The sequence below is a fragment of the Nansenia antarctica genome (assembly GCF_963989245.1).
Source record: "Nansenia antarctica genome assembly, chromosome: 15".
NCBI classification, from domain to species: Eukaryota; Metazoa; Chordata; class Actinopteri; order Argentiniformes; family Microstomatidae; genus Nansenia; species Nansenia antarctica.
This window is the reverse complement of record NC_137685.1, coordinates 1,224,822-1,296,910: the sequence shown is the minus strand read 5'-3', so window position 1 is coordinate 1,296,910 and position 72,089 is coordinate 1,224,822. Positions and strand designations below refer to the sequence as shown.

Here is a 72,089-nt window from a genome sequence, read left to right as displayed (position 1 = left end):
GACTGAAGAAACCAGTGACGTGTGAGAATGATGAGTTGGTGACCAAACATATATAATGCTTTGAATAAAATCGTACAGAAAAAGTGAGCAATGGCATAACAAGCATAACTCACAACACTCGTTAATCTATTTTTCATAATATGACAAAAGAGACAGATGACAATGACATGTTGCTCTTGGTGCTTTATAGGTTCCTCTAATTCAACATGTTAACTCGTGAAATGAGATGTTTCCTGCATGGGCAGAAAGGCTTTGTTAAAGACCAATTCCTGTGTAATTCCCAGGGACATTAATTGACATGCTCCTAAACTCCCTCCTCCTCCCCTCAGGGACATTGTGTTGCTATTGTTTCGTTAACTAAAATTCTATTCCAGGAGAAGATTGGTCCCTTTGTGTCAGAAGAGGGAATTACGTAACAAGCAGCGACCGCTCGACATTTTAATTACCACTGTGAGCAGCAAGTCATTTCTTCTTCTTCTCTCCCAAACTGAAAACTAGAGGCTCTTCTGTTGGTCTGGAGATGAAAAAGTGCTTCTGACAATAGAGGAAGTTAAAGACAGACAGACAGACAGACAGAGACAGAGAGAAACAGACGGTATGAAGTTTATTAGAATATTTCTGATTGATTGAGAGCAATCTTTGTTTCCCACATACGTCCTGGTTTCCAGATTCACTAATTGTTTGTTTGTCTCCCGACGAGAGCAAGGCTGGTTATGCAACAATGATTAAGCTAAAATGATTATCTTATATCTAATATCTTTCTTTATTGATTTCTATGTTTTTAAATATATGCTTTTCAACATAATAAGGTTTCCACTGTCAATATTTGTAAAGCATTACCATCTGAGGGTCTCTCTGTCTCTCTCTCTCTCCCTCTCTCTCCCTCTCTCTGTCTCTCTCTCTCCCTCTCTCTCTCTCTCTCTCTCTCTCTCTCTATCTCCCTCTCTCTCCACCCCTCTCTCTCTCTCTCTCCCTCTCTCTCTCTCTCACTCTATCTTTCACTCTTTCTTTTTATATTTGTTATGGTTGAAGAGTGAGTTGACTGAAACTTGAAGCTGTCTGACCATACAAGATTAATCAAAGATTAATGCCAGGAAATGGACTCTCTCTATGTTAGTCAAATTCGCCACAATTTGTATCTACACCCGTCTATACAAGCCAAGTATGTCATTTAGTAATATAGCATTACTAAATTAATTGTTGTGTGTAATTTTGCCTACTTACAACTATAAAATGGAAGGTGATTGAAACAGTGGAATGTAAGGAAACTTGTAATGAAATGTTAATCATAATGAAACACATTGGTGTTTTAAACGGCATGTTTTTTGACAGCTGAAGACCTTTGGCATGTGATCGTGGGTTACTGTAAGGTCACTCATCTTATTAAAGAATCCACTAGGTTTAGAGAGGAAGAGTAGTAGAGGTGGTAGAGGGGCAGTGACCCTGATCGGAGGCTATCCATATCAAAGGACAGGAACCCATTAAGCAATGCCAACATAACTGAAGACTACCAGAGTGTAACAGCATTGAACAGCCCTGGCTGCATGGGAATGGAGCAACACCAGGCTGCATGACCAAGACCGCCAAAGCTTCTTGACATCATGTGAGTTGACATGTTGACATGTTGACATGTTTACGTGGCTTTCCTCACAGGAAGCTGTGCAATTGACATGTCTTTGAAAAAAGGAAGCTGCATACATGTGCAATTGAAAAGTCGTTAGGCTGAGGTGTCAGAAGAATAGCACATTATCGAAGGCATATCGAGTGATATTTTAGTGAGAGGTAATATATTGTATTTGATTGGTTATGGTTACAGTAGCATATGGTTTATAATAATTTAGGTTTTTTAATTGATATTTCTATCAAATCAAATTCCAATACAAGCATGTTGGTTGTGCATAGCCCAGCCTAAATATCACACAAACAGTATCGTGAGCTTAGAATGATAAGGTTCTATCTCCGTTTAGGGCAGTTCAGAGATATTGAGCGTCAAAGTTTTTACATTCCATTATGTTTTGTGAGATGGAACCTTTGTATTTTATTAATTACTAACTCAAAAATGTCAACATTTTAAAAATAACACCACACAGGCATTAATAAACACCTAATGGATCAGATTATGTAAAAAACTCAATTTTGACAAAAATGGAGATAGAATCTTATAACTCTAACGTCACGAGTTGCTGCACATCAACTTGCCCCAGAGCGTGCAGTTACCCAGCTGGGTGGAGCTGCGCCGCCTGTGACAATGTCAGGACTCAGCCAAGACGCATCTGCTCTGAAGTTGATCCAGTGAACTTTGCGGAGAGGGACTATTCTCTTTATCGGAAGCGTTTTTGCTACACTAGAACAGTAAGACATACATAATCGTATGATTGTAGATTCAAATTGTCCATGTGCGCAAGTCTGTAAACAGTAGTGCGTTTATGACATTGCTAGGGTTGATGAGAAGACATTTAAAGCTTGTAGGCTACAATAAACCCATTGTAAGTTCTATTCACATTGTAGATATCTTTCCAAGACATTTGAACATTATTAGGTTATTACAGAGATCGGCTCTCTCGGTGTCGCCGTTTTAAAGCCGTTTGGCTCCGGGTAAAACAACGGAACTTGAAGCGCAACGAGGTGACGGACCTGGAGGAATGTGCCAGTCTGCCAGTCTGAGCTCCGTTTCAGGACCAAGGACAGCGCCACATCCTCACCTGGCAGACGCGCCCAGCTACCTGCCTCCGGACACAACATCTCAGTAGGATAGAATAAGTTATTTCTCAATTATTTTTGCGTAAAAAACTGTTCTCAACTTTCTTTTGGAAAAGGCTACTTTCTTTCTGTCATTTTGCTTTCTGCGGTGTTTCGGGCGTAAGAACCTCCGGAATCTTGATAAGACTACGGGGAAGGGTTTAAACACGAACAGGTAAGAAATTAACTCACTAATTTACAACGCGTTTATCTTTTAACTTCAACGTTTTAATTTAACAATAATTTGTAGCATTGTTCACGCGCACATTGATGCTGCTCTATCTACTGGATATGATACATGCATACATACATACATACATACATACATACGTATATATACATGTCTGTTATGAAGATATCTATAATCTCGTGTCAAACAGCATCGTTTTTTCAACAGACGGCATCAATAGCGACGTCAATGCTTTCACACTAGTCCATTTATATACAGGTGTTGAATTTCCGAGTTGAACTGAATTCAATGTAGCTTAAATACTTGATCAAACCTCCATGCTATGAATAGAGGTTCACCTGACAGACAGTAAAACAGCTTGTCAGGATACCTGCCACTCCCACTTTAACCGGGTGAAACATTCTATCCACATTTCTATCTATATTCTAAGTACGAAGTGGCAGAAATGATGGAGCTTTATGAGTTTATGAATAGGATGTTCTGGATTTGTTCACCTGTGCTTAACCCCTTCTTTTGCAAAAGGTAGGCTGTCAGTAACAGTCATGTGACGTGACAAAGTTATAATAGAAAGTCTCAAAGAATAAGCATGCCTATTTGCATATATAGGTTATGATATCCAGAGTGTGGTTATAATATTTCAAGCGAGATGGCCATTTAATCTCTATAAGAATTGACCATGTTGTGCAGTCAAGCTGTTATCAAATAAAACCCCTAGATGCTCATTCGATCATGAATTCATGCTGAATTCATGCTGATTGTGTAACGTTACAAAGTTGCAATTTCTAAATAAACAGGTGATGTTTTTCATCATTAATATTCTCAGTTACACTGTACAGGCGACGCAATATATATTCACACTAAATAAAAAGTTCTAGACTATTTTAATAGGACCTTATTTGTCTCTAAATCACAGAGATTTCTAACACTATATTTCACATCCCCATAACACATTCCCATTAACATATTTTCTTTCAAATGTTCCTGGTTTGAAATGCAACGCCTGGACTGCACAGACCCCATTATGATAACGCTTTGATGGGGTCAACCAATATGTTGAGCTCTCTCAAAAACATGTATGCAGTTTGTATATGCATATGCACATGGGTCCCTTTCATATGCATATGCACATATATCCCTTTTATATGCATATGCACATGTCTCCCTTTTCCTGACATTTCAGAATTCAATCATTCTTCATGTTCCATCAAAACTGGCATTAGCAGCACAGCTGATCATCAGGCTTTAGACGGCAATATGCAGTATTCGTGACAATACTCTCATCTCGTTCTGAATCTTGATCAATTTCTCTTGACAAACTGTATTATGAATTCACACATTTTGTGTTATAGGCTATGTCTGTGCTCATTACCAGACAAATAGCCCGATTCATCTCACAAGAGACGAGTTAAAAACCTCTAAGATGAGTTAAAAACCTCTAAGATGAGTTAAAAACCTCTAAGATGAGTTAAAAACCTCTAAGATGAGTTAAAAACCTATTTTCTCCCCATGAATTGTGGATCCTTGTTGGATGACCCTATAATTAATTCTAATTGGATTTGGTCCAAAAATCCCTATGTGAATGTTACACTTAATCATCACAATGGAAGCTTTTGAAGCTTTAGAAACACACTATCTGGTTTAGATAGGCTTCGCTTTAGAGAGAGCACCTCTTGATATTTTCACAAAAGAGCATTGGGTGGCCTCTGATTCTCCCCTTGAAGTACCTATATATATACACCTATATACCTATATACATATATATATATATATGAGAGTTTGATTCAGCTGAACTCTTTTAGTGAATCTGAAGCCCATTGAGGCGTTATATTACTGTCTGACGAGGAGTCCATAGCAACCTACAAAGAAGAGATGGAATGTACTGGCATTTGTGTGTGTGTGTGTGTGTGTGTGTGTGTGTGTGTGTGTGTGTGTGTGTGTGTACAAGGTGGACAGGTTGATGTGTCTGTATGAGCTTGTGTGTGTGTGTGTGTTTGAGATGGTATATAGATACAGCAGGATGATGTGTAATAGAACAGAAACACAAATTCTGATGATGAAAACAGTTACTGGAAACGCCTCGTATCCCCACCTCAGCTGAGCAACTTGCCTTGAGCTCTAAAACGAGGTTTGCTGCGCGCATGAGTGCGTACGTGTGTGTATGTGTGCGTGCGTGAGTGCATAACTGTATACATGTGTGTGTGCTTGTGTGTGTTTAGCAGCAAGAGTGTTATTACAGTTACAGGCACAATCAGACCCATAGGAATGTGATGAGGTTGTGTTCAGATTCAGCGTTTCTAAATATATCATATATTGGAACACTGAAAGATACTATTGATTGGGAGTGGTGGTGATGGAGAGGCAGTGTATAAATCATGATTATGTTACAGTCATAAAGCAGGTTTTCCCCTCACGAATTAACTGTCATCCCCATTCTTTCCATCAAGGTAGGCATGGCTACTGTTCCGTCACGGAACTACAGTAAACCTTGTAAACGTTGTTAACCATGTTGGCAAGAAGCTATTTAACACTACAACAGCGGTGGGTGTTAGTATGAGTACAAAACATGTTATGTCTTTGCACTCGATCAAATGTCAGGACCCTCCTTTCCTGACTTGTCCTAGATATGTGCGATCCTTACATTTTCAAAATCACATCAGGATAAGCTAGTATGAAGCTATTTTGCAGTTGTTCTGTGTTTTCTACGGCTGTTCTAGTGTTAATGAAATCTCCTCATCAAAATGTGTCGACAAGTTGGAAATCAAAGCTACTACAGATTGAGCATGATAGCTAAACCTCTGACATGTTCCTTCAGCGCAGGCTGTATCTGGCAGCTGGGCTGTCGGTCTGAGGTGCCTTCTGACTCCACCATGCTGGTGGGTAATGGTGCTCAGCTCCATCAAGGACGGGGTCAGTCCCGCCACAGACGACAGGGTCAGTCCCGCCACAGACGACTCTGAAACCTCACACCCTGCTCAGGCCAGCCTCCAACACTGCACGGGGGCCTCCACACACACTTTCATTAGGAAGGTGATATAATACTGTACAACAAACAAATCGACCAGATTAACTATACCACACCACACACAATACACATTCGCTGTACAACAAACGTAGACCAGATTAACTATACCACACAATACACATTCTCTGTATACTGTATTTGGATTAGAGAGAGAGAGAGAGAGAGAGAGAGAGAGAGAGGCACATTGAGATGGAGATGGATATGGATATGTTATGTTATTTGTCTGTTACGAGAGACCTTCTCCGTGCGAGCCCGGAGTGTGTAGGCGATAGATAGATACAGTAAGGGTTCAAAGCAGAGCGAGACACACTGTCTTCTCTTTTTGAACTTTCTCCTTCACAGGGAATAATTGTGTGGAGACAGCTGGGGAGGGAGCGCTGCTCTTGGCAGCAGTGTGCGATCGTGACGGGCGATCCCGCCGCGAGACAGATTTAATGATGCGATCTACGATCGAGGTTTGGTAGAATAATATACCTTAGAACTAAGAGGAGGCTGAGCGTTGACAGGCAGCTGCTGAACGTCGTGTCAAACGAGCCCCACCGCCCGTTGTCTCCGTAACTGTTTCGTCAGTTAAAGGGGCAATCTGCAATTCAAACAACAAACAAAGCGACTCCCCGCCACTTTCTTGGCTGAGGGACGACTGAGGGATGGGGCTGGAGAGATGTAACCACTCTCAATGTCATAGACAGAGCAATGGATGCAATAACTGACCATCCATGAGATTAATATAATATTGAATATATATACAGTATTATGAATATAATATTAAGTATTAACCATGTTTTGAAGCTATACAGTGTTTGTTTATAATCACATTGTTTACAACCTATGGAGTAAAACGAGCTGATGTGTTGGATTCTGATTGGGTGAATCGTTCATTTACAAGTCCAAACATCTATGTACCAATCACAGACTGCCCCTTTAAGTACGATAAATAGGGTCCTTTGGTGGGAAATGTTTTCATAACATTGTCAAAGATATCATTTGAAATGTCCACCTCCAAACGTCCTGCTTCTATATGTTTTTGTCTCGGCACACACCTGGTAACTTGTCGTGAGAGTTTTCTGAGAGGTTGTGATGGGTGCTGAGCCAGACTTGAGACCATTACATGTTTTAGCCTAGTTTGCGTTGACCCGCCTCATTGGCTGGCAGTGACTGGTCCATTAACTCACACTGTGACCCAGGCTCTGCAGATGAAGCACCCCCCCCTCCCCCACCCCCACCACCCGCTGCGTCCATCTGGGCCAGTAGACAGCAGAGAGGGATGACTATGATACTATTTACGTCACTTAAACATTGAGTCACCTGTTTGCCTGGTCTCCAATCCTTTGAGCTAGAGAGGCAGGAAGTGAGATCTGGCACCTATACTCACACCAGGTCACACCAGGCTCTGCTAGACACCCGCTGCTGTTCAGAACAGGTCCAGGTCTGGTTTGTACATCGACTGGTCTAAGGAGCTTTGAAAGAGACGAATATCGTAACGTTAGAATTACCGGTCTGATCCATTAGGTGTTTATTAATGCCTGTGTGGTGTTATTTTTAAAATGTTGACATTTTTGAGTTAGTAATTAATAAAATACAAAGGTTCCATCTCACAAAACATAATGGAATGTAAAAACGTTGACGCTCAATATCTCTGAACTGCCCTAAACGGAGATAGAACCTTATCATTCTAAACGGAGATAGAACCTTATCATTCTAAACGGAGATAGAACCTTATCATTCTAAGCTCACGATATATCATTTACAAGCTTCTCCATAAGAGCAATGACTGATTCGAAAAACTCAGTTAACAGTTCATCTCCTACCAGTTTGTAGTGATGGTATATCAGCATACGCGGTTTGGGCTACTATCAGAGTCCCCACACTGTTTTGATTGGTTGTGTGGATCGCTGTCTTTCACATTTTGGACAGTTAGTATTATTTTTTCCCTTGGAGTGAAAGAAGAGGTTTCAATGCACCATATGCCGTCTGTCTACCACAGCCTAGGCCCTAGGGTCATGTCGCAGATTCAGCAATCATCACTGCGCTTGTTCCTGCTCATTTACTCTGTTGTGTGTTCTGTGTCTGCTCCTGCGACACAACCCTCTCCCTGCTCTCACCTGTAATAGCATAGCCACACACACACACACACACACACACACACGCACACACACACACACACACACACACACACACACACACACACACACACACACATGTGCAATGGTCCATCAGAATGGACCATTGCACATCTATTTGCACCTGCTTTGATTGATCCATTTTGAAATGTGTATTTATTATTGTTATTGCTCTTATTGTTGCACTATGTATGTTTATGTATTTATTATGTTGCAATGTATTTGTATATCCTGTACACTCGGCCCCACCGAAAATGAGGGTCTCCCTCAGTGGTCCCCGAGTTGAAATAAAGGCTTGAAATGAACACACACATACACACAGATACACTCACTCACTCACTCACTCACACACACACACACACACACACACACACACACACACACACACACACACACACACACACACACACACACACACACACACACAGTAGAGTTGTGTAGAAGGTGGTCTTCATAATGGATCCCATTATACTATGTTTTTTTTTGGGAGGCTTTCTTCATGATTGGCCACATTTCCTCCATTGTAGCCTGATGAGGGTTAGAGTTAGTCACTGGCGGAGGTACATTTCTCAAAGCCAAGCGAATTCACACAAAAAATGAATAAAAACCTTAAATCCTTTAACACCTTTTGACTGATGTTTGGGGTTTCCTGACTTGAGTTGAGATATTGTTACTGGTCTGAATGTCTTTGAATTGTTCCCATCTGATGGACTTCTCCAGATGAATATCTTCTCTATTTCTCCAATTATCAATGGTATTAATTACTGTTAACGCTAACCCACGCTAACTGTTAACGCTAACCCTAACACACAAGACACTGAGAAGGTCATGACCAGAAGGAGAGGCAGTGTAGGTCTATCAGAAGACATAGAGAGGGACACAGGAAGTGAGGAAGTACTTAAAGCATGTTATACTTTGTGGCTCAACTCAACTGGCTTATTGACAACCCAGCCACACCCTTGAATAACAAGTAGCTTTTGATAGTATGAATTTCCAGTCAGAAATGCTGTATTATGGCCAACTACCTTAACCACCTCTCAAGTAATCGATAATCGATCATTAATCAGCTTAGTATGGAAGGTTGGTTGTGAAAATAATTGGACAGGGTTTCATATGTCAGACTACTATGCTGCTATTGACCTCATTCGATTGGCTGTATGTGGATTGTATGTTGTCGATACAAATCCTGCAACCTGCTATTGTCTTTCTTTGCTCTCCGCACATCGTGACATCCATTAGGTGTTTATTAATGCCTGTGTGGTGTTATTTTAAAAATGTTGACATTTTTTAGTTAGTAATTAATAAAATACAAAGGTTCCATCTCACAAAACATAATGGAATGTAAAAACTTTGACGCTCGATATCTCTGAACTGCCCTAAACGGAGATAGAACCGTATTATTCTAAACGGAGATAGAACCTTATCATTCTAAACGGAGATAGAACCTTATCATTCTAAACGGAGATAGAACCTTATCATTCTAAACGGAGATAGAACCTTATCATTCTAAACGGAGATAGAACCTTATCATTCTAAACTCACAATGTCACAACTGTACCTATACTGAATCATGAGTTAGTCTGTTGAATGTACGTTGTCACATGGCCCAATCAGGATACAGTCTTCTGTCCTGTTAGCGCTGACAAACCCAGCCTTCCACCCAAACAGACTCCAGATATAAATGACCTCAACTTGGAATCTATGTCCCACTGCCCACTACTCTGCCCCCCATCTACCATCTTTTTTTTTGCCCACCATGTTTCCATGGCAACTCCAGTTAGTGAAGAGAGCCCTGCCAAGTTATGTGAGGCATCTCTCAGCCAGACGACGAGCTGATGAGTCGAGGTGTGGTTCACTATGAATGTTTCATTTGGTATTTTCATTATTTAACATAATGTTACATCTATCTTATGAGGTGCAACGGCACAGGCTAGTGAAATTTGACAGCAGCAACAACCAGTTTGTATTCATGTAACATTCATTGGGTCACTTTTTTTTCGTGAAGCGAGCGCCCACTGCCACACTTGGCAGGTTTTCTTTGAAATTGGCTTCTTACTAAACGAATAACTTCCTTAGAGAGATGAACATGTAATTTAATTTTTGCCATTTAGCAGACGCTTTTAATCCAAAACGATTTACAATTACGAATTACAGGGACATTCCCCCTGGAGTAACTGAGGGCTAAGTGCCTTACTCAAGGGCACACTAGTAGTGGTGTGGTTTCAGGCGGGATTTGAACTCACAACCTTCCGATCACAAGTCCAACTCACTATCCACTAGACCACCACTACCCACTTTCTGCTGACAGAAACCTACAACAGCGTCACTGTTGGATAAGAACTGGTAGATGTGAGTTCCCTGAGGGGGGGGCGGCTGTGTCTCAGGAGGTAGAGCCGTCGTCTAATGATCGCAAGGTTGGCAGATCGGCGGTTCGACCCCTGACTGGACACATGTCGAAGTGTCCTTGGGCAAGACACTGAACCCCAAATTTCTCCCAGTGAGCGGGCCAGCCGGCGCCTTGCATGGTAGCTTGCCGCCATTGGTGTGTGAATGTGTGTGTGAATGGGTGAACGAGAGGCCGTTGTAAAGCGCTTTGGATAAAGGCGCTATATAAGTGCAGTCCATTTACCATTTACCCTGTGCAGTGCAGAGGACACATCTAGTGTGTGTGGAGTGGAGAGTGCTCTGTCGTAACACCTCTTTCTTATGTCAGTGTTTGTTTGTCATTGTTACTGACTGTAATCTCCCACTGAGGTAATAACTCTGCCAAATGAGTTTTCTGGAGGCACTTGACAGTTGACAGAGGCAGCACAATAGATGTATTGTTCAGTCAAAAGATGTATTGCCACAATGCACCGATGTGTATGTGCTGTCTGAGGTAGTCAGTCGAGTGACAAGAGGAATGTGAGAGCGTAGATGTGAATTGTGAGTGGATGTGGGGTCCTTGTATTGTGGGCTTGTTTGACAGTTTCCGTGGTGTTTAGAGATTGCGTTTAACTTCCTTGAGAATGTGTGTGTGTGTATGTATCACAAACAAGTGAGGGAACTGAGGGCCTCTGCCAAAGGGAGTCCAGTCGTGAGCTTAGAATGATAAGGTTCTATCTCCGTTTAGGGCAGTTCAGAGATATTGAGCGTCAACGTTTTTACATTCCATTATGTTTTGTGAGATGGAACCTTTGTATTTTATTAATTACTCACTCAAAAATGTCAACATTTTAAAAATAACACCACACAGGCATTAATAAACACCTCCTAATGCATCAGATTATGTAAAAAACTAAATTTTGACAAAAATGGAGATAGAACCTTATAATTCTAACGTCACGCAGTGTCACTAAAAATGTATTCTCATCCACACAGAGTCACTCGCCAAACCATTGACAGTCTGGTGTAGCGATTAAACTGCTGAAGCCTCAGTTAAAGGGGCGTATGAGTTAAAGGGATGTATTCAGTCCCTTTCACAGGGCCTGAGTCCTCTCTTCTCCTGACTGTCATTGAACACAAAAGAGGCCGAGGAGAAGTGGATCTATACCGTCATACTGCCTCAGTGGGGGGGTCTTATGTGTTCTAGTGCCTGAATCCACTCAACTGAATAGATTACTGGATAGTATACTGTAGTACAATAACCCTGCATGTCGCTGCTGTGTTGTGGGATGTTTCTGTCTCTCACAAAGAGACATTTAGCTTCTACAGAATAGGGAAGAAGCAACGTTTCCCTGTTGCTGAGAGTTGGATGGGAAAATGCGACCACCTTTTGAACTTATATCAGAGCCACTAGTAAAGTTTGGATGTTTAAGCCCCATGAGACATATTATGAATTTGTATAGGGATTTATTAGTGTCTTCGTGTACTCTGTTTTGTTTTCAGTTTACAGTACAGCTCCTAGCCTACAGTACAGTATGTGTCAAACTACTATCGATCTTTTGCCTTTAAGGTCTTAGACAGAGTGACTCTAACAGTCTGACTAAGGCTCTCAATCTTAAGAGTCTTTTTTTTCTGTCTTTTGTGTGTATATATAATTGTGAAAAAAAAAAAAAAAAAAAAAAAGTAATTCCCTAATGCTTAACAACAGATGACATCATCTGCCTGGATATAAATACCCCATCTAGCTGTGACAGACACTAGACACCATAACAATAACTGTGGTTCGTTGTTCTTCTCTCTCTCCACCACTTACAGGAAATGACAAAGATGCCACAACCGTCGAGAGACAACCTTGCAGTCAACCACTTGCAGAACCTCTAAAACCCCTCTGGTGCAACACTGCTCTCTCCCTCCCTTCCCTGATACCCCTCCCCTGCTACCTGACCACACCATGCCCCCCGCCGGGCTCTGCTGCCCCAGGCTTTGGGCCACCGCCGCCCCTTCGTGGTGGTCTCTCTACCTGCTGCTGTTTGACCTGCTGCTGACCCCCGGAGTCCTGCCCACCCCCCGGATCCCTCCCGTAGCTAAGCGGGAGATCACCATCGAAGGAGACCTGGTGATCGGCGGCCTCTTCCCCGTGCACGAGAAGGGCGAGGGACCCGAGGACTGTGGGAAGATCAACGAGCAGCGAGGCATCCAGAGACTGGAGGCCATGTTGTTGGCCCTGGACGAGATCAACGCTGACGACCGTCTTCTGCCTGGACTCAGACTGGGCGCCCACATTCTGGACACGTGCTCTAAGGACACCTATGCTCTGGAGCAGAGCCTGGAGTTCGTACGGGCTTCCCTCACCAAGGTGCACGAGCCAGGCTTCATCTGCCCCGACGGCTCCAACCCCATCCAGGACGACGTCCCTCTGGCGATCTCCGGGGTCATCGGAGGGTCGTACAGTGACGTGTCCATCCAGGTAACCTTCACACCTCGCTACCTCACACTCCTCACTCCGAGAGGGAGAGGGGGAGACGGAGAAGGAGAGGGAGAGAGGGAGAAGGAGAGGGAGAGAGGGAGAGGGAGAGGGAGAGAGGGAGAAGGAGAGGGAGAGAGGGAGAAGGAGAGGGAGAGAGGGAGAGGGAGAGAGGGAGAAGGAGAGGGAGATAGGGAGAAGGAGAGGGAGAGAGGGAGAAGGAGAGGGAGAGAGGGAGAAGGAGAGGGAGAGAGGGAGAGGGAGAGAGGGAGAGGGAGAGAGGGAGAAGGAGAGGGAGGGAGGGAGAGGGAGAGAGGGAGAAGGAGAGGGAGAAGGAGAGGGAGAGAGGGAGAAGGAGAGGGAGAGGGAGAGAGGGAGAAGGACAGGGAGAGAGTCTGTGGTTACCCTCTATGCAGTTTAGAAGTATGCAGAAATGTTGACACTAGGCTTGTTTTCATTTGAATTAAATTAAATAATGAAATAATTTATTACAATGATACGGCCGGTGACGTACGTTGGCTTGCTGATTTGTAAGGACTTAGATCATTTTGGGGTTTGTGCTCTTCCTTGTTTTGACATCTTATAAATCTATTCATGCTGCCTAACTGTATGGTCAATCTGCATGCTATTTATCAAATGTTTTTGACTATAAACCCGTCAGTGTTACTAAGAGAAGCTGTGTCATTGATAAAGTGACGCAGCATCAGAAGCAGCACAGAGTGATCCGATAGGGGGGCGGCTGTGTCTCAGGAGGTAGAGTCGGCGTCTAATGATCGGAAGGTTGGCAGATTGGCGGTTCGAGCCCCGGCTGGCCACATGTGGAAGTGTCCTTGGGCAAGACACTGAACCCCAAATTGCTCCCAATGAGCGGGCCGGCGCCTTGCATGGTAGCTTGCCGCCATTGGTGTGTGAATGTGTGTGTGAATGGGTGAATGAGAAGCCGTTTTAAAGTGCTTTGGATAAAGGCGCTATATAAGTGCAGTCCGTTTACCAATAGCACTGACAAATCAAAGCCCTCTCTCATTAATTGGTCCCAACTGAGTTGTTCCTTGTCATGTTCCTGTTTAATTGTTTCTTCATGTGTCTTCCTAATGTTGCACGTCTTTGAGATGGTGTCTAGATAGGAGGAGGTTGTGGGGGGGAAAAAGGAAAATTAAATCTGATGAAAACAGTTACCGGAAACACCACCTTGCATCACCGCCTCCGCTGAGCCGAAGGAAACCGCCCTGAGCTCCAGCGTGAGATCTGCACGGGCTGGTCTAATTACCCACCTGGGATATACGCTTGTTTGAAGCATCGACGTTCACATGGACCTCCGTCACTTTGTCAGCGTGATCATTTCCGCCACGCAGTCAAAACTGACCTTTCGTACACCTATGAAGAAGAGCCGCAAGGCAACGCGACCGGTCGTGCTTAATTAACGCCTGTTCTCCTCTCAGAGAGCGTCAGAACCACGAGGCTCCAGATGTAAGGGAGAGGAGGCGCGCGTGAATAATTAAATGGCAGAACGGTACAGTTAAGTGGGAGATGTTGGGTAATGATTATGTCAACAGGAGCTGTAGCAGCGATGGTGAGGAAGGAGGAAGTGAGACTAATGAAGCGATCCATAGAATGTGTCGGAGATGAAGCATGTCTGTGTCCTTCCATCAGCAACCACGCCAGTCAAGACATGACATGATGAATATGATAAAATGATTCACTTCTGTCATGCTTCCTTACAATTTACTGAAATGATAGATGATAATACTATTATATTATATTGAATGTATAACTCTAGCCCCAAACCTAAACCCACCCCTAACCCTTACTCCAGCTCTAACCCTAGCGCCAGTCCTAAACCTAACCCTAGCTCCACCCCTCATCCTTACTCCACTCACACACACACACACACACACACACACACACACACACACATTTTAATCATTTATTTCTGTCCACATAGAAACAAGTATACAAGGACACAAATACTGAAGGCACAGATGGGATGCATTCACAAACAGACATGGACAATGTCTTTCACATACAACAGGACAAGACTCACGGGTACAAGTAACACCGTCTCCGCCATATTTGGCGGCTGCCAATAATCGCAGAGACAGAGCAATACTTGCTGAGCCTTTTTGCTTCTCCCTTGGACATTCCCAGTAGACGTAGTCCTCTGACAACCAATCTGTGTACATGTCCAAGACTGCCAAATATAAAGACTAATAGCGTACACCTATAGCCTAGCTCTGAGATGGTGTCTACAAGCTGCTGGTATTTCATGACCTTAGAAGATGAAGTTAGTCAGATGAAGCATGTCTGTGTCCTTCCATCAGCAACCACGCCAGTCAAGACATGACATGATGAATATGATAAAATGATTCACTTCTGTCATGCTTCCTTACAATTTACTGAAATGATAGATGATAATACTATTATATTATATTGAATGTATAACTCTAGCCCCAAACCTAAACCCACCCCTAACCCTTACTCCAGCTCTAACCCTAGCGCCAGTCCTAAACCTAACCCTAGCTCCACCCCTCATCCTTACTCCACTCACACACACACACACACACACACACACACACACACACACACACACACACACACACACAAACGTTGTTGAATGGAGACGGTCTACTCTATAACTATTCTTGAGAGACTGTGAATGTTACAAATGTGACAACACAGTAAAGACATGCAGGGTTTCTTTTACCGTCCAGTTGAGTCGATTCAGGCACAAGAACACATAAGACCCCCCCACTGAGACAGTATGACGGTATAGATCCACTTCTCCTCGGCCTCTTTTGTGGTCAATGACAGTCAGGAGAAGAGAGGGACTGAATACATCCCTGAGACTGAGCCTTCAGTGGCTGAATCGCTGCACCAGACTGTCAAAATGTTTTCAGGAAAGAACCGTACAGAACTGTAGCTTTTTGTTGTTTACATTCTCACTGACTCTGGGCTCAGGGCTTGTTTGGCAGGAGCCCCCCAGGTTCCTAGACCTTCATTGACCCGCTCCTTTGTTAGTTTAGAGGAGCCCATGGAGGGATGTGTCAGAATAGGCTGCCGTTTACGCAGTAGCAGCGTAGTTCAGCGGAGTGTGAGAGAGGAAGGGCACCAGAGGCCGATGACGCTCCTGCAGCGCTTCAGAAGAGCCGGTTTTCCCATCTGTGGGGTGTAACAGGGGCACGGCAAAGCTTGGCAGGGTTGTCCACCTGACTGGAGGGGGGACGCTGCCCCAGCCTGTCACAGGGGGGCATGGGGGGGGGGGGGGGGGGGGGGGTAGGGGCTGGGATGGGGGGGTCAAAACCATTCACAGCACAGAAACATACAGGAGAGACTCAGACAACACGTGGCACTGGGTGTAAAGTCAGTTTCATATCGGGTATTCATCATCAGACGTTAGGCTCTTCAAATCTCAACAGCTCTTTAACAGTGTGTCCAACTGACCTACAACTGAGCTCATTATGATGCTGTGTTATATAACATTACAATGTTGTACAACTGTTATTTTATTTGTATAAATGTTTAAACTTCAAAAGCACTTTAGCCATGAACTACAGAGCTCTAAAACCAACTTCATTCAAACCAGAGACACACTGGCAAGGCTGCAAAATCTTTACTTTTTTTTTTTTTTTTTAAACATTAAAAACATTTATGTTTTTCATTTATATGTATGTTTCTTTTATTTGAAATTCAATAGCATTCAAACCGCAAAAAACAACTTAATTCAAACTAGAGACACACTGTCAAGATTGCACAGTCTTTATGACATGTTCCCTTCCAGCACGTTTTAATCATTTTCGGATGATCGTTAACCACACCAGCTCAGCTTTTTTTTTTGCCCTTTTTCACCCAATTTGGTATCCAATTGAACCCAACCTAGCATCCAATTATCCCCTGCCTATTGCGTAGGATCCGCCACACGACCCCGTGGCCGGCAGCCCCAGAGGAGACCGCCAGGCAGACTAGCTGACTGACTCCTCGACCGTACCGGTAACGGTGCTTATTCCGGCACCCCGGGGGCGCTGTTGCGCGACGGATCCTTGTCCGGAAATAGTCCTATACCGCCCTCTGGAGCAGCCGCTCAATATGCCGCTCTCTGTGTGCCTCGGCCATATCCGGGTCTGGCGAGCTGGGATTCGATCCCAGTCCCCGGTGGGCAGCTTGCACTAGTGGCTAGTGCTTAGACCGCTGCGCCACCGCGGGGCACTAGTGAAAGCTCTTCTACTGATGGTAGCAGGGATATCAGGAGAGCTCCTCTAGCCATGCTGTCATCCAGGGCCTGGTGGTCTGAGGTTACTTAGCCGGCTCCTGCTCCGCATATCTGATTATTCTACATAGCCTGGAGGAACAACACAATTTGGGTCATTTCACTCAGATCCACCACCCTGACGAGACACCAAGAGAAACCAAGTCCATCAGGTCTACTGCAGACCTCCTCCAGACCACTTACAGACAGAGAGAGACAAGTAAACAACTATTTACAAAAGCTAATATTGTTTAAAGTAAAGGCTGTGCAACATTACATCTCTGGTTTGAATTAAGTTGTTTTTAGGTATCTTGTATTGTATGGCTAAAAAGTGCTGTTGAAAAAATACAATACCATCAGAATGAGCTCATTTGTAGGTCAGTTGATTCATCCAGTCAAGAGCTATTTGAAGATGTCTGACGAATACACACTATGAAACTAACACAGTATCCATACACTATGAAACTAACTCTGTACAGCATCCAGAGATGTTTCTCTCACACATGGAAGTGTTTCCTCACCATCTGGTATGGTATGGGCGGGGGGTGAACCATTACTGATGACTAAATGACACTGTTGGTGCCAAATGATGATGTAAAGTTTATGATCTATTGTGCACTTTATATGCTATAGATCGTGCTGCTTACAACAGCCAAAAGTGGATGGTTGTGTATTATGGGATGTCTGATGGGGCTGTTACTGCATGTGCAGCACATGCCCATACCCAGACCTGGGACTACAGGATGGCCAAGTGGACTAAGGGAGATTGTTTCCTGGTTGGAGGATTGTTGCCTGGCTTGACTTTGTATTCAGAGAACTATTTGTGATCCCGAACTCCTCACACCCCCATGAATATTCCAGCATCTCTCTCTCTCTCTCTCTCTCTCTCTCTCTCTCTCTCTCTCTCTCTCTCTCTCTCTCTCTCTGTCTCTCTCTCTCTCTCTCTGTCTCTCTCTCTCTCTCTCTCTGTCTCTCTCTGTCTCTCTCTCTCTCTCTCTCTCTCTCTCTCTCTCTCTCTCTCTCTGTCTCTCTCTCTCTCTGTCTCTCTCTGTCTCTCTCTCTCTCTCTCTCTCTGTCTCTCTCTCTCTCTCTCTCTCTCTCTCTCTCTCTCTCTCTCTCTCTCTCTCTCATCTCTGTCACCTTAAACGCCCCAGATTTTCATCACATTTTTAATCAATCACATACGGTTTCAATCTGTTTTCCCAATGACATGTGACACGGAGTAGATTGGAAAATGGATGTCTCACTGTGTTAGTGTTCCAGCCTCACGCCGAGCGGGCATGGTAGAGAGAAGAAGAGAAGAAGCTTCTCTCTTGGTGTGAACTTCAAACGGGTCTTGTGTTTCTCATGTGTGGTATCAGAGCCACCCTCCTCCTCCCACCTTCCCTCTCTCCTGAACCTGTTATTTTTAAACTGGGAGTTTTAGCACGTTTGCAACGTGGCGCTGTTCGCTAATTAGCACAGCAGAATGTCGTTTAGAACCGAGGCAGAGCAGTGTGAGATGAGAGGTCAGGGAGAGTCAGGAGTCAGGACCTACACACACACACACACACACACACACACACACACACACACACGCACGCACACACACACACACACACACACACACACACATGCAGACACACACACACACACACACACACATGCAGACACACACACACACACACACACACACACACACATGCAGACACACACACACACACACACACACACACACACACATGCAGACACACACACACACACACCCCCAGACACACACACACACACCCCCCCAGACACACACACGCACGCACACACATGCACACACACGCACACAGGACCTACACACACACACACACACACACACACACACAGACACACACACACACACACACACACACACACACACACACACAGAAGATGAGCGTTAATAATGCCAGCCAATCGATATCCATGTGCACGCCACCCGCCCCCCCCACCCCCCACCCCCCTCCCTTTCATCTCCTCTTCTTAGAGAACTGTGGTTTTCTTTTTATTTCCTTCCCTCACAAGGTGACATGGAATAAATTATCATATTTTGTCTCAGAACCTGTGGGTGTGCTACAGCATTGTGAATTTAATTGTCTGCATTACTATGCGTGACAGGACTGTATCCCCTGGTCTCAGCTATGATGTTTTGACAACGGTTGGACTCGTCTCAGACTTTGGCCTTCTCCACGTGCATGCTGGGGAATTTAAAGCAGCTTTACAAAGCCTCCTAAACAGAGGAGGGAGGAGAGGAACTGTTAGGGGAATTCTAAGTATTGTTTTGTAAAATTCTAACATTGACCAAGGTTTCCCCCGGAGTCCAGAGTAGAGCAAAGCAATCTGCTTCCTTGTTGTACACAGAGAACACATCTGACCACCGGAGGAGTTCCAAACTTGATTAGTTTAATTTATACTTTTATACAGTTTTATACAGTTCCTCGGCAGTCATGAGACACAGCAGGTTTCCTCTATGTGAACCCAGATTCTTTAAAGCATAACAACATAAATGGCGGGTATGTTCGTCATACAGAGGACAGAAACACACCTCCTCATCTCAATGGTCACATGGTCACATTTCTTGTGGCAAATAATGTAGCTAAATTCTACCTGAATGTGTCTGTTGAGGTGTGTTGAGGTGTGTTGAGGTGCGTTGAGGTGTGTTGAGGTGCGTTGAGGTGTGTTGAGGTGTGTTGAGGTGCGTTGAGGTGCGTTGAGGTGCGTTGAGGTGCGTTGAGGTGTGTTGAGGTGCGTTGAGGTGTGTTGAGGTGTGTTGAGGTGTGTTGAGGTGTGTTGAGGTGTGTTGAGGTGTGTTGAGGTGTGTTGAGGTGTGTTGAGGTGCGTTGAGGTGCGTTGAGGTGTGTTGAGGTGTGTTGAGGTGTGTTGAGGTGCGTTGAGGTGTGTTGAGGTGTGTTGAGGTGTGTTGAGGTGTGTTGAGGTGTGTTGAGGTGTGTTGAGGTGGTGTTGAGGTGTGTTGAGGTGTGTTGAGGTGTGTTGAGGTGTGTTGAGGTGTGTTGAGGTGTGTTGAGGTGTGTTGAGGTGTGTTGAGGTGGTGTTGAGGTGTGTTGAGGTGTGTTGAGGTGTGTTGAGGTGTGTTGAGGTGTGTTGAGGTGGTGTTGAGGTGTGTTGAGGTGTGTTGAGGTGTGTTGAGGTGTGTTGAGGTGTGTTGAGGTGTGTTGAGGTGTGTTGAGGTGTGTTGAGGTGTGTTGAGGTGTGTTGAGGTGTGTTGCGGTGTGTTGAGGTGTGTTGAGGTCACTCTGGTGGAGAGCATCATAGATATAAAAGCTTCATGTGGTGAATGTTCTCTGGGTTTCTGATAAAGAACATCATCAGCAGATCAACACACACACACACACACACACACACACATACACACACACACACTCCCAGTTTAACGCCCTGCACCTGTCTATCAGTCCTAAAAACACATTACTAGAGAGACTACCGATCTTCAAAGTGTACGGAATCTCATTGTCAGTCAAATATTCAGTCATATCTAAGTGACAGCAGCTAAACAATTTATAATAATATACAACAACTATCTGCATTTGATATGTAACAGTATGCATATGCTGTTATCGTCCTATGGAAAAGGGATGTATTGAGAGGCTGTTCTGTCATTCACAGATAGATCTTTCGCTGCATGTCATATTCACAGATAAATCTTTCGCTGCATGTCATATTCACAGATAGATCTTTCGCTGCATGTCATAATCACAGATAGATCTTTCGCTGCATGTCATATTCACAGATAGATCTTTCGCTGCATGTCATAATCACAGATAGGTCTTTCGCTGCATGTCATATTCACAGATAGATCTTTCGCTGTATGTCATATTCACAGATAGATCTTTCGCTATATGTCATATTCACAGATAGATCTTTCGCTGCATGTAATATTCACAGATAGATCTTTCGCTGTATGTCATATTCACAGATAGATCTTTCGCTGCATGTCATATTCACAGATAGATCTTTCGCTGCATGTAATATTCACAGATAGATCTTTCGCTGCATGTCATATTCACAGATAGATCTTTCGCTGCATGTCATAATCACAGATAGGTCTTTCGCTGCATGTCATATTCACACATAGATCTTTCGCTGCATGTCATATTCACAGATAGATCTTTCGCTGCATGTCATATTCACAGATAGATCTTTCGCTGCATGTAATATTCACAGATAGATCTTTCGCTGCATGTCATATTCACAGATAGATCTTTCGCTGCATGTCATATATTCACAGATAGATCTTTCGCTGCATGCAATATTCACAGATAGATCTTTCTCTGCATGTCATATTCACAGATAGATCTTTCGCTGCATGTCATATTCACAGATAGATCTTTCGCTGCATGTCATATTCACAGATAGATCTTTCGCTGCATGTCATATATTCACAGATAGATCTTTCTCTACATGTCATATTCACAGATAGATCTTTCGCTGCATGTCATATTCACAGATAGATCTTTCGCTGCATGTCATATTCACAGATAGATCTTTCTCTGCATGTCATATTCACAGATAGATCTTTCGCTGCATGTCATTCACAGATAGATCTTTCTCTGCATGTCATATTCACAGATAGATCTTTCGCTGCATGTAATATTCACAGATAGATCTTTCTCTACATGTCATATTCACAGATAGATCTTTCGCTGCATGTCATATTCTGGATCTTTGGCTCTAGCCTATCTCCATGCTTGGCAGCACCTCTGGGACGTATAGATGGGCTTTCTATGTTGGAAAAAAAACAGGACAGACACATGAGTAAGAGCTCTGGCAGAGTCAGGACCTACACACACACACACACACACACACAGACACAGACACAGACACAGACACAGACACAGACACAGACACAGACACAGACACACACACACAGACACACACACACACACACACACACACACACCGCCTCCCCCCTGTCCCCCCCGCCTCTCCCTCACAGCGGGAACACTTCGCTGGCCTCTCATGTACAAGGCGCTTCTTTTGATGCATCCTTCCCATGCCCTCTGTCTCTGGTAAACAAACACTCTCTCTACAAATAACTCCATTGTCAATTCTGGATGTGTTAACCCATTATCCACCAGTAGGTTTTTTAATTTAATTTTATTTAACCTTTATTTAACCAGGCAGGGCCAATAAGAACTAATTCTTATTTGCATTGGCGGCCTGGCAAAAGACACAAGCCTCTTGGGGGGTGGGGGGATGAAAAGAAATCAGGTTGTATGTTAAAAACAAAGAACACACGACAGACAGCGGCACATATCCAAGCATTTCCAGCACAGTTAAAAGAGTAAAAACATCCGTACATCTCCACACCTCCTCCACTTACAGTCACAGCATCAAGTTAAAGGGACAGCGTCACACATCCACGTAAACCCGCACAACATTAAGCACAGCAGAAAGCACACTAAAGGTTGACCTGGTGGATGTGACCTGGTATATTCTGAACGTCATCTGCATCACAAAGGAACGGATTCCCAGACACAGTTTGAGACACTTCCACTTCTTGGACTAAATTACCTTTTCAATGGAGACTCTCCTTTGAAAATGCCTAGGCAGCATCTGTGTCTGGTAAAGCGTTGGAAGCTGTTCTAGTTAGACGGCTGCAGGGGCTAAAGCTCAGCAACAGCAGCAGCTAATACCTACAGTATGCATATCAAAACATTTATGTGTTTATTAATTGTTTATTTAGGCGTGGGAGGTTCTACTGAGAGCAAGGTCTCGTTTTCAGAGGTGCCCTGTTTACAAACATGAAACATATGTTATATATATAATATAACCCTAACCCATATCTTATATATAAACATATCTTAGAAGTACATTCAGAATTACAAACATACTACACAATCATGAATTACATAAAAAAGAATGTGTTCATTCTTTAGATGACAAATCATTTATCATGGTCTTGACATTTTTGAGTCAGTAATTCATAAAATACAAAGGTTCCATCTCACAGAACATAATGGAATGTAAAAACTTTGACGCTCAATATCTCTGAACGACCCTAGACGGAGATAGAACCTTATCATTCTAAGCTCACGATTGCATGCATGTACAGTATGGGTCAATCAGGCCAATTACCATTACCATACCAATCCTAATGGATCCTATCTGATATGTGCAGACGCTCTGCTCTGTATTCAGCATGGGAAGTTAATTGAGTAATCAATTTTGTTGAGAGGAGAGTTGTGGACGATCGTCTAAATGCATCATATTTATTATATTATATCATATGATTTACTCTATTTCACTTCAAGGGCCTGTGAGCCTGTGCTCTCTACAGGCTGTTGTGTTTGGGGCCTTTTAAATGAAGTTGCCAGAATGAGTTAAGCACACGACTGTTCTGGGATCAGGGTTAATGTCAGTCCGCTCATAGAGAACCTCTGGAGAGACCAACACTGCAGTCACCATGCTGCACATAGAGAACCTCTGGGGAGACCAACACTGCAGTCACCATGCTGCCCATGTCTCTGGGCTCCCTTCAATGCTTCCAGTTAATTTATGCAACTCCTTCAGATACAATACCCCAGAAGTTGAAGTTGCATGTTCTGTTGTGCAGTATACTCATCTGAAAACCAACATGTTGTAAGAGTTTTGTTACTATGGCACTGAACAGAAACATACTTTAATTTAGCATCCTGTCTGTGTCGATAGCGCTAGTACTAATGGTGCTAAATGGATATCGCTAGCACTAACGGTGGTCTAACAATGATGCGTGTGTAAGTAGCGGCAGCCCTGACCTGAACACCTGCAGAATTACTTCTAAAACAGTTTACTGTGACTGTGTTCTCCACGCTGTCTGGAATTGTACCTAGCTCCCTGAAGCTAAAAGTGATTTCAACAGCAGCGGAGTTTAGCAGACAGGGAGATTAGTTAGCTCACGCATCAGGTGACTTGGATGAGACTTAGACCCCCCCTCACCACCCAAAATACGTTTTGGGCAGATCTACACGATTCACATGGATGACCGATTTTGAGATAAAAACGGCTAGTTTAGCAGAAAGGTGACAAGTTTGCACCCTTGCACATATTCTGCCAGATTCTCTTCAGCTGTCACACCTGCCACACAGAGAGTGTCCTGACGTTCTCACTCCTGGCCTTGCAGGGCTGACTGTCAAACAAGAACATCCTCAAGGGGACAGTGAACTAAAGTCTGCATTCAGCAGTGTAGAGGGCTTCAGGGGGTGAGACACGGGTCAGGGGCGAGGCCAACAGAACCATAGTGGACCCCACACACAGCCTCGCACACAGCCTCAGACACAGCCTCACACACAGCCTCACACACAGCCTCACACACAGCCTCGCTCACTGCTAGCAGCTGCTGCTGTCTGGGAGAAGAGACAAGGTCCCACCCTGTAGCACAAACAGGAGCAGAACCAAATAATAATAATAATTTTAGTTTCTATAGTGCCTTTCAAAAAACCCAAGGACGCTTTACAATTCTAAGGGAAATGATCAGACAGACAAAACAGAAAACAAACAAAGCAAAACTGAAACATTGACTAGGGGCCAAAGGCCTTGATGAACAGATGTGTCCAGTGTGGGGGCGTTGCGGATCACTATGGGGAGGGAGTTCCAGAGAGTAGGTGCAGCCACGCTGAAGGCTCTGTCCCCAAAGGTCCGTAGGTTGGTGCGGGGGGTGGATAGCAGGCCCATGTCTGCGGACCGCAGGTTCCGACCAGCTTCATTCCTACAGCCATCAGGCTGGGAGGGTCAGGGTGGAGAGAGACTGGGAATCTGAAGAGGATTCAGTGTGAAAGAGGAAGAGTTAAATGAGATCTACAGTATGTGAGTTCCGTTGTTTGGGGAGCCTCCAGGCATTCTGGGAAGCCAGAGGGAGAAGGTAGTTACAGGAGGGTTAGAGCCACATGGATAAACAGTCATCTGTCCTACCCATCAGCCCCTGGGGCAGGAAGGAACAGCAACATGCTTAAACACAGCTTGTTTTCACATACATATACAGCGAGTTGCAATGAATTCAGATAACAACAACAACAACAACAACAACAACAACAATGTATTCAGACTTGTAGCCAGTTAAACAAACATATATTTGATGATTAGAAGGAATCAGATTGGCAACAGGACTAACACTGTTAACTGCCCATTCAATCTAATCCTCTCAAAGTGTTGAATCACAACATAATTATATGCCTCATTAGATACAACAACATCCGCTTTCACTCCCACAGGAAAATCTATAATTGTTGTCTCAGTTAGATGAGCATGATTACCTTATGGTGGGAAATATTGATTACAGATTCCAACACACACCTCAGAGATGTTGGGCTTAAGCTGCGGAAACAAGGTTTATTAGGAACACCTGTGAACACCTTCTCATTCATTCAGGGGGTGTGATGGTGTGGGGAAAGTTTTCTTGGCACACTTTGGGCCCATTAAAAGCAATCAATCATAGCTTGAATGCCACAGCCTATTTGAGTATTGTTGCTGACCATGTGCATCCCTTCATGGCCACAATGTTCCCATCTTCTAATAGCTACTTCCAGCATGATAATGCACCTTGTCACAAAGCAACAGTCGTCTCAAACTGGTTTCATGAACATGACAATGAGTTCAGTGTTCTTCAGTGGCCTTCCCAGTCACCGGATCTGAACCTTTTGGGAACACCTTTGGGATGTGGTAGAACGGGAGATTCACAGCTTGAAAGTGCACCTGAACAATCTGCAGGAATTGTGTGATGCAATCATCTCATCATGGACCAGAATCTCAAAGGAATGTTTCCAACATCTTGTGGAATCAATGCCACAAAGAGTTGAAATTGTTTTGAGAGCAAAGGGAGGCCCTAACCAGTATTAGTATAGTGTTCCTAATAAAGTGTCCAGTGAGTGTATTTCCTATCAGTATGTTGTTAAAAAGGGGCATGATGCCCCATAGTCTCCAATGCCAGTCTCACCCCCAACCTCCAAAAAACAACAGCAGTGTGTTTGAGAGGATCCCATCGATTTGCACAGAGGTAGAAACAGCCAACTTTGGCCTGGGGATGCAGAACATAGATGATTGATACCTAAAACCATGTTGTTCTGTTGTTTTGTTAGTTGAATTCTAGTTTATGCGTTACCTATGTTATTACACAGTCTTTAGCACAGTACGAGATAGTAGTGGTTCATGGCTGGGGGACTAACTGATGTTTCCCGCTGTTCCTCTCTGTCCAGGTGGCCAACCTCCTCCGCCTGTTCCAGATCCCTCAGATCAGCTACGCCTCCACCAGCGCCAAGCTCAGCGACAAGAGTCGCTACGACTACTTCGCCCGCACCGTCCCCCCCGACTTCTACCAGGCCAAGGCCATTGCCGAGATCCTCCGCTACTTCAACTGGACCTACGTGTCCACGGTGGCCTCCGAGGGAGACTACGGAGAGACGGGCATCGACGCCTTCCAGCAGGAGGCCCGCGCCCGCCAGATCTGCATCGCCACCTCGGCCAAGGTGAGCCGCTCCATGAGCCGCGTGAGCTACGACAACGTGATCCGCTCCCTGCAGCAGAAGTCCAACGCCAAGGTGGTCATCCTGTTCACACGCAGCGAGGACGCCCGGGAGCTGCTGGTGGCGGCCGCCCGCATGAACGCCACGTTCATCTGGGTGGCCAGCGACGGCTGGGGGGCGCAGGAGAGCGTGGTGAGGGGCAGCGAGACCGCGGCGGAGGGGGCCTTCACCATCGAGCTGGCCTCCTACCCCATCAGGGAGTTCGCGGACTACTTCACCAAGCTGAACCCGTACAGTAACCTGCGGAACCCGTGGTTCAGGGAGTTCTGGGAGCACCGGTTCGCCTGCAGTCTCACAGAGCCCGGCTGTTCTGAGCACAGCCTGAGGGACGGGTTGTTCGAGCAGGAGTCCAAGATCATGTTTGTGGTGAACGCCGTCTACGCCATGGCCCACGCCCTGCACAACATGAGGCAGGCGGTCTGCCCCCCCAACTCCACCAAGATCTGTGACGCCATGAAACCAGGGAACGGCAAGAGGTTCTACAGGGAGTTCATCCTCAAGACCAAGTTTGATGGTGAGTGAAGCTGGTCACATCTAGCAGTTAAAGTTGGTACGAAATATAGACAAGACAAAGCGTGAGCGTTCTATCTCCATTTTTGTCAAAATTTTGTTTTTTACATAATCTGATCCATTAGGTGTTTATTAATGCCTGTGGGATGTTATTTTTAAAATGTTGACATTTTTTAGTTAGTAATGAATAAAATACAAAGGTTCCATCTCACAAAACATAATGGAATGTAAAAACTTTGACGCTCAATATCTCTGAACTGCCCTAAACGGAGATAGAACCTTATCATTCTAAACGGAGATAGAACCTTGTCATTCTAAACGGTGATAGAACCTTATCATTCTGAACGGAGATAGAACCTTATCATTCTAAACGGAGATAGAACCTTATCATTCTAAACTGAGATAGAACCGTATCATTCTAAACTGAGATAGAACCTTATCATTCTAAACTGAGATAGAACCTTATCATTCTAAGCTCACGAAAGGTTATGTTGCTCTCCAATGCAAGTGAGTTGCCAGAAAATCTTCCTAATCTCTTTATACCTCCCAAGGAAAAGTAATTGAGCTGGTATCAAATTATAAGTATGTGGGCATCCTTATTGATAGACAGCTTTCTTAAGGCTCACATCGCCAATCTAACTTCTAAGCTCAAGGTGAAGTTGGGCTTCTTTTTTAGAAATAAATCGTGCTTTTCCTTTGGAGCCAGGAGGTACCTGGTGTCAGCTACTGTTCTGCCCTTGCTGGACTATGGTGACTTACTTTATATGAATGCTTCTGCTCAATGTTTGTATATAGACACTGTATACCATTGTGCACTGAGATTTGTTACTAGTTGTAAATATCTGACCCAACACTGCACTTGTATAACAAAATCTGTCTGGCCTTCTTTGTATGTATGTAGGCGTTCCCACTGGTTGAGTCTTATATACAAAACTCTCCTTGGGATGTACATATCTATCTAATAATAATAATAATAACTTTAATTTCTATAGCGCCTTTCAAACAACCCAAGGACGCTTTACAATTCTCAGATCAGACAGACAAAACAGAAAACAAACAAAGCAAAACTGAAACATTGACTAGGGGCCAAAGGCCTTGGTGAACAGATGTGTTTTCAGGGCTAATTTGAGTCCAGGGTGGGGTCGTTGCGGATCACTATGGGGAGGGAGCTGTATATTTTTCACTCATGAAGTAGTACTTTTTAATTCCTTGTTTAAAATGTAATAATACTGAATATAAGCACATACTGTAAATCAAGCAGCTCAGAATTCTACCATGTTAAGTCACTACCCTCAGTGTGTCCTAGAATCTAAATATAATTGAGAATTGTTATCCTACATATCGGTAAATTGGGCTTTTAATTTGAAATAAACACAGATTTCAATTGAGCGTGACATCGGATTTCCAGTTCATGTTATTTCCCATTTGAGTTGAAAAAGGTTTTGTGATGATTAAATTTGCAATGATACACCATTAATTAGCATCTACAAAATCAATTATAAACGTGGACCAAATTAGACCACAGAGAATTAAGCTGCATGGATTCTGGAATGATCCCTTATGAATGGATTCTTTCATGAACGAAAATGAAAAGTATCCGGATTTGGTGAGGGAAACATTTACGGCCGATCAGCGAGAAGCAGCGAGAAGAAGATTAATAATATCTCTCTCTTCCTTTGATGAAATACATTTAACACTAGAACAGCTGTGCCTTTTTTACCTACTATAAGAGCCCCCTCTTTACAATGCTCAAGCTGCTATTTACACACAACGACCACTAGTTGGCCGCTTGTAAATTAGCCTGCCTCCTACACAGAAAAACTGCAAAATAGCTTTATACCAGCTTATCCTGATGTGATTTAGAAAATGTAAGTGGTGGGTGGTAGAACGCACATATCTAGGAAAAGTCATGAAAGGAGGGTCCTGAAATTTGATCGAATGCAAAGATATTACATTTTTCTTTACTCACACTGTTCTAGTGTTAATCTGATAACTGAATTTCTATTTGAAATGGAGGGTGTTTTTCATAGCATTTCTATTTCCCCCTCAGCTCCTTTCAGACCTGCAGACACAGAGGACATGGTCCGCTTCGACACCTACGGAGACAGTCTGGGACGCTACAAGATCTTCCACTACCACAAAGAAGACGGCAAGTACGTCTACCAGAAGGTGGGCTACTGGGCGCAGGGCCTGACCCTCAACACCAGCCAGGTCCCCTGGAGGGGCCTCGGACCGCCCACCTCCCAGTGCAGCGACCCCTGCAGGAAGAACGAGGTTGGTTTGTTTGTTTATTTGGATAACTAAGACCTGTGGGCAGAGATGGACACAGGGATTTGGAGCTGTCAGGATACTGAGCCTGTGGCTAACTTTCCCCCGACGTTTTACTAGTGGCTCAGGATACTCGATACTACGCTGGAACTAGAGTAACACCGCAGGTTAAATCACTGTTGTTGTTGTTGTTTGTTTATTTGTTTATTTGGATCCACCATTAGATACAAAAAATATGCAGCAGCTATTCTTCCTGGGGTCCTCATGCCATACTTTCAAACAATTCTTTCATCTTAAACACTTAAATACAGACAATACACTTCCATAACATTCATACATACATACATAGATTAGCCCTATTATTTACATTTACATTTTTAGTTGAAGACAACTTAATAACGAAATAAAGAAAGAAAAATAATACAGAAAGTATACACAAAGACAAAAACACAACTCTCCTTACCCTTGGGATCACAAGATGTTCAGCTCAATTCACCATTGAGAAACACTTAATTGTTTCCAGGGTATCCCGTATGTAAACAGATACATCTTTAATTTTTTGTTGCTATGTTGCTATCTCGTGACGTTAGAATTATAAGGTTCTATCTCCATTTTTGTCAAAATTGAGTTTTTTACATAATCTGATCCATTAGGTGTTTATTAATGCCTGTGTGGTGTTATTTTTAAAATGTTGAAATGTTTTAGTTAGTAATTAATAAAATACAAAGGTTCCATCTCACAAAACTTTGACGCTCAATATCTCTGAACTGCCCTAAACGGAGATAGAACCTTATCATTCTAAACGGAGATAGAACCTTATCATTCTAAACTGAGATAGAACCTGATCATTCTAAACGGAGATAGAACCTTATCATTCTAAACGGAGATAGAACCTTATCATTCTAAACGGAGATAGAACCTTCTCATTCTAAGCTCACGATCTGAAACTAAACAGCTTGGTACTGACTTCCAGGTGAAGAGCATGCAGCCCGGAGACGTGTGCTGTTGGATCTGCATCCCCTGCCAGCCCTTCCAGTACCTTCTGGACGAGTTCACCTGCGCCGAGTGCAGCTTCGGCATGTGGCCCCTGGCCAACCTGACGGGCTGCTACGACCTCCCCGAGGAGTACATCCGCTGGGAGGACGCGTGGGCCATCGGGCCCGTCACCATCTCCTGCCTGGGCATGCTGTGCACCCTCTCCGTGGTGGGGCTGTTCTTCAAGCACAACGACACGCCCGTGGTGAAGGCGAGCGGGCGAGAGCTCTCCTACATCCTGCTCCTGGGGGTGCTGATGTGCTACAGCATCACCTTCGTCTACATCGCCAAGCCCTCGGTGGGCGTGTGCACCCTGCGCCGGCTGGGTCTGGGCACCTCCTTCGCCGTGTGCTACTCGGCGCTGCTCACCAAGACCAACCGCATCGCGCGCATCTTCAGCGGGGTGAAGGACGGAGCCCAGCGGCCGAGGTTCATCAGCCCCGGGTCCCAGGTGGCGATCTGCGGCGCGCTGATCTCCTGCCAGCTGCTGGTGGCGGTGGTGTGGCTCCTGGTGGAGCTGCCGGGGGTCAGGAAGGAGGTGAGCCCCGAGAGGAGAGACATAGTGACCCTCAAGTGCAACAGCAAGGACTCCAGCATGCTGGCCTCGCTGGCCTACAACTGCATCCTCATCATCCTCTGCACCGTCTACGCCTTCAAGACCCGCAAGTGCCCCGAGAACTTCAACGAGGCCAAGTTCATCGGCTTCACCATGTACACCACCTGCATCATCTGGCTGGCCTTCCAGCCCATCTTCTACGTCACGGCCAGTGACTACAGGGTGAGTGTGATAGTATTCTTTATTTTTTTTTACATTTTGCCATTTAGCAGACGCTTTTAATCCAAAGCGATTTACAATTACGAATTACAGGGACATTCCCCCCTGGAGTAACTGAGGGCTAAGTGCCTTACTCAAGGGCACACTAGTAGTGGTGTGGTTTCAGGCGGGATTTGAACCCTCCGATCACAACCTTCCGATCACAAGTCCATCTCACTATCCACTAGACCAGTGGTTCTCAACCCTCTCCTCGGGGCGCCCGTGGTTTGTACTTGATTAGTTGAATCAGGTGAGCTGGTGGTGGAACAGATCAAATATGTGTGGAGCGGCTGGGGCGCCCCGAGGAGAGGGTTGAGAAACACTGCACTAGACCACTACTACCCCTATGCACTGGTTGTGGTTGGTGTTTTCTTCCCCAGAGAGAGAAATCATTGTTTAAAAATGTCCTTGAATGTGTCTTATGCATACCTGCTGAAATAGGTGGCATATGCAAATTCAGGTTTGATCATAGACTCTACCACGTCTCATGAAAGGAGTGGAGTTGCTTTCATGTGCCTCAGTGTTCCTTTAAAGATACGAACAGAGAACACTGGGGAAATATCACAACCAGGACTGATTATATGAACTATTAAATCCAGTCTTAATAGACACATAATTATACAGTATAGTTACATAGACTGTGTTGAGACATTGTCCAGGCGAGATACTTAATTTAAAAGTTCAATGTTACCATTAGAATATCTGATATTGTGGCATAATGATCTTCTTCTGCTGAAATGTCCTTCGAGCATTTAGATTGGAAGCCACATGTTCCAGAATGTTCCTTCATGTAAAGGGTTTGATCGTGTAGATCTCAACAAGAGCTCATTATGGTAAATGGACTGCACTTGGAGCGCAATGGAGCGCCTTTTTTGCTGCTCCAAAGCGCTTTACAACGGCCTCATTCACCCATTCACACACACATTCACACACCAATGGTGGCAAGCTGCCATGCAAGGCGCCGGCCCGCTCACTGGGAGCAATTTTGGGGTTCAGTGTCTTGCCCAAGGACACTTCGACATGTGGCCACCCGGGGCTCGAACCACCGATCTGCCAACCTGGTGATCATTAGACAGCGACTCTACCTCCTGAGACACAGCCTCTACCTCCTGAGACACAGCCTCTACCTCCTGAGACACAGCCTCTACCTCCTGAGACACAGCCGGGTTCTCCAGGTCGCCCTATTGGCTGCTGTGTCTCCCCAGGTCTTAGGGTCTATGTGGCACTTTTTGATGTTTGTTTTGATGTTGTCCGTATACCTTTTCTTTTGAGCTCCCGCGGCACGTGTTCCTACCACGTTGGGAGTGTAGGACTTGTTTTGGGAGGCGTGAGGGAGTCAGGCATACGGACCACATGGCCAGTCCATCTGAGCTGGTGTTGGGGGCGATGGTGGCGGTGGTGATGGTGATGTCAGCATCCTCCAGGACGCTGGTGTTTGTGCGTCTGTCCTCCCAGCTGATCCTGAGGATTTTCCGGAGGCACCTACACATACACACAAACACACACACACACACACACACACACACACACACACACACACACACACACACACATTTTAAATGCTTTATTTATGTCCACATACATCTACAATATCTAAAGGACATAAATACTATCGGTGCATTTTGACATTATGAAAACAGTCAGTTACAGTAGTGCTGAGCCAACAACCAGTTATGCTACACACAGGATGTTATTCACACTCACACACACACACACACACACACACACACACACACACACACACACAAGCAATGTTACACGTGTTAAAGCAAACTTGTTGTAGCATTAGTGAATGGTACAGCTGAAGGAAAGGAGAAAGTAAACAGCATCGCCGCCCCTGGCAGAATGAGATCAGCCTCGTCAGGACTGTCAGAAGAAATGGGTAATTGTAGCTGCACAGTAATAATCACACAACTATGTTTTCCAGCTCTCTTGGCATTTGTAGCCTCAACAGTCACACGAAAGGCTTCATAATGCCACGACATTCTCCTAGTCCTCACTTGAAGAGCCCTACAGTATTACAACCCCATCCTGGACATGAGAATGACAATGCCCTGATACAAACATATGCACGCTTAGTATCTATGGAGTCTTTGTTGCCATATATGACAACTAATGTGTCGATAAAGCTGGCAAAACATTTGAGTTTCCAGTTTCATGATTACCTCGGTCTGTTTCTGGGCAACTCATGACGTTAGAATTATAAGGTTCTATCTCCATTTTTGGTCAAAATGTAGTTTTTTACATAATCTGATCCATTAGGTGTTTATTAATGCCTGTGTGGTGTTATTTTTAAATGTTTGTGTCATTTTTGAGTTAGTAATTAATAAAATACAAAGGTTCCATCTCACAAAACATAATGGAATGTAAAAACTTTGACGATCAATATCTCTGAACTACCCTAAACGGAGATAGAACCTTCTCATTCTAAACGGAGATAGAACCTTCTCATCAGTGGCGGACTGGCCACCGGGCAAGCCTGGCAAATGCCAGGAGGGCCGCGAGACTCTGGGCCGCACAGAATGTATTATATAAAAATATATATATATATTTGTAATTGTGTCTCTGGTGATTTTCATTGAAAATAACTTATTTCAGCAGACCGCGGCCCAAAACATTTGATATCGGCCGGGCCATCCACGCAGTTCTGCATCGCGGACGCCCAGGGCCCTAAACCAATAGGAGCAGAGCTCCCCTATGGGGCGGAGCTCCACGATATAGAACTGGAGTATGTAAACCAATAGGAGCAGAGCTTTAGGTAGCGGGGTAAACCAATAGGAGCAGAGCTCCCCTATGGGGCGGAGCTCCACGATATAGAACTGGAGTATGTAAACCAATAGGAGCAGAGCTTTAGGTAGCGGGGTAAACCAATAGGAGCATAGAACTGGAGTATACCTCCATAACTATCGTAGTCAGCTCTGTATCGCCAGTGGACACGCACCTCATGTCATCATTCCGTTTATAACAGCAGTTAACGTTACACTGCTTTCATTTTCAGAATGGGGGAATTTGATGAGAGCGATGCAGTTAATGTGCAACAACTGGATGCAGGGAGCAAGTGTAGTTGGAAGTAGGAATGCACCGAAATTCGCATGTATTGGGCCGAAAATAGCACAAAAAAGTAAATTCGGTGTGAAAAGGCTATTGAAAGAGATATTGACTGATGACTGCCTACTGATAATACATATAATTACAGCAAACATGTCGGTAGTTTGGCATCTGTCCTCTGACTTTTTATGTTAACAATCCGTGTTGCGTGTTGCGTTTGGAAATAGGGCTGTTGTGTCGCAAATGCCAGGGCTGTTTTTTGATCCCAGTCCGCCCCTGCTTCTCATTCTAAACGGAGATAGAACCTTATCATTCTAAACGGAGATAGAACCTTATCATTCTAAACGGAGATAGAACCTTATCATTCTAAACGGAGATAGAACCTTATCATTCTAAACGGAGATAGAACCTTATCATTCTAAACGGAGATAGAACCTTATCATTCTAAACGGAGATAGAACCTTATCATTCTAAACGAGTTGGTGTGGTTGTGCAGCTGGGCTGTGGACCTCCAGAGTTCAACCAGAGGAGGGGGGAGGTCTCTCTCACATTGGCCTTGGACCATGACCGTCCCCAGGCGGTCTCCTCTCATGTCTGTGATAATCAACCAGATCAAGCATCAAACAAAGGAGGAAACCAAGCCTACCAGGACTTGATAGGTGATTAAAGAGAGCGAGAGACTGGATGAAAATATGATCGGTTTTCGTATATTGGAACGGTGGTAGACGGAATAATTAAAATAGGAAAAAGGTTTGGCAGAACCTGTCTCCTGCTCTGTTGGTGTGCCTTTAATGATGATAGCTATGGGCACAGGTTCCGCATTTTAAACATGGTTCAACTTCTGATAACATATTGGAGAAATGTTTCCAGCATGAAAGGCAAGCTGTGTCGTTCATGAACCGAGGGTCTCACAGATGGGAGTGAGATATTCCACAGATTCCAAAACCTTGTAGTAGTAACATGGATTTCTGTTTCCATTCTACCTCTTCTTTCTCATGCTCTCTCTTTCTCCCTTGAGGTTTAAGGCCATTGATCTAGTAGCCATTGGTTTGTTACGTTCTCTGTGTTTAAGTGTGGATAACATCATCTGTGCCCTGCACATACTGTATGTTTATCCTGGCATCCCTGTACAATAACATCTGATTGTCTCAGAAGAAGTCAGTGATGGGGCCACAGCTCCTGGGAGACTGGGGGGGTCTGTATACAAGACCAAACCAGTGTCACACTGATGCAGTGTTATCACCAGGGTGAACTGGAGTTCAACGAAAACAAAAGGAGTTAACCCAGCAAGACAGGAAAAGGCTAAATATTAAAGTCTAATGTATGTGGTTATCTACTGCTCGATGCTAAATCACCACAGTAACTCCAACACATTGCAGTGTCTAGTCCAGCCTTACCAAGGGTCATTTGATTGAATTGAATTTCAAAATGGATAAAAAAATCGGTTATGTTTTGTTCAATCTGGTTAGGTATTGTATCTGTGTTTGACACTGTTTCACACCACAGAGAAGCAGAGACTACTTGTGTCTCCAAAGCGCCAGTGGGCTGAGAGAGCAGCAGCGGTGGCAGCAGTCAGCCCACATTAAGGGTTTGGTCGTGACAGACTGGAGACCCAGAGCTCTGCAGGACAGCCAGCAGTGCTATAGACAGACAGACGCCCTGAACTCACACGCACAAGCACAAGCACACACACACACACACACACACACACACACACACACACACGCACGCGCATGCACACACACACACACACGGGCACACGCACAAGCACAGGCACACACACACACACACACACACGCACACACACAATCTTTATTTATTTATTGTCATAACAAGGACTATTGTAATGATGTAATGATTTTTTATTACAATGGTTTAATGTCATTACATAAAATCTAAATATGGGGCATCAAAACATGGCCAGACTTCCTGTCCTGTCCTGTCCGTCAACAAACACGACACATCCAGGACATTAACGAGCACAGTTTAATTAGCCTGGCCTTCCCCAGACGGTGAAAGAGAATGATTGGCAGACAAATCAAGAGCACAGCTGTGTCGGTACAGTATCAGCTTTGTCAACTACTCACTGTCTCCTCCTCCTCCTCCTCCTCCTCCTCCTCCACCTCCTCCTCCACCTCTCTCCTCCTCCTCCTCCTCCTCCTCCTCCTCCCCCTCCTCCTCCCCCTCCTCCTCCTCCTCTCCCTCCTCCTCCTCCTCCTCCTCCTCCTCCTCCTCCTCTCTCCCCTCAGGTGCAAACCACCACCATGTGCATCTCTGTCAGCCTGAGTGGCACCGTGGTGCTGGGCTGCCTGTTCGCGCCCAAGGTCCACATCATCCTCTTCCAGCCCCAGAAGAACGTGACGACCCTCCGGATCACGGCCAACCGCTTTGGCGCCACGGTGTCGGCCTCCGCCCCCAGCTCCAGCTACTCGAAAGGTAAACCCTACCTCCCCATGTTAACCCCCACCTCTAACAGCTCAATGTGAAGCCATTCAGGCGTCACGTGACGTTAGAATTATAAGGTTCTATCTCCATTTTTGGACAAAATTGAGTTTTTTACATAATCTGATCCATTAGGTGTTTATTAATGCCTGTGTGGTGTTATTTTTTAAATGTTGAAATTGTTTAGTTAGTAATTAATCAAATACAAAGGTTCCATCTCACAGAACATAATGGAATGTAAAAACTTTGACGCTCAATATCTCTGAACTACCCTAAACGGAGATAGAACCTTATAATTCTAAACGGAGATAGAACCTTATCATTCTAAGCTCACGATTAGTAGGTTTAACATCATGTACCATTATTCACAGTTTCAGTGGTTTCACGGTTTGTATGGTGTTTAACATAATACAGTTTAATGAACATAGACACACATATCCCACAAAGGCAGATCCCTTGGCTCAGTAATCTGGCATGGTTAAAAACAGTCAACATACACTGACAACATAATACACACTGTCCAGAGTGCAACATCGACAGTGCAAAAGAAGTTGAGAACCCAAGAACACTTTCTTTTTCTCACTTTTCTTTCTTTCTATCCTTGTCTAGCGTCAGCCTCTACCTACGTGCCAACGGTGTGTAACGGTCGTGAGGTGGTGGACTCGACCACATCGTCTTTGTGAGAAGACGTCGAGCTCGTATCATCTCTCCATAACCAACCCAACAAGGCTGCTGATGACAGAAGGCCCATGTCATGTCGTGGAGTTTGATTAAGTGATAACTCTCTACCTGGGTTGAGGGGGGCAAGGGTGCGTTTGTGAGAGCTAGGTTGTGTGACTATACATATGTATTGTTCGCCTGTAAAGCATTATCTGTATAGATTTTAACATTGCGTGGTTTGTTTGGTTTGCAGATAGACATGTCGTTGAATGCACTGCACCTTGTTGTCAGATAAGTCTTGTGAACGGGGGGGTTGTGAACGATCATCGTGTCATGCTAAAGGGTGTTCTTATCTTGTCCTCTCATTGCTGTAAATATCCACATGTTTATTTCTCTTATTAATACAGAAACATGTTTTCGATTCAATTTACCCCTTCTTTTTTTTTAAACAAAATGCAATGACATGAGATTAACAATCGTGAAAGTGATTAGGCTACTATACAATTATAAAGGACAATGTTTTAATGTAGACTTTGGTGAACCAGTTTGTGCTTTCTTGTAATTTATGTAAATAAAATGTGTTTCTTTTTTTAATTATTAAAACATGAAATGCCAGTGTGTACGTTGCTCAGTAACTCTTCAGGTAGTTAAGTTACAACTTAACAGGATGTTGTGACGTTAGAATTCTAAGGTTCTATCTCCATTTTTGGTCAAAATTGAGTTTTTTACATAATCTGATCCATTAGGTGTTTATTAATGCCTGTGTGGTGTTATTTTTTAAATGTTGACATTTTTTAGTTAGAAATTAATAAAATACAAAGGTTCCATCTCACAAAACATAATGGAATGGAAAAACGTTGACGCTCAATTTCTCTGAACTGCCCTAAACGGAGATAGAACCTTATAACTCTAAGCTCACGATTTGTACATTAAATCTAACTGTACTGTACATTAGCCTACACACGGCAACGTCACACTCAGTATGTTTCATTCAGATGACTAACAGACGCAGTATCAGCCTACACACACACACATCTCAAACAGAGCCCACATTAGATTTGATCCATCTCAACTCGAGTGAAGACAAGGACTGAGAAATAGGCAGTGAACTGTAGGGTGACCTGCTTACATTTACATGTTTGCCATTTATCCAAAGCGACTTACAATCTGTAACAACCTGTCTAAGTAAGTGAATCATCAGTCATCGTACGAAAAAGTTATCTAAGCTATGACCAGGGTCCATTGGCAGTTGCAATGCTAGAAGAACCAATATTATTTATTTTAAACCGCATACAGGAACGACTGGCTCTACAGGATGCTGCACATTGTTGCATATTCAAGTGATAAAATGTGCAGTTTAGCACCTTCAAGTCTCTCAAGGTGTACGGTGGTAAAACCCAATATGAGCAGCAGTGGCCAGCTCTCTCAGAGCAGAGGAGGTTTGTGGAGGCACATTAATCCCAGGAGACACTCAAGTCTTAAAAGGCACTTTTCACCTCAATGTGCCAGGCCGACCTGTCAAAGCATCCATGTTTCTTTAAAAACAATTCGATGCCTTTTACGGATTCATAAGCTGTTAAAAGCATTTATTATTCTATCACCAAACCTCCAGGGATCACCGTACAAAACCACAAGCTGAGCATCCAGCAGCACAGACGCATCCAGCAGCACAGATGCATCCAGCAGCACATTTACATTTTACATTTTTGGCATTTAGCAGACGCCTTATTCCAAAGCGACTTACAATCAATACATTTGAATACTAAGCATGTGAATCAGCAGTCCACTATTCGTTGCAGGAAGAGTACTCTAGCTCGGGCCCGGGGCCACTGATAGAAGGAAAAACCTTCTCCCTATTATCGCCTTCTACTAAAACGCACAGACGCAGGCACCAGCTGCACACACAGAGGTGACGTCACATCCCAAATACCAAGTCAGCTCAGTGTTATAAATAGACGGTAGACAAAAAAGCATTTGTGTAAAGAATTTAATTTACAAAACTACACAAAATTGCATACACAGCCCATCTCATCCACCACTCCACTATTCCCCGTTCTTGACCTCTTCCCCATTCTTGACCTCTTCTTCCTCGGGAGTTTTTCTTTTCAGAGGGATAATGTAGATTCCGTTCTTTGCCTCCTTCTGTCTCCACCACCGACCGAGTCTGACAGACAAATAAGAAACATAACAGAAAGTTCAACATGGTGTATGACACGAAGCACGTGAGACCTGAGACTTCAGTCACTCCCAACAAGGAAACAACAAGACAACAGCCATTGGGGTGTTATGCCTGTTACAATCAGAAAAGAACGGTCCAGGGAGATTTAGGAGTGAGATAACAGCGCCACCTAGTGGGCTCCCTTCATTTCTGCAACTACTTCCATACAGAGTGCTGCTGTACAACACTGAACAGGCATCATTAACTCAGTTTGTTTGTTTGTTTGTTTGGATCCACCATTAGATACAGCAATGCAGTAGCCTCCCTGGGGTCCTCATACCATACTTTCAAACAAGCCTTCATCTTAAACACTTACATACAGACAATACACTTCCATAACATTCATACATACATACACTCTATTATTTACATTTTTAGTTGAAGACTTCAAACTTAATAACAAAATAAAGAAAAATAATACAGAGTGGAGAGACAAAAACACAACTCTCCTTACCCTTGGGATCACAAGACAGCTCAGTTCACCAGTGAGAAACACTTCATTGTTTTCAGGGTATCCCGTATGTAAACAGCATCTCTGTCTGAGAGAGAGCAGGCGGTCCTGGTACATACCTGTGTTCCTGTCCCACGCCCGCCACCAGGAACTGACCAGAGCTGGAGAACTTTAGACTGTTGACAAACCCCGTCTGTGTGGATGGAGGGATGGAGGGATGGATGGATGGAGACAGAAAGACAAGACCGATACATTAATTCAGAGCACTCACACAATTCTATCCACATCCAAAACAGATTCTTCCACAGAGGGGGAGTAGGGGTCAGACTAAAGGCCAGGTAAGCAGGACCCCCACGGTCACTTTCTACACAACCAGCATGAAGAAAAGCAGCAGTTAATGCTAGTGATGGAACGACGCACTCAACTCACCATTCACCATATGATTTTCTAACATGATTTTTTAAACTAAATCAGATTGCAGAGAAATTATGACACTGAGAAAAATGTTTTGTATTAATTTCTCAAGACAAAAACTACAAAATACTGTATTTTCTTAAAGATTCCCTTTTTGTTTCTGAGGTAAGGTTAGGGTGTAACGTTTCTAGCTGCAGACACGGGCCAGGGAGTGCTGCTTCTGCAGAGAGTGCACTGTCGCCCCCTACTGGCTCTGTGTTTTGTTTGTGGGTGGTTTGGTAACCCTAGAATCTAGGGTTACCAAACCATCCACAAACAAAACTCAAAGCCAGTGAGTTTGTGTACTTGTGTGAAACTTCTCATGTCTGAAAACCTAGGGCCGAGATGATCTTCATGACATTTCAGACATGAGAAATCTCACATAAGTACACAAACGCACAACAGTATGAAAACACCGCTTGTAAAACACCACTAAAACATCCTCCCTCGTAACGCCGCCTCTCTCTTCAAATCGCCTCAGCCTCTCCATGAGCGGTGTGCTCTGAGTTACCGTCATAAAACCCTAGATGGGTAGAAAGCACAGCTTCTCTGCTTTCAGGAAGCATTCGAATTATTTTGATAGATAGCACATAATAGTTTAGGAATTTCAGTAACGAGAAAAACGTGTGCCGTCTGTTTTTATGGGTGAAAAGAGTATTGCGATTAATTCTTAATTTCACCGTCTCATATTTAACTGCATTAACTGATAATTAACTGCATGGTGATGCATGGTTCCATCCCTAGGTAATGCTGGTGGAATGAGCTCCCCACGGCTGTCAGAACGGCAGAGTCACTACCCATCTTCCGTCGTAGACTGAAGACCCATCTCTTCAGGTTACATCTTAACTGCTCCTCCTGAGAAATCTTCTGACCCCCACCACTACGTCTCCTAAAGACACCCGCTTTCCCCTCTACTGTGTCCCTAAGAACTTCTACTGCCCCCCTTGTACTGTTTCTCAGTTTCTCAGGTAATGTAAAAAAAAAAAAGTTTTAGTAGAAGGCGATAATAGGGAGAAGGTTTTTCCTTCTATCAGTGGCCCCGGGCCCGAGCTAGAGTACTCTTCCTGCAACGAATAGTGGACTGCTGATTCACATGCTTAGTATTCAAATGTATTGATTGTAAGTCGCTTTGGAATAAGGCGTCTGCTAAATGCCAAAAATGTAAATGAAATGTAAATGTAACGCTGAGGCAGCAGCCATGGACACAGACAGGACTTACCACCGGGATGCTGAAGAGCGGCTGCAGACCTCTGAACCCCTGACCACACTGCCAGAGCTGCACCTGAGCGTTGTGGGAACCTACGTAGGCAACCGACATAACGTGACGTTAGAATTATAAGGTTCTATCTCCATTTATGGTCAAAATTGAGTTTTTTTACATAATCTGATCCAGTAGGTGTTTATTAATGCCTGTGTGGTGTTATTTTTTTAAATGTTGACATTTTCTAGTTAGTATTTCATAAAATACAAAGGTTCCATCTCACAAATCATAACGGAATGTAAAAACTTTGACGCTCAATATCTCTGAACTGCCCTAAACGGAGATAGAACCTTCTCATTCTAAACGGAGATAGAACCTTCTCATTCTAAACGGAGATAGAACCTTCTCATTCTAAACGGAGATAGAACCTTATCATTCTAAACGGAGATAGAACCTTATCATTCTAAACGGAGATAGAACCTTATCATTCTAAACGGAGATAGAACCTTATCATTCTAAACGGAGATAGAACCTTATCATTCTAAACGGAGATAGAACCTTATCATTCTAAACGGAGATAGAACCTTATCATTCTAAACGGAGATAGAACCTTATCATTCTAAACGGAGATAGAACCTTATCATTCTAAACGGAGATAGAACCTTATCATTCTAAACGGAGATAGAACCTTATCATTCTAAACGGAGATAGAACCTTATCATTCTAAACGGAGATAGAACCTTATCATTCTAAACGGAGATAGAACCTTATCATTCTAAACGGAGATAGAACCTTATCATTCTAAACGGAGATAGAACCTTATCATTCTAAACGGAGATAGAACCTTATCATTCTAAACTCACGATAATCTGTTTAGTACATCTGTACCTCACAGAAGTATTCACTTACTGCTAGTCTTACTGCACAGTGCTTAATATTCACAGCAACTCTCACAATAATAATAATGTAAGCTCTCTGTGTGTGTGTGTGTGTGTGTGTGTGTGTGTGTGTGTGTGTGTGTGTGTGCAGCACCTGAGGCTACGGTGTCAGAGTTGGCCAGCGCCGCCACGGATGCCACCCAGTACGGCTGCTCCAGCCCGACGTTGCCATGGGAACCGTGCGACCGCTTCACCGTGCTCAGGGGCTTCTTCTTGTTGACGCTCCAGAGGGACACAGAGCTGCCGGCCGGGCGGGGCGGGGGGGGGGGGGGGGGGGGGGGGGGGAGAGAGAGTGTTGTTACCAGACTGGAGCCTGATCCGTGTGCCCTTGCATTTACATTTACGCCTTATTCCAAAGCGTCTTACACTCAATACATTTGACTAAGCAGGTGAATCATCAATCCACCAGTCGTAGCAGGAAGAGTCATCTAGCCCAGGCCCGGGGCCATTGGCAGTCTCATTGATAGACGTTTTCCTTCTTTCTTTAAAAAAAATATATATAGACACCTTGCCCTGGTCAAAACTCTGAATCAGAATAATAATAACTGTGATGAAGAACAGCTGGTTCTCTCTTACCCGTCGTCAGCTCCTGTTATCATGTTCTCCTCGTTAATGAGCTGGATGCAGTCGATGGAGCCCCTGAGAAAGATGAAAGGAGGAACAGTTACAAAGGACAGGCCAGCGAGGACAGGGACACAACGTGCTCTCCTCACACACAAGAGCACAAAGCTGAAGGACAAAAAGAGCATTGTGAACGCCATGATCAAACCGGTCACTGTGACTGAAGGGTGAACACATATATATATATATATATATATATATTCTAATCAAATCCTTCATCAGCCAGGCCTGGTTCAGGTTCATCATTAATGCTTTCAGGGGTGCAAACTGGTGATGGCCCAAAACATTTTTTGCGGCTAACCTTAGGGAGGGGATATCGCTAGCACTAACGCTGGTCTAACAATGATGCATGTGTAAGTAGCGGCAGCCCTGACCTCAACACCTGCAGAATTACTTCAAAAACAGTTTACTGTGACTGTGTTCTCCACGCTGTCTGGAACTGTACCTAGCTGCCTGAAGCTAAAAGTCATTTCAACAGCAGCAGAGTTTAGCAGACAGGGAGATTAGTCAGCTCACGCATCATGTGACTTGGATGAGACTTAGACCGCAGATCTACACGATTCACATGGATGACCGATTGAGATAAAAACTGCTAATTTAGCAGAAAGGTGACAAGTTTGCACCCCAGGCTTTACTCTGGGTACCAATCAGCTGAAAGGCATCAGGCTTTTCAGATAGACGGTAAAAAGTTAAAATAAGAGGTGGAATAAGCTGTGAGAGACGGATGGAAAGAGGGCAGGCCTGGACTCACTCATGGCCATGGAACACCAGCTGGGACTCCTCTGCGATCTTCCACACCCTCACGGTCCGGTCCCTCCCCCCCGCGGTCACACACCTCTCCCTGCTGCCGCCGTCCAGCCCTGTGATCACATCCTGGTGCCCAAACCTGAGGGAGGAGAGTCACAAGGTCACACACACACCACACACACCTCCACACACACACCCACGCCATCTGTCACCCAGCGTCACATTACTCACAGTGTTTCCACATAGGCGTTCTCGTCTACGTTCCACACCTTGATCGAGCGGTCGTGAGACGCGCTGTACAGGTCGTGACTGCCCTTCCTGAAGGACAGACCCTGAAAGAGAGAGAGAGAGAGAGAGAGAGAGAGAGAGAGAGAGAGAGAGAGAGACAGTAAGGGAGAGGCTCCCTGGTTTAGACTGGAATACAGACGGGAAGGAAAGGGGTTGCGTGCCAAGAGGGGACAGCGAGAGAGCTTACCGACACAGGGCCCCGATGTCCTGTGAACTTGTATAGGTGTTTACACGTCGCTGCCTCCCAAATCATGATCAATTTATTCATGTCTCCAGTCGCCTGAAAACCAAAAAGGAACGGCTTGAAATGTGAAAGCATTTGCTAATATCTCCACAGCTGGGATGGCGTACCAACAGTGTTGTAAACCACATCAGTACAGGGGACGCTCACCAGGTACTTGGCGTCTGATGCTATGGCCATACACAGCACCGTGGCTGTGTGTCCAACATGACGATCCTCGGTTCCTTTCCTCCCGCCAGCTATCGTATGCACTTTCTTCCCAGTCTCAACATCCCCTGCAGGCAACAGGAGAAAATGTGTGAGTTCCTGAATTTGACACAAACTAACGTTGACTGTGTGCAGTTCAGTTAAGCCCCTTTCACACATAATTCCCTGTAAATTGCCGGGTTGGTCCTTTTCACACGTCCTAGGTTTGCACAAGCTACTTTAATCACATTCATCTGGATGCAGAACTGGAACGTAGTAGACGTGAGGCTGCCATATACCATATATATATATATATATATACTCCTCAAAAAAAGTTCAGAAACATCATTATTATTATGATTATTCCTCCCCTTTAATAATACCAATTGGTATTGTATTTTATATCGTTGGAAAGCCTGATTAGTCACCTTTATTGATTATTGATTATTGAAAACCTTTATTGTCCCCAATGGGGACATTTTGTTGTCAAACAGCTCAGTTAGGGCAGACAGAAAACATTCAATAAAATACATAAAACAGTGAAGGCTCAATAAGTAAAAAGTTCCAAGTTCCAAAGTTCCAGCTCCAGGTCTCCCCCACCCTGCAGGGCCTGGTTGTAGAGTCGGAGTGCAGCTGGAACAAAGGACTGTCCAAATCTTTTTGTACTTTGACGGGGGAGAACAAATCTGTGGCTGAACTTGCTCCTCATCCCCGCCAGCTCGCAGTACATCGGGTGGGAGGGATTGGCCAGCATGGCCGCCAGTTTTTTCCCCATCCTCTGTTCTGCCACCACCTCTAGGCTGTCCAGCCCGGTCCCCACCACAGAGCTGGCCTTCTTCACCAGTTTGTTTAGCTTCGCAGCATCCCTGGCACAGATGTTTCCACCCCAGGAGGCCACGGCGAAGAACAGAACGCTGGCAACCACCGACTGATAAAACATTCGCAGCAGCTTGTTGCAGACACCGAAAGACCTCAGCCTTCTCAGGAAAAACAGTCTGCTCTGCCCTTTCCTGAGAAGAGCCTCGGTGTTGTCAGTCCAGTCCAGTTTGTTATTAATTTGTACTCCCAGGTACCTGTAGGAGTCCACCCTCTCGACTTCCACCCCCTTGATGGTGATGGGGGCTGGGGTCCTTCTCTTCCTCCTAAAATCCACCACCAACTCCTTTGTTTTGCTGGTGTTAAGCAAAAGGTAGTTGGTGTCGCAACTTTACAACGAGGTACAACTTGTAAGGATCATGCATTCGTGGAAGGAGCAACACAGCTAAACGTGTGGGTAGTGGCCCCCCAAAAATTGCCAAATGTGGAATACAAGGTATTGACCAGGGTCACACACACCAGGTACATTCCATGGAATCTACTGGGAAAGGGGTTTTAGAACGCTGTCTGAGAACCTTTTTCAAACATTTTGGGAGTAAAGACAGAGACATTTAGGGAAGACATTTAGACATTCAGGGAAGACTCACATTTGATGACGGAGCAGTCTTTGGCAGCAGAGAAGATGTGTTTGTCGTCAGGGGAGATGACCAGGCAGGTGACGGACAGCTTGTGTCCCCTTAACAAGCGGATCTCAGAGGCATCTGGTGGGAGGATCTGGGAACCATGACAACCATCATCAGGGACAAGTAAGGATGACAGCTCAATAAAAACATCAAACTCTTATACTAAATATGCACTTGGAAGGTACACACGGGAGACAGCGACACATGAAAACTCACATCTTTTGCGATCATTCGTTGGAGCTTTCCTTTCTGTTCGAGCTGAGAAAAAGAAATGTTCGCGCTGAGATAAATATCATTTAGTATAAACCACTAAAACACATCAACAAAATTTAGCATTAAATCATTACAACGGCACTGTCACAGCAGACAGCACACATACCACATCCTCTTCAAGTCTTCCAGCAACCAGGTCTGTCTCAAACGCATCTTCCTCTGTCTTCTTCTCTTCTGAGAGACAGGAAGGGAGTACACAAGGCTCGAGCATCAGATTCTGATCACGCACCGCATGTTACATGTTCACTCTTATGTTGATTTAACAAACATCTTGTTCTGTTAAGACTCCAAGATATATATAGCATCAAGGGCAAAACTTGGGAAGTGGGTGGACACAGAAGATTTCTTTTTTACATTTGAAAGTAAAATGCATCAATTTGATGCACTTTGAGGGCAGAATTAAGAGGCTAGATCTATGAAGAACTACACACATCACTCTGTTGACAAGCATATACGGTTGTGCTATAAGCAGCAGGCACATCAAAAGACGAAACTTAATAATAAACACATTCATAAATACAGATTTCAGAAAGCTCTGAAATCAGTTAATTTACGGGGGGCGGTCAGTTAAAAGTCTTTACAAACTAACTGTAAACATGCTGGACACCAACAGTAACATTACCATCAGTGGGGGGGGGGGGACAGAATCTAGGTTTTGAAAAGTGGGGGGGACATGTCCCCCCTGTCCCTAGTGGGGTTTACTCCCCTGTATAGCATGGAAGATGAGACGTGGGTGTCTTACCCTCGTCCCTCAGCTGGTCCAGGTAGAGTTTGGCTAAGCGCAGCTTCTTCTCCTGCGGCGTCTCATCATACTCTTCCTCAACGTTGGTCCTCCTTCTCTTGTGCACTGCAGAACTAATTGTATGTGAAACAACATAAGGGTTAATGAAAGATATAGGCTAACTTAAGTACTATCTCTCGCTACAAAACAGTTGAGCGGAGATTAATTGGCAATACAGTCCATCATCATCATCATCATCATCATCCTCATCACATGACGTCACACTTTGGCACCTTTCTGGCTCAGAGTCGCTGCTGATCTCCTCGTTGTTCCTCGACGTGACTTTCTTGGCTCGTCCACCTTTGTCATGTCCCTTGTCATGGTCATTCTGAACCAACCAAACCACACGAGAACACATGGCGTTCAGATATGAGCAATACTATTGATATTCAGTGTCTTAAGACATCTCATGATGTTCTGTGTCTTCAAGACACAGAAAATATGGCTCTTATGCTCCATGTCTTAAGTGAGTGCATGAGTGCATGTCTTCAGGTTAGGTCTTAAGACGACTTAAGACATCTTGACAGACAAAAAAAATGTCTTATTTTGGTTAATTAAGACATCTTAAGACAAGGTGATGGCTGGGTATGTATTAGTACAATACTACATGATCTGTGATCTCAGAGCAGACAGACAGATCTCAGAGCCTGCACATGGACAGGCTAGTTAGACAGAGAGACAGACAGACAGACAGACAGAGAGACAGACAGAGAGACAGACAGACAGGTAGACAGACAGACAGAGAGACAGACAGAGAGACAGACAGACAGGTAGACAGACAGGCAGACAGACAGAGAGACAGACAGACAGGCAGGCAGACAGACAGACAGGCAGACAGGCACATGGACAGGCAGACAGGCACATGGACAGGCAGACAGACAGAGAGACAGACAGGCAGGCACATGGACAGGCAGACAGACAGACAGGCAGACGGGCAGACAGACAGGCAGACAGACAGACGGGCAGGCAGACGGGCAGACAGACAGGCACATGGACAGGCAGACAGACAGGCACATGGACAGGCAGGCAGACAGACAGGCAGGCAGACAGACAGGCACATGGACAGGCAGACAGACAGACAGGCAGATGGACAGGCTAGTTACATGCTGCTACTAACTTACCTTTCGTTTGGGCCCAGCTGATTAATTACTAATTGTTAATTGTTAATTTTATTTATAATGCGCCCCCCATCCAACTTTTACATCGTTAGTTAGTACTTACCTTTCGTTTGGGCCCAGCTGGATTCCCATCTTTATCTTTATGGGAGAACTTTGGTGCTCTTTTCTTTATGAAAAAATTCGACATGTTGGAGCACAACGGTGAAAAAAAACAACTATTGCAAAATGATCAATAAACAGACTTTCTACAGTAACGCGCTAAACATCCCGGCCATGCAAGTCAACACTGAACCCACATGGGTACACACACTCATTCCCTCCAACCGAACTAGGGGTAACGGAGGTGCTGATTGGCTAATATCCATGCATCAGTTTGCCCCGCCCATTAGAAAAGCGCCTTCGCCCCGCCTTTTAAGAAGATCCTGCTCTCTCATTGGACAACCGAGCTGGTTAGGAACTATAATCGAAATGTGATTGGCTGGACAAGGTTGCGTTGAGTTGAGCAGGAAACGTGTGCAGGGGCGAAACCTGTCCCCAGGTGTTCTGGTCCCAACAACAACAGTTCCTAACCCCTAACCCTAAAAGCTGTTCAATCAAAAAGTCATTATAAAGAGAAAATAAAGAAATAGCATCTTCACATGAAAGTACATTAAAGCACATATTAATACCGCAGAGCTCTGAGTGTTTGCGGTTTTTAAAGACATGGTTTTATCTCTAAATCTAAAATAAATATCTATTATCAGATTGTACACCGCAGTACTGCAGTACTACTTCCTCTCTGGGTACTTGGTAGGATTACTGTGTACTGTGAATACGCGTGTCTCCAGCGTATATTGAAGGTGGGTGAAGTTATTATTATATTATATATATTATTAGTATTTGAGTACTAATGCAGTAAAATCTATACTCTTTACTCTATAGAAGTGATACAGTATGATAGTAATAATAATAATAATAATTGATGTATGCACAACAGCGGTATTGAAGGTGGGTATTAATGTTCCTAAGCGAACAAATACGTTTAAATCGTTCCCCTTGCAGCCAATAATTCCTCCAATTAATCAGATTAATCAGATCTCGATGTTGCCCCATTGCTGCCTCCGTTTGTCTCACTGCCAGAAACTGCAGAATGCAGTATCAATTATGAAATGTACTAGTCTATTTGTTTAAATTTGAGCTTTCTGTATTGAAAAGAAAGTTGACAAAGAAAGGACATTTAACTTAAATGTATTTAATTTAATTTTATTTATTTAGTCTCACTGCCAGAAACTGCAGAATGCAGAATGCAGTATCACTGAGATGTAGTCTAGATTTGTTTAAATTTGAGCTTTCTGTATTGAAAAGAAAGTTGACAAAGAAAGGACATTTAAGTTGTGTTACACACACACAGTAGTATTATAATATTTAATGTATTACATGATTCACCTAAATTATGAATGAATGATGGACTTGGAAAGAAAATACATTTGATTGTGTGCAGTTACAGTGAATGATGTCCAGTGTTGATGTGTTTTTGTCTGTTTTTCAGAAAGTGTCTCACCCATCTCACCCCAGGGAGGCCTGCTATGCCACAGAAGAGGGCAGCAGCGACGGCATCCATACAAGACCAGGTGAAGATGATGAAGATGGGCAGCATGGAGACGGTGGACGACATCGATCCCATAGAGGAGAAGTACAGGATAGCAGAGGAGCTGTATCCGTCTGCTGAGGTGAGCTAGGGAGGGAGAGAGAGAGAGAGAGAGTGGGAGAGAGAGAGAGAGAGAGAGAGAGAGAGAGAGGGAGAGAGGGAGGGAGGGAGAGAGGGAGATAGAGAGGGAGGGAGGGAGAGAGGGAGGGAGGGAGGGAGAGAGGGAGGGAGAGAGGGAGAGAGGGAGAGAGGGAGGGAGAGAGAGAGACAGAGAGACAGAGACAGAGAGAAAGAGAGAGACAGAGAGAGAGAGAGAGACAGAGAGAGAGAGATATAGAGAGAGAGAGAGAGAGAGAGAGAGAGAGAGAGAGAGACAGAGAGAGATCTGTATTGATCTGTTATGTCTTAGAACTATATATGACTCAGTCTGCCATATCCCATCTGATGAACTTAACCACCGACTTGCTTGTGTCTTCCGTCCTCAGAGTGAACCCATCGGCTTCGAGGGAGACGAGGTTCAGAGTCCTGGGATGAGAACAGACACTATAAGTCTCTTGATGAAAATCGACCAACTTCAATCAGAACTGAAATATGAACGCAGATGTAGAATCTTGGCCGAGAGGGAGCTGAAACAGATGAAAGGTACTTTATCTTGTACTTTATATAACAACTTATATTATTATTAAATCAGTTGTCTTTCATATCCTCCAAGGCCTTTGGCCCCTAGTCACTGTTTCAGTTTTGCTTTGTTTGTTTTCTGTTTTGTCTGTCTGATCATTTCCCGTAGAATTGTAAAGCGTCCTTGGTTTTTTTGAAAGGCGCTATAGAAATAAAGTTATTATTATTATTATTAGTAGTAGTATTTGAGTACTAATGCAGATACTCTTTACTCTATAGAACTGATACAGTATGATAGTAATAATAATAACAATAATTGATGTATGATACACAACTATAACTTTTACAGTTACTCATTGATATAACACAGAGATATTTAAATAAATAGGTTAAGCCAGGTGATTCCTGAACAGCTGTTTGTCTGTAATACTTAGAGATGAACGACCTGATGACCCAGATGAGACACACGGCCCACGACCTCCGGACGGTCCTGGACCACGCCCGCCAGGCCAACGGCGTTGAGGACGTCCCTCAGGGCAGCGGGGAGGACAGCATCACTTACATCACTGAACCAGTGGATCTGGCAGTGGAGGTGAGGTCCCATCAAGACTTCCATAGACATCTCACCTCATCACCAGTCTATGATGCTCAATCTAAGACGTGGCCTACTGTAAGTGGCCAAATACTTTCAATAACCTATTATTTAATAATTAAGCAATATCACACGAGAGGGAGTGTGTTATACTGAATATCAGCACAGCTGTGATTGGGTCGTAGGTACGAGGCCGCAGCACGACCTCGAGTGTGATGTTGCTTTTACACAACAGTTCTACAGCGCGATTTATTAGTTAACAGTAATAAGTGACAACAGATTATGCTATTGTGCTGTTATACTGTATATCAACACTCATGGAATGCCTCTTGTCCAATCAAATCCAATCAAATGACTTGGTCGGAACTAACTGTTGTATAACCATTAATTATATATAATAATATTTATTTGGATATTGACCTTCAGGAGGATGATGATGCGTATCTGCATCTGCCTGGAGGCCTGAGAGTGAGGAGGAGTCTGTACGAGAGGATCTCAGAGATCACAGACTACAAGAAGTACATCTCCGCCCTGCTGATGGTGCTGTTTGACAGGGACACCCTGGCCACGCACACCCTGCAGGGCCGCAGGTGCAACATCAACAGAGAGGAGACCCAGAAGCCTCCACTCAACCCTGACATCTTAAGGAGTGTCCAAGGTACCGTCTCTCATATCTCCCTAGTTTGGATGTAGGCTACAATATGCATGCTTTCTCAATGTGGACATGTCTACAAAACTAGGGTTAGGGTTAGGTGCTACGGTTAGGGTTAGGGTTCGGGTTAGGGTTAGGGTTAGACATGCCAGCATGTACCAAGTCACCCTAGCACCTAACCCTAACCCTAGTTTTCCCACATGTACCGTAACATCCACTGGAACAAGAAGCATGAACTTATTTACATTTTAATTTCAAATTGTTGTATTAAGAGTAAGTAATGTGTTTCAATGGCCTTTTTTTCCCAGAACACGTAAAGATAAAGTTTGGAGTGGACTTCAGTGTGATTCGATCTGCCATCAGGACAAAACTGAATAACGAAGACAAACTGTTTAAGAAGAGACTGGTGAGACATCGCTAACGCTGCCGTCAGAACCAAAGACATTCTCTCAGATCCCAGGGTGGGATCACACAGTATAACGCCTCGTCTTGTCCTGTCCTGTACTGTTGGCCACCGTTGTAGGATAGCAGATGTAGACATGGTACTTGCTATATCATTTGACTTAAAGAGTTAATCAGCTATGTTATGTCAGTTTATTGTCACCTAAGTTTGAAGTTTGTATGAAGGATATACTGTATTATGGTCTCCTGTACATGTTTGATTCTCTGGTGCGTTCTGTTTCATGTTGTATTGTTTTTGTGTAATATTTTACCAATAAGTGCTGTTTTGAATAATTTTACAGATGCAAAGTAACGACTTGAGCTCCTTCACTCGACTGTAGCCCTGGTTCTTATCGTTGGGAGTGCGGATCTGTATAGCACATCAATTAAATGACACAAATGTCCTCTGTTTTTATTTAATTGTAAGTATTATGAGTTGTTTTAATTGTTAATTGTTGTTAACATAACTAAACGTTGCTACTCCTCCTCCTGTGAATGTAACACAGTCATTCTTCCAGCAGATGTCAGTGTGACTGGTATGTTGTGTAACTGAGGTGAGAGATGTAGAGATGTCACCCTCCATCACCCTCCATCAACTGTATGACGCTCGTGACGTTAGATAGAATTATAAGGTTCTATCTCAATTTTTGTCAAAATTGATTTTTTTTACATAATCTGATCCATCAGGTGTTTATTAATGCCTGTGTGGTGTTATTTTTATTTATTTTTATTTTTGAGTTAGTAATTAATAAAATACAAAGGTTCAATCTCACAAAACATAATGGAATGTAAAAACTTATTATTATTACTTATTGCTGCTCAATATCTCTGAACTGCCCTAAACGGAGATAGAACCTTATCATTCTTAAGATCACGCGCTGGTATTACATTGAGTCAGGAAGCAGATTGTCTTAGTCTCAGTTTGTCTAGTCTGAAAGTAGATGATTTGTAGATGTGTAGATTTGTAATAGATGTACTCACATAGCAGCCTTAACGGCACACGTGTGCTAGCCAAATAAATGACTTAACCACACATTTCACTATACTGTACATCTATCCGAACAGTTGAATCATTGAATTGCAGCAATGTTGAACAAACAAAATGCTCTTTTTAAACAAGAATATGAAAATAAAACATGCTGTTTATTGTATTGAAGAGAATCTCAGAGTTCTACATTTCTTCAGTTTTTTAAACTGAACATGAATGTATATCAAGTCAATGTCAATGTGTCAGTTCTTCTTAAGACACAGGGGAGGGCTGTAAGCACAGGAGGACCGAGAAGTGTGTGTGTGTGTGTGTGTGTGTGTGTGTGTGTAGGAACAGGCAAAGCATACAGTACACATACATGATACAAGAGCATGGGAGAGGGGGCGGGACACAGGGTGGGTGTGGCTTCACAGAGCATCTTCACCAATCAACTCCTCTGGAACAAAGTGCTATTAATGTTAAACAGCGGCTGACTCCTCCTCCTATGTTCAGCCAACTGTGTCTCTGTGGACCCACTTTCACATCACCTATTGATCCTCTGACAGCGGTTACCAGTCCAGCCCAGGGGTCCTTCCCAGAGACAGACCTTCAACAGGAGAAACAAGGACCTCCATGGCCAAGGGCTGCTGAGCAGTAAGAGTGCTGTATCCATCCACATAGTCTGAGCTCTGAGCTCTCCCTGGGGGACGGAGAGGGTCGCAGAGGTTCACCTGTTCAGCATCTGCTGGGGCTGACCCAGACAGCATCTGACCGCTGGCTCGGACTCATAGAACACATAGAAGAGTTGCTCTGAAACTCAGAGGAGAGAAGAAGTGGAGGTGATCTAAGGGCCTTTATTAAGGATTTATGATCAATATCCATGCAAGATTGATGTCAGGTGAGTTATTGATCAGCATGACTTCCAGTGTGTTGGAGAGACAAGATTTACAACTTGTGAATATGGTGCCTATTCTCAGCCCTGAATACAGTATGTACATAATTGGAGTTGTAATGCAGGCTAATATCTGTAATGTAGGCTAATGTAGTGTACATCTGGATTCAGAAGAAGTGCAATTCAAGAAACACATTTTTCTTTCTTGCACTTCTCAAAACTCTTTTGATATTTTTCTAAATTGTTTTGTCCCTTGTAGGCCTATGTACATATTTGCCGTTACCAGGTAAGCACATCATGGTATAAGTATCATAGTATTATAGTATCATAGGCCAGGCAAGAGTTTCATTGGTCCTACAACTTTTCTTGTAAGTTCCTCTAAAACAGATCATCATCTTGAGATCATTTTAATGCATTTGGTTCTATATCATTCATCATTCTGTCCCGTTTTTCAACATTTAGTCAACAAGTCAAAGAGATTTTTTGGCATGTCATTTTCAAAATATTTTATATGATGAAATAAGTGTGGGTATTATTTGAGCTCAGTGTGTTTAGTCAGTGCATAAGGACATCCTGGAGGGTTAGGGTCAGGGTTAGGGTTAGGGGTTAGGGTCTAGGTGTCTAGGGTTAGGGTCAGGGTTAGGGTTAGGGTCTAGGTGTCTAGGGTTAGGGTTAGGGTTAGGGTTAGGGTTAGGGTCTAGGTGTCTAGGTGTCTACGCATGTGAACTTCTCTCAGATTCCCTGGTAAGACAGTCAAGAGAATCATTCTTCTTTAATAAAGTTAAGTAAGATGCAAGCATGATGCTCCTGTATGTGTGATGTAATGATCTGCCTGTTATTCAAATTAACACATCAAACAAAAGTAAAACATAGGTTAATCTGTGTGTTTTTACTCAACAGGCAAAGTACTGGTTAACATATTTTTTTCTCTGTGAATTATTTACCTTTAATTAATAATTACGCGCATAACACACTTGAGAATGTACATGCAGCAGTCCTTCCTGAGAATAAATCTCATCACAAACATGGCATGCACATCGCTGCCTACCAGAGGAGATTAATGAAGATCACTAGCAACAGTAAATCACTGGCAGCAAACACATGGATGTAGGACACAGCGTTTATAGTCAGAGGTTGGGAACCTGATCAGGATCCAAGCAGAGATTCAACAGATGTGTGTCTGAGACAAACAGCACGACATGAGAGATGTGTTTTCTTCTGGTTGCCACTCTTGTTTCTTATCTGCACGGCTCACAAATGTGAGAATGTGAGAATGTGAGAATGTGAATGGAGATAAAGTCACTCTGACATTTAACACACCTTTAAAATGGTTAGATGCAGTCACCTCTAAAGTTACCGTACATGCAGCAACAACAAAAAAACAGACACACGCACACACACACACACACACACGTAAATGTGAGTCTGTGCCTATGTTGTGCCACAAATGCAGAATATTCATTGTACAGTTGTGTGTTACTGTGTCCTGGCGGAGGAGCAGTGTAGCTTTGGTACAGGTCTAGGATCAGATCTCTCCTGGTGAGAGGTTGTGTGTTTGATGGCGCTATGCAGGGTGACACTGAACACATACTAATCAATGCTGCCAGCTCCATGCAGCTGGGCTAAAACAAGCAGCTCATTATCTTTCATTTCTAAAGGTTAGAGAAGGATGGGGGAGGCAGGGACGGTGTCCTCCATGAATTATTCCTATTGATCAGGTCCCCGTCCCCTGTGAGAGAGAGAGAGAGAGAGAGAGAGAGACAGAGACAGAGACAGAGACAGAGACAGAGACAGAGACAGAGACAGAGACAGAGACAGAGAGAGAGAGAGAGAGAGAGAGAGAGAGAGAGAGAGAGAGAGAGAGAGAGAGAGAGAGAGAGAGAGAACATCCTTTCTTTTAGAAACATTCCCACCAGTAAACACCAGCGTTATGGAAAATGTTATCGTTTTTTTTAAATATCTTTTACTGTAGATTAAAGACATCATTCATTATTCAACACCATTTGTTTTTGAGAAGCCGAGTGAGTGAAATTAGTCATAGTCATTATCTGTATCTCTCTTATTTGGCGTGGGTGTTACAGGGTTGGTTATGCCTCCATGTGCCACTTCAGCGATATGTATTAAAGTGGTTCTGTATTCAGATTGGTTAGTTGAATTTACATACAGGGTGCGTTCGTAAATACGCTCTGGAAATCTGCTCTGGTTTGTTTCAGACCTCTCTGGTTTCAACTAAAATCAGTTAATTTGTTAATTCGTTAAAAACGGTCAAAGAGCACCCAGTGTGCGCTCCGGTGCTCTCTGAGTGTATTTACGAACGCACCCACAGTATCAATAAGGTGTTAGGCCATTAGTCATGTTTGCAGTTGGACAGACTACTTCCAAGCAAGCAGTAGGTCAAGTTCACAAGTTCTTCATGTACTGTACATTGGTCTTGTAGCAATTATAAAAATAAATGTTTGTGAAGACATAATTGCCATAGGCTATTTGATGTATGAGTAGTTATTATCCTGTGAAAGTGTTAAGTATGTTTGTCCCAGAGGGACATTTCAATCAATAAAATAGGATAGAGCTCACCAGTACTTATAGAAAGTAGATTGAATCTGACTAAGATGATGTTGCCCCTTTTAACAGTGAACGATGCTGCATATGAGTTGTTCTCTTGTTTTTGCTGTGTATTTGAAGATGGTAAATGGACTGCACTTATATAGCGCCTTTATCCAAAGCGCTTTACAACGGCCTCTCACTCACCCATTCACACAGACATTCACACACCAAAGGCGGCAAGCTGCCATGCAAGGCACCGGCCCGCTCACTGGGAGCAATTTGGGGTTCAGTGTCTTGCCCAAGGACACCTCGACCAAGCCAGGGTTCGAACCGCCGATCTTCCAACCTTGCGATCATTACCATGCGATCATTAGATGGCAGCTCTACCTCCTGCGCCACAGCCACCCCATAAGATAACATACAAACATACTCTATATACAACAGATTATCTGTTAAATATATAACTGTCCCCAAAGCACTCCTTTAATGTAGCTTTTCTTCTTTTTGTACAACAGGGACCCGGAGAATAACGTGAGTCTTGAGCAGCAGGGTTCCTCTGGCTCCTCGGTGAAGGATGGGGGAGTCTGGAAGGCCGACGTTTACTCTGAAACTCTCACTGTGAATCATGGAGCAGTCCGGTTCCCCTCCGCCCCCCGAGCCCAACGACACCACCACCCTGTGGGCGCCCCACCCCTCGGCTCCCAGCAGGCAGCTGGGCGTCCTCCCCAACGGCCAGTCCCGCTTCAAGGACGTGTCAGGGATCTTCTTCATGGTGACTCTGAACGTGGTGGCTCTCCTAGCCAACACGGCTGTGCTGGTCGTGGTGGTCAAGGCGCCTCACCTCAGGAAGTTCTCCTTCGTGTGCCACCTGTGTGCCGTGGACCTGCTGTGTGCCGTGCTGCTGATGCCCCTGGGCATCGTGTCCAGCTCGCCGTACCTGGGTGGAGTGGTCTTCACCACCCTGGAGTGCCAGGTGAATTAATGAACGAATGAATGAATGAGTGAATGAATGAATGAATGAGTGAACGAATGAATGCGTGAATGAATGAATGAATGAATGAATGAGTGAATGAATGAATGAATGAACAAATGAGTGAATGAACGAATGAATGAGTGAGTGAATGAATGAACGAACGAGTGAATGAATGAATGAATGAATGGATGAATGAATAAATGAATGGATGGATGAATGAATGAATGAATGAATGAATGAATGAATGAATGGATGGATGGATGGATGGATGGATGGATGAATGAATGAATGAATGAATCGTTTAATGACCACACGACCTAGGTCGGTGGAATTTGTTTTCGGTACAGGTGGAAAAGCTCAATACAGTAGTGTCAAAAAAACATACACACATTGCACATAACTATCACATGGACATGTATACACACATAACCACAAGACGAGAACATATTTACAATTTATAAAGTGCAGTACGTGGGTAGTACAGGGTTAGTGCAGTGAGTCAGGTGTTGAGAGTCCTTATAGCAGAGGGGAAAAAACTGTTTGTTTTTGAAACGGGATGTTTTGGTGGCCAGGGATCGGTAGTAGCGCCGTCCAGAGGGCAACAGTTGAAACAGGTGGTGAGCAGGGTGGGAGGGGTCAGAGATAATTTTATGTGCTCTATTTGTGGTGCGTTTTAAGGTCTACATCTTCCTCAACGTGCTCCTCATCGCCGCCTCCATCTTCACCATCACCGCCATCAGCGTGGAGCGCTACTACTACATCGTCCACCCCATGCGCTACGAGGTCAAGATGACCCTGAAGCTGGCGGCCGGGGTCATGGTGCTGGTGTGGGTGGCCTCGACTCTCCTGGGATTGGCTACCGTGTTCGGGTGGCCGGCCTACGCTAGCCGGAGCTCCATCAGCGCCGCCCACTGCTCCCTCCACTGGAGCCACAGCGACCACAGACAAGTCTTCTCCATCCTCTTCACCGTGGTGTGTTTCTGCCTCCCCGCCGTCGTCATCTTCGCCGTCTACTGTAACGTGTACAAGGTGGCGCGTGGCGCCGCCCGCCAGCACGGCCCACAGCCCTCGTGGACCACCAGCCACCCCAAACACCGGTCGGACTCCATCAACAGCCAGACCACCATCATCACCACCTGCAACGTCCCCCCCCGCAGGACGTGCCGGGACAGGGCCTTCGGTGGGAGCAAGGCCGCCCTCACTCTGGTGGTCATCGTGGGCCAGTTCCTGCTCTGCTGGCTGCCTTACTTCGCGTTCCACCTCCACCTGACCCTGGACACCACGGACTCCAAAACCCCACCTGACCTGGAGGAGGCGGTCACCTGGCTGGCCTACTCCTCCTTCGCGGTCAACCCGTTCTTCTACGGGCTGCTGAACAGGCAGATCAGAGAGGAGTTGTGGAAACTGCGGCGCTGCTACGCGGCCCGGCCCGTGGAGCTGGCGGCGTCGAGCCACGAGGGCTCGGCCCAGGAGAACTTCCTGCAGTTCCTGCAGCGGACCAGCTGCACGGTGGAGACCTGCGCCAGCTTGGCCACGTCCAGCAGTCCCAGGAACACGCTGGACCAGACGGCGCAGACCTCCTTCAGGATACCGGGACAGATCCCAGAGGAGTTCAGCTAGACGACCCTGTCACAGTATGACTAGGACTAGGACTAGATAAAACATCTGAGTGTATTTTTCCTGCTATTTGTCATTCATTCAGAGATTTCGTGAGCTTAGAATGATAAGGTTCTATCTCCCTTTAGGGTCGTTCAGAGCAGTGGTGGACTCAGGCTGTTTGAAGGGCAGGGGGGGGCGAAAAGAAAAAAAGGGCATCTACTGCACAACATGGGACCCCATCAGTGCACATGGTCAAGTTTAGACCATTGGAAGGGCAGCCAATTGAGCACATCCTCTAATTTTGCCACTCAAAAGGGCACTTTAGTGGGACGTTTTTCAACTGTGGGGGCACATGGTCAAGTTTAGACCATTGGAGGGGCACCACATCTTCTCATTTTCGACACTCAAAAAGGGCATTTTTGCCACTCAAAAGGGCACCTAAGCGAGACGTTTTTCAACTGTGGGGGCACCAGGAGGGGCGGTCGCCCCCCCTTCCCCCGCCTGAGTCCGCCAGTGGTTCAGAGATATTGAGCGTCAAAGTTTTTACATTCCATTATGTTTTGTGAGATGGAACCTTTGTATTTTATGAATTACTAACAAAAAAATGGCAACATTTTTAAATATAACACCACACAGGCATTAATAAACACCTAATGGATCAGATTATGTAAAAAACTCAATTTTGACAAAGATGGAGATAGAACCTTATAATTCTAACGTCACGGTATGACTTTAACTATGACTAGATAAAACATCTGAGTGTTTTTTTCCTGCTATTTTGTCATTCATTCAGAGATTAGTCAAAAATATGATTTCATTATGACTTGCTCTGTCCTGATAATTAGTTACAATATCATCATATTGATTATGAGTACATGGTTGATGTTCTACTACTGCTACAACTACAACTAGGGGGGTAGTGGTGGTCTAGTGGATAGTGAGTTGGACTTGGGATCGGAAGGTTGTGAGTTCAAATCCCGCCTGAAGCCACAACACTACTAGTGTGCCCTTGGGTAAGGCACTTAGCCCTCAGTTACTCCAGGGGGAATGTCCCTGTAATTCGTAATTGTAAGTTGCTTTGGATAAAAGCGTCTGCTAAATGGCAAAATTATAATTATTAACTAACACACTGACTAATGCTACTGTTACTACTTACTACTGCAGCGTTCCCACCACCTCTAATACTACTGTACTGTATTTACCAGCTACTACCACTACTACTACAATACGTTATACTATCAGTTCTATGTTTGAATTTAGAGACAACAAAGATTAATAATTTGTTAGTCTTAATGTTACTGTATCACACTATTGAACAACGTTGATCTTTCCCCCTGACATCAACAACAGTAGTTGTTCACGCTGTGAGTGATTTATATTTAACTACTGTATATCCCAAAGTGATAATTGGACTGTTTGGTTCTCAGTAAGAGGTATAATTGTATTATGCTTGGCTAAATATGTACAAACAATTATTCACCATTCCACAATACACAAAGTTATAATCATCTATTTATGTTAGACCGAATTCCGTACAATATATTTTACATTATGATGTCAGAGACTGTGAATGTGTGTCTGTGAATTGACTGGAAGCTGTTTGCAAGAGATTATTATACTGTTATGTAAATCAGAAAAAAAGATAGCTGGGTTTACTAATCAGATACAACAAATTTGTCTCACAATTTCATCAGCTCATCGTTTTTAAATAAAATGAAAGTGTGTTCTGCATATTAAATGTTCCTCTTGTACAGTATGGTCTAAATTGTTTTAATATAGAGACAGTAAAGGAGATGAAGGAGGGAGATGAACATACAGTCTAAAGACCTAAGTTGAGTCCGACACCAGGGCCTTAATGAATATAGATGAGCCACCTTCACAATGAAACGCTAATTAAAGTGAACAGGCTCACAGTCGGAGGTCTTCATCTCAACAGAACCAACCTGCTTCTTCAAAGCCGGACAATCACATCAATGACCCGTCTCTTTCTCAGGGGATCCACTCCAGAGATCAATCAGGAGAACCCTCCTGTGGGAACAAGCCAAGGTCATAGGTCATGTAGGTCCTGATATAAAGGTCTCCTTCAGCCCATGTTTGTTGTGTTGGATACATCTGGTGTCTGCATTGAATGCTTTGAAAACAGCGACAAATTATATTTCTCCTTCTGCTGTCTGTCTGTCTTTAACCTGATGATAGGATGTACAGTAACATAACGACAGAACCAGACCAGAGGAATCAAAGAGAGAAGAGAGGAGCTCTGTGTGTGATTAACCAGTCTGTCTGACAGAGCGCACAGGCCGGCAGACAGGCACGCACACGCACACGCACGCACACGCACACACACACACACACACACACACACACACACACACACAAGCCCACTGTAATTGTAATTGACTATCGTCCCCTAGCTCACCCCATGTACACAGACTACAGTACATTGATTGACTCAGCTGTGTCTAGAAAAGGGTACGCTGGACCTGGATGATACAAGTTAAAGTTAATGTTAAAGTTAAAGCCCTGGTTGGACCAGACAGACCAGGCCAAGGCAAGGCACATCCCAGCTGGGCATGAAAGAGAGGATGTGAATGAACTACTAAACTCCTCAAAAATAGTTTGGAAATGGAAACATTATTTCGGTTGATTATACCTCCCCTTTAATAATACCAATTGGTATTGTATTTTATACTGTTGGAAAGCCTGATTAGTCACCTTTACAACGAGTTACAACTTGTAAGGATCATGCATTCGTTAGACCTCCCTCTAACTGACTGTGTTCTGACCATTGGGGTTGTTGGAAGTCACAGGTGAAACATGGTAAAGGGCGAAAGTCCTTTGCTCCAACAGTTGTTAGATGTTTCAATTTGGCTTTTTCAGTAATGTCAGATGTTGGACACCTAGTTGGACATTATAACATGAGATTAGAAACCATTAATACAGAGCCTGACCTGATGTGCTGAAACCATGGAAACACCTGGACTAACAGGTGCGGTATAGGAACACGATGACATCACTTTCTGACAACACCAGCGTAGAGACGGAGCCGACCCACACCGCCAACAGTCATTGCTCAGTCAGGGTGTAAAACACAGCTACAACTATGAGCCCTTCTCATCTTCTCACCCTCTCTCCTTCACATGAATATGACTGGTGGTGTTCCAGGTCATAACTATTCACCCCTGGAAATAAACCAACAGGTGGAGAGGCAGGTGTGTGTGAGAGCCAGAGGGTGGGAGGGAGTGTGGGTGTAGCACAGGATGTGACACATACCATGTCTTGTGTTTGACACACACACACACACACACACACACACACAGTATGCACGCATGCACACACACACGCACACACACATACGTGCACGCACAAATACACGCACAAACACACACACACACACACACACACACACACAGTATGCACACATGCACACACACACACACACACACACTCACACACACACACACACACACACACACTCTCCAACCCCCCCATCTCTTGATCTGTGGACACTGACACAAACAAACGTCCGCCATCTGGCGAGGTGTGCGGTCCATTAGCATACCTCCGTCTCCATCCTCTGTCTCCAGCCTGCAGACACACAGGAAGGAAACCTTCAGTCCTCATCACACCATGTTCTCTCTGGAGTAGATGGAGAAATCTTCCTTCACTCAGGAACCCACTCAGCAGATACCGGTGGCTCTCATCTACTTATGCTTGACATGGTGTAGTTGATGATGTTAGAAATACGCCCCCGAGCAAACACAAGCTAATGTTCTGGTGAGGGAGCGGTGACATTGTCTTAAATCAATGCGCAATCAAACCAGATCTTTTTATACAGTGTATCTGTGTATCAGTGGTGTAGTCTAGTGTTTTCTAGTGGGTATATTGTGATTTTTCCCTCCCAGCCTCATGTCGTTCATTTCAGAACGCCATCAAAATAAATCTGCGCTCCCTGTCTAACGTTATGTACTGTATCTAACATGACATGTTATAAGGCTGATCTGTGCATGATAGTGCTGCATTTTGACATATTTCATGTCGCATCTCCCCCATGTTGATGGTATATGACGCTATAGTCAGTCCCAATGGTCCAGAAGTCAAATGCTTCGTAACACAGACGGGGTGAATTTTATGAATGAAAGTGTGAAAGTTCTGTCACAAAACGCCGTTACGTATCCTCACACATTTTTAAGTGGGTATACGGAAATCCTTGTCCTTTCCTAGTGGGTATACGGCGTAGTCCTGCCTATCACCTAGTCTACACCACTGCTGTGTATGTCAATGGCAGCAGTGACTGGTCATTAAGAGACTGGTGATGCGTGTGAGATTAGACCAGACACAAAGCAAACATCTACAGTATGAACACCTTGCATTGGATTGCAGGTAGGAAAGGTAATAGAGTAGCAGACACATGTTCACAGCCTAACTCTGCTGGCAGTCATCGCTCCCCATACCTATTAATAGCAGTGTAAGGACGGTTTGTTAATGGGTCCAAAGGTTGAAAGAGAAGAAAGGATTGTCCTAAAAGCATGTTGCGAAATCCAACGTCCACGTCTGAGGGAGTCAGAGACACTTTCCACATTATCCGGCCCTGGAGGAGGTCGGCGTGACCACATCCATCTCTCTGTCCTTCCGGCCCCTGACGCCTGACGGCTACTGTTGCTGACGGCCAGGACCGAGGCAGGACAGAGTTCCAGTGTTCCTGCCTTAATAATGAATGAATGAATGAATGAATGAATGAATGAATGAATGCATGAATGAATGAATGAATGAATGCATGAATTAATGAATGAATGAATCTTTTATTTCGAACATGATTTAAAATGATAAAAGAACAAAAAGCTAATATGAAGAGTACAGGCCTATCAATGTTGGAAAGGGAGTAGGATGAAGCCTAGGCTTATCATGTCCTCCCCCTCTCTGTCACTCTCAAGTGAGAACAATTATACTTCAATTATATAATCCAGTTAATTGATTCATAAGTATCAACAGTACTACCGGTAATAGTTTTTCATTCTTAATATTAAACAACACAAAATAAAGAAATAAACATAATTTTCCATTCTTAATACTGAAACAACACAAAATAAATAAATAACAAACATCAGTATCCGCAATGTAATACAAAAGAAAAAGACAAAGAAAACCACACCTTAGTATCCAGAAGATTAACAACCTTCCCTTTCCTCATGTTGGTAGTTAACACAAATCATTCCTTTAAACCTTTTTTGTAAGTTAAGCAATGTGTGAGAGAGAGAGAGAGCGAGAGAGAGAGGGAGAGGGGGGGGGGGATTCAAGCACTTTCAATTACCTTTCAATGACCAATGAGGCCTTGATTTTATTTTCTCAAATTCACAAACTTTCAAGGATTTCAAGGACCCGTGGGAACCCTGGGAGGGAGATACACTTCTAATCTGTGTGAGGAGGAGGATGGAGGAGGAGGAGGAAGAGCTGATGGAGGTGAGCAGATCAGACGGTTCTCAGGTGAATCCAGGGAGTGTCTGGGGGAGCAGTAGACAGGATGGTTAACACCAGTTGAAGGCCCATCAGTTTAAAAGCAGCAAGGCCTTCAAAAGATGTAACAGCAGTCGGCCTTACAGCTGGCTGGCACATTAACTGTACAAATCCGTTTTCCTCTTCGTGGTTGAGTTTGTGGTTTAGCTTTCCTTAAACCTGAGAGATACTTACTCCAGATGCTTAGCAACAGAAAAGGTTTAGGACCATGTTGTCTTGTCTTCGCCACGCATCATTAGATCCTTACAGAACTTGTGACCACCTCCATGGCAGGTATAGCATCCATGGGTATGTGGACAAGCACTGGCATGTTTCTAGCATGTATCACTGTCCATACAGCACACCTTGAACAGGTTGTAATGAGCAATGAGCGTGTCGGACAATACGTACTATAACACATGCTACGTCACAACATATCTCACACACATCATCTACATAGTCAGTGGAGGTCTGAGGCTCCAGTGAGTAAGAAGCTGTACTACAGCGGTGGTTACTAGGCAGTGGTGGACTCAGGCTGTTTGAAGGGCAGGGGGGGCGAAAAGAAAAAAAGGGCACCTACTGCACAACATGGGACCCCATCAGCGCACATGGTCAAGTTTAGACCATTGGAAGGGCAGGCAATAGGGCACATCCTCTCATTTTGCCACTCAAAAGGGCACTTAAGACAGACGTTTTTCAACGGTCGCCCCCCTGAGGTCGCCCCCCCTGAGTCCGCCAGTGTTAGGATGTGCACTATTTGATATTACAATGTAAATAATTAGCTCTGAGCCAACTACTGATATTCTGAGCACATGCTATAAATAAACAGTGGCCCAGTGTAAGTAATGGGACAGAGAAGGAAGTTTTCTTATCTTGTCTCTACACTCCAAAAGTTTGGATTTGAAATCAAACACTGCTTTGTGGCTGAAGCAACACCTATACTTCGATCTATCTAATGCACTTTGTCACAGTGATGCTGTCAATAAAGGAATACATGTATTTGAGAGTTTATTTTTACATCATCATTAAAACATTATCACTTCCAATGTTTATGAAGTGGGATTGAGTGAGGGCATATGTACTGCATCTACCCTCTGTCACATTGGTAATAATGCTGACATTATCAAGGCAAGTTTATTTGTATAGCACATTTCATACAACAGGGGCAATTCAAAGTGCTTTACATATAGCATTAAAAGAAATACAGAAAAAGAAGGATGGTAAGAAAAAATAAAACAAATAAAAATAATAGATATAATCATTTAACAACATAATAAGACATCCAATCCCCTTGGCGCAACAAGGTTCCTATCCCCTAAAAACAATCACACCGTCACTTTATTACTTGAATTTGGAATTGTTGTTGCTACTTGGTTGAGTGTAGCGCAACATCCCAAAACATTTAGATTTTCTATTACAACTGTATGCGATAAACAACAAATACAAGAAATACAATTTGATTTTGGTTTGCACAACAGCGTTAAGGGGCAACTCCATCTAAGCCGCTGCTGCAACTTCATGCAGTCTTTTGATTTGTACACACGCATCAATAAGCTGTCCACCATGACAACAATAAGCTGTCCACCATGACATCAATAAGCTGTCCACCATGGCAAAACAGCCCCATGGTAACACATCATTGTTTTGATGTAAACAAGCTGTGGTACACAAAGAAATAACAAAAACAGCGAAAGAATAACATTTATTTAAAAACGTTCATGTGCAGGTAAGGTCAGACACGTGTATAGGGCTGACATTAAACCTCACCATAGCTTAACGATTTACAATATAAAGGCTAGTGACAAAATCTAACTTATAAATCTAACTAATATAATTTATCCCTGTTGCCTTCAACTGCCCTCAGCACTAGAAGATTTCAGTATTTCTTCCAGATGTGAACATACAATACCAGTGCCCCGTTAGCCAGCTAAATCACAGGTGCTGCTTCTAGGGAGGTAAATGTCACCTGTAACTTAACCGTTTCCACCTCCTGCGACGTGGACGAGGGGTTGGATTTTAGGAGGCAAAAATGTATTAGGCAAAAAGTATATTTACAAAAACATCAACAACTGGCATACAAACAGATTATTGTCTCTTAATTACAAACATTATATTACAAACAATATGATCCAACAATACGATATGATTGGAGGGGGGGGACAGACAGAGGAACGGACGAACTAAAGAACTGAATTGCAAATGAACGGACGAACTAAAGAACTGAATTGCAAATGAACGGACAAACTAAATAACTGTATTAGGAACGAACAAAAAAACCAGGCTGACGGACAGATGAACTAGCGGAAAAAATAAATAATTGAAGTATAAACGAACAGAAGAAATGGGTGGACAGACAAACGGACAAACTAAATATCTGAATTACGAACTAATGGACGAACTAAATAACTGAATTAGGAACAAACAAGTGGACGAACTAAATAACTTACGAATGTACATAAGAACTAAATACTTTTTCCTGATATGACTGGTGGATAGATGATTCAAATGTATGTGTTCTAAGTCGCTTTGGATAACGGCGTCTGCGAAATGCCAAAAATGTTAATGTGAGAAGAGACATGGTGGAGGTAGTGGAAGACAGACAGTGTTGGGTTAGGTGGTTAGTGGCACAATTTTTTGGCACTTAGCAGACGCCTTTAAGCAACTTACATAGCCAAATATATTTGTTAGAAGTGAATAAATAACTAAAGTACGAACGAACAGACCGGCGAACGGAAGAACTAAATAACTGAAGAATCTGGCGAACAGACTAACTGAATTGCGAATGAAAAGATCAATGAAAGAACTAAATAACTGAACGAAAGAAACGGGCGGACAGACGAATCGAAGAACTGAATTATGAACGAACAGAAGATCTAAATAGCTGAATTAGGAACGAACGGAAGAACTAAATAACTGAAGTACAACCAAACAGAAGAAATGGACGAACTAAATAACGTTAAGTACGAACGAACAGGAAAAAACTGGCTGGACAGAAAAACAAACAAGAAAGAAATGGGCAAACAAAATAAATTAAGTACAAACTAACAAAAAAAAGGAATGGACAAAATAACAGAACAAAGAAGATGTATGACTGGAAATCATCAACAAAAATAATACGAAACAATATAAGCAATACAATATGATAAACACCAAATCATCATCATCATCATCATCCTGGAGGTAGTGGAAGGGCATCATCATGGAGGCAGTGGAAGGGCATGATCATCATCATCATCATCATCATCATCATCATGGAGGCAGTGGAAGTGAAGCAGCTCAACTCTTGGTCCAGTCACTGCTCATCTTCCGCCTTGACTACGACAACGCACTCCTGGCCGGGCTCCCCGCCTCCACCATCAGACCTCTGCAGCTCATCCAGAACGCTGTTGTCCGTCTAGTGTTCACCCTCCCAAAATTCTCTCATGTTACCCCTCGTCCTTCACACCCTTTACTGGCTCCCGATAGCAGCTCACATCAGATTCAAGACCCTGGTGCTCGCCTACCGGGCAGCAAAGGGAACAGCCCCTGCCTGTCTGCAAGTAATGGTCACCCTTCAAACATCAGCCCGTTCACTCTGTTCTTCCACCGCTGCTGGCTGACTGGCTCCACCGTCTCTAAGCAGCAGTTGCACTATCCGGTCACGTCTCTTCACTATACTGGCTCCCCGCTGGTGGAAAGAGCTTCCCACTGCTGTCAGGACTGCAGAGTCACTCCCTATCTTCCACCATGGACTGAAGACCTCCATCTCTTCAGGCTACACCTGAACTGTCCCTCCTGAGACATCTATTACCCCCCTGTACTGTTTCTCTCATGTAAAAAAACAAAACAAAAAAAACTCTTCCTTCTTCTAGAACGACGACTGCCAATGACTCCAAGCCTGAGCATAGATTACTTTTTCCTGATATGACTGGTGGATAGATGATTCATGTAGACAAATGTATTTGTCGTAAGTCGTTTTGGATAAAGGCGTCTTCTAAATGCCGTAAATGTAAGAGGGACATTGTGAGAAGAGACATTGTGGAGTTAGTGGAAGACAGTGTGACATCGTTGGTTAGTGGAAGAGAAATGTACATCTATTGGAACTTAGCAGACGCCTTTAAGTGACTTACTTAGACAAATGTATTTGTTTTAAGTGAATAATTTATCCAGTCATCGCAAAGAAAATGTAATCCCAGCTCAGGCCAGAGGCCATTGGCAGTCATAATGCAAGAAGAAGGAAGAATTAAGTTTTGTTTGTGTTTTTTTTACAGTGGAGAAACTGTACAGGAGGGTAGAGAGGTTTCAGGAGGGACAGTTAAAGTGTTGCCTGAAGAGATGGAGGTCTTCAGTCCACGGTGGAAGATAGGGAGTGACTCTGCAGTCCTGACAGCAGCGCGAAGCTCGTTCCACCAGCGGGGAGCCAGTATAGAGAAGAGACGTGACCGGATAGTGCAACTGCTGCATCCGCTTAGAGACGGCACTGTTGCGCCTTTTTGACCAGAATGGAAGAGTCGAGGGTCCAGGGGAGGTCCTCTGAGATGTGGTGGACACCCAGGAATTTGAAGCTAGAAACACGATCCACCTCCGTTCCATTGATGTAGATGGGGTGTGCTGTGCTCACAGTGTTTGGTTTTCCTGTAATCCACAATGAGTTCCGTAGTCTCCTTAGTGTTGAGGGCTAGGTTGTTGGTGGCACACCACCCTGCTGCCAGGTGCTGAACGTCATCCCTGTAGGCCACCTCGTCGTCATTGTTGTTCATCAGGCCTACCACAGTGGTGTCGCCTGCGAACTCGATGGTGTTGGAGCCATGGTAACCATGGTTACCATGCACGGGTAAGCAGTCGTGGGTGAAGGGGGAGTAGACGAGAGGACTCGACCCTGGGGGACACCGGTGTTCAGGGACGGGGTGGAGGAGGTGTGGCTGTTGAGCTTGACAAACTGCGGTCTGTTGGTCAGGAAGTCCAGGATCCAGTTACAGAGGGAGGTGCTGACGCCGAGGTCTTTGAACTCGGTGCCCAGCTTGGACGGGATGATAGTGTTGAACGCTGAGCTGAAGTCGATGAACAGCATCCTTACATACATGTTGCTTTTATCCAGGTGTGTCAGGACAAGAGTGCAGTGCTGAGAAGATGGCATCCTCCGTCGACCTGTTCTTACGGTAGGCGAATTGGTGGGGATCCAGTGTGGGGGGGGTATGTGGTTTTTGAGGTGACGCAGGACCAGCCTCTCGAAGCACTTCATGATGGTGGGGGTTAGGGCAAGGGGGCGGTAGTCGTTTAGGCCTGCTCTAGCAGGGTTCTTTGGCGCCGGCACGATGGCAGCTGACTTGAGGCATGTGGGCACAACTGCCTGGGCCAGTGAACGGTTGAAAATATCAGTGAAGACCTCAAGTCAGCTGCCCCGTGCACTCCCTGAGGACACGGCCAGGGATGCCGTTGGGGCCAGCAGCCTTGCGTGCGTTCACCTTCCTTAGCGCACAGTGCACATCGTTGATGGAGTGTGAGAGGGGCTGGTCGTCTGGGGTGGGCACAGCTTTGATTGGCTGGGACCTTGTTCTCCCAGGCGAAGTGAGCGTAGAGGTGGATGAGCTCGTTGGGTAGGGAGGCAGTGCTGGTAGGGGAGGCTGTGTTTTTAGGTGTGTAGTCTGTGATGGCCTGCATGCCTCGCCACATGCGTCGGGGGTCGGAGTTGTTCTGGAAACGCTCTTCCATCTTCCGTCTGTAGCCGAGCTTGTCCTCCCTGAGAGATAGATAAGATTTATTGTCCCCAGGGGGAAATACATTTTCACACCACTGTACAGTATACATATAATACCGTATAACACAGACAACAACAGACAGTACGACAGATGACTGATACACAAGTACACACACTCAGTATGGTCTATTATTTAAGGCAACAATGGCAGCGGGGATCAGGCTTTTGCCAAAGCGAGCCCTTTTGCACCGTAGCGTTCTGTACCTACACCCGGATGGCAGTGGGGCGAGGTACAGATTGAGTGGGTGGGTGGGTGATGTCCTGTTCTATTGTGGTTGCGATGCGTGAGATGGGCCCTGTTGTTTAGTGCTGTGAGGTTGGGTGTGGGGAGTCCAGTTATCCTGGCAGCAGTGTTGGTGATGCGTGGGAGTTTGGCCCGGTTGATGACTGTGAGCATACATGAGAATGGGCTGGACAATGCTCTGGTACAGTAGTAGGAGAAGAGGGGGGGGAACATACAGTCCTTTAAGATATCGGTGGTGTGTTGGTTGAAACTACGTTTATTGTCCAGCGTAATTCCAAAAGTATTTAAAACTGTCGACCATTTGAACTGCTTGGGTGTAGATGATAATGGGGCACTGTGGTGTGGGGGGACCAATGATGATTTATTTTGTTTTACTCACATTGAGGTGGAGATGGTTGTCCTCACACCACTAGTGTCTGATGGAGCTGTGGTAGATGTGACGCCCCTCTTCAGATTGGCCCTGGATGAGCTGTAGGCCTCTGCATCACCAGATCTAAAGGCGGCATCGCATGCTTTCAGCTGAAGGCGGACCTCACCGTTCATCCATGGCTTCTGGTTGGAGAGAGTTGTTATCCGTTTGTAGGTGGTGACATAGTTAACACAATTGTTGATATATTCCAAAACAGAAGAAGGATATACATCAATGTCCTGATTGGCGTATGCACTCCAGTCTGTGTTCTGAAACAGGTGTTGTAGTGTGGAGCCTAGTCCCTCTGGCCAGATTTAAACTGTCCTTACTGTAGGTTTAATCCGCTGATGTGGGGGGTGTATACTTGGGAAGTAGGAGCAATGAGAGATGATCAGACTATCCTAGGTGGGTGAGGGGGATGGCTCTGTAACCATCAGCAATGTTTGTGTACACATGGTTGAGAGTGTTTTGTGTCCTCTAGTGACAACGGAGACATCTTGGTGGAATTTAGTTTCAGTACGGTCTTTTAAGTTGGAGGGGTAAAAGTCCCCTCCCCTCTGTTGTTTGCTAATAGCTGCATGTGGTTCTTTCATTGCTAGCTTAGACCCCTCGTTTTACCTGTGACCTCCGCAGTTCTATCCGCTCTGAAGACGCTGCGACCCTCCAGCACAGTCACATCATCATGGTGTAGTGGTAGGGCATCATCATCATCATGGGGTAGTGGAAGAGAAGCAGCTCAACTCTTGGTCCAGTGACTGGTCATCTTCAGCCTTGCCCACTAAAACGCACTCCTGGCCGGGCTCCCCGCCTCCGCCATCAGACCTCTGCAGCTCATTCAGAATGCTGCTGCCC

The 72,089-nt window shown here is 44.4% G+C and overlaps 4 protein-coding genes across 6 annotated transcripts; 3 read left to right on the top strand and 1 right to left on the bottom strand.

Moving 5' to 3' along the window:
• Positions 1-12,386: 12,386 nt before the first annotated feature.
• Positions 12,387-37,460, top strand: grm2b (glutamate receptor, metabotropic 2b; the record flags this gene model as incomplete). 2 transcript variants are annotated; one of them, XM_080545518.1, is made up of 6 exons in its annotated part: positions 12,387-12,902; positions 26,334-27,174; positions 29,221-29,444; positions 30,412-31,251; positions 36,585-36,771; positions 37,393-37,460. In XM_080545518.1, the coding sequence occupies 6 exons, from the start codon at positions 12,387-12,389 to the stop codon at positions 37,458-37,460; spliced, it is 2,676 nt and encodes an 891-aa protein (XP_080401644.1). The 2 variants fall into 2 exon arrangements, with proteins under 2 accessions (XP_080401644.1, XP_080401643.1); XM_080545517.1 differs by having other exon boundaries at positions 37,387-37,460.
• Positions 37,461-39,464: 2,004 nt separating this feature from the next.
• Positions 39,465-48,705, bottom strand: rrp9 (ribosomal RNA processing 9, U3 small nucleolar RNA binding protein). 2 transcript variants are annotated; one of them, XM_080545519.1, is made up of 15 exons: positions 48,556-48,705; positions 47,568-47,662; positions 47,296-47,408; positions 46,660-46,727; positions 46,497-46,538; positions 46,245-46,371; positions 44,746-44,870; positions 44,542-44,634; positions 44,298-44,398; positions 44,071-44,205; positions 43,275-43,337; positions 42,793-42,938; positions 41,779-41,858; positions 40,226-40,299; positions 39,465-39,601 (listed from the first exon to the last, which is right to left on the bottom strand). In XM_080545519.1, the coding sequence occupies exons 1-15, from the start codon at positions 48,637-48,639 to the stop codon at positions 39,481-39,483; spliced, it is 1,467 nt and encodes a 488-aa protein (XP_080401645.1). In that variant the 5' UTR covers positions 48,640-48,705; the 3' UTR covers positions 39,465-39,480. The 2 variants fall into 2 exon arrangements, with proteins under 2 accessions (XP_080401645.1, XP_080401646.1); XM_080545520.1 differs by having other exon boundaries at positions 46,660-46,724.
• Positions 48,706-50,017: 1,312 nt separating this feature from the next.
• Positions 50,018-52,641, top strand: LOC308170906 (uncharacterized protein; the record flags this gene model as incomplete). Its single annotated transcript, XM_080545760.1, has 5 exons — positions 50,018-50,161; positions 50,565-50,721; positions 51,132-51,367; positions 51,716-51,947; positions 52,250-52,641. The coding sequence occupies 5 exons, from the start codon at positions 50,018-50,020 to the stop codon at positions 52,360-52,362; spliced, it is 882 nt and encodes a 293-aa protein (XP_080401886.1). The 3' UTR covers positions 52,363-52,641.
• A 4,769-nt stretch (positions 52,642-57,410) lies between these two features.
• On the top strand, positions 57,411-59,378 carry LOC308170905 (putative G-protein coupled receptor; the record flags this gene model as incomplete). Its single annotated transcript, XM_080545759.1, has 2 exons — positions 57,411-57,758; positions 58,437-59,378. 2 exons carry the CDS (start codon positions 57,411-57,413, stop codon positions 59,376-59,378), a joined length of 1,290 nt encoding a protein of 429 aa, XP_080401885.1.
• Between the last annotated feature and the right edge of the window lie 12,711 nt (positions 59,379-72,089).

Coding starts and splice junctions, on each gene's coding strand:
- rrp9 (XM_080545519.1), bottom strand. CDS start 48,639: ATGTCGAATTTTTTCATAAAGAAAAGAGCACCAAAGTTCTCCCATAAA. Junction 47,663..48,555: donor CAGCTGGGCCCAAACGAAAG/GTAAGTACTAAC, acceptor TGGTTGGTTCAG/AATGACCATGACAAGGGACA. Junction 44,206..44,297: donor AACGCCTATGTGGAAACACT/GTGAGTAATGTG, acceptor CTCCTCCCTCAG/GTTTGGGCACCAGGATGTGA.